This window comes from Cyphomyrmex costatus, unplaced genomic scaffold, assembly GCF_001594065.2.
Source record: "Cyphomyrmex costatus isolate MS0001 unplaced genomic scaffold, Ccosl1.0 scaffold26, whole genome shotgun sequence".
In the NCBI taxonomy this organism is placed as follows: domain Eukaryota; kingdom Metazoa; phylum Arthropoda; class Insecta; order Hymenoptera; family Formicidae; genus Cyphomyrmex; species Cyphomyrmex costatus.
This window is the reverse complement of record NW_017276692.1, coordinates 1,424,919-1,485,507: the sequence shown is the minus strand read 5'-3', so window position 1 is coordinate 1,485,507 and position 60,589 is coordinate 1,424,919. Positions and strand designations below refer to the sequence as shown.

General features: G+C 29.4%; 6 protein-coding genes across 6 annotated transcripts; all 6 read right to left on the bottom strand.

The window, feature by feature from the left end:
* Positions 1-6,114: 6,114 nt before the first annotated feature.
* Positions 6,115-9,146, bottom strand: LOC108774537 (major royal jelly protein 1-like). The gene is made up of 6 exons (XM_018540672.1): positions 8,957-9,146; positions 8,507-8,682; positions 7,227-7,451; positions 6,933-7,104; positions 6,460-6,686; positions 6,115-6,303 (listed from the first exon to the last, which is right to left on the bottom strand). The coding sequence occupies exons 1-6, from the start codon at positions 9,144-9,146 to the stop codon at positions 6,115-6,117; spliced, it is 1,179 nt and encodes a 392-aa protein (XP_018396174.1).
* A 4,711-nt stretch (positions 9,147-13,857) lies between these two features.
* On the bottom strand, positions 13,858-16,604 carry LOC108774536 (major royal jelly protein 1-like). The gene is made up of 6 exons (XM_018540671.1): positions 16,415-16,604; positions 15,591-15,766; positions 14,978-15,202; positions 14,682-14,853; positions 14,211-14,437; positions 13,858-14,046 (listed from the first exon to the last, which is right to left on the bottom strand). The coding sequence occupies exons 1-6, from the start codon at positions 16,602-16,604 to the stop codon at positions 13,858-13,860; spliced, it is 1,179 nt and encodes a 392-aa protein (XP_018396173.1).
* A 2,523-nt stretch (positions 16,605-19,127) lies between these two features.
* On the bottom strand, positions 19,128-22,920 carry LOC108774561 (major royal jelly protein 1). Its single transcript, XM_018540698.1, has 6 exons — positions 22,656-22,920; positions 21,827-22,002; positions 21,242-21,466; positions 20,937-21,108; positions 20,498-20,724; positions 19,128-20,341 (listed from the first exon to the last, which is right to left on the bottom strand). Exons 1-6 carry the CDS (start codon positions 22,843-22,845, stop codon positions 20,153-20,155), a joined length of 1,179 nt encoding a protein of 392 aa, XP_018396200.1. The 5' UTR covers positions 22,846-22,920; the 3' UTR covers positions 19,128-20,152.
* A 1,788-nt stretch (positions 22,921-24,708) lies between these two features.
* On the bottom strand, positions 24,709-28,651 carry LOC108774562 (major royal jelly protein 5). The gene is made up of 6 exons (XM_018540699.1): positions 28,385-28,651; positions 27,298-27,473; positions 26,923-27,141; positions 26,613-26,784; positions 26,101-26,327; positions 24,709-25,429 (listed from the first exon to the last, which is right to left on the bottom strand). The coding sequence occupies exons 1-6, from the start codon at positions 28,575-28,577 to the stop codon at positions 25,238-25,240; spliced, it is 1,179 nt and encodes a 392-aa protein (XP_018396201.1). The 5' UTR covers positions 28,578-28,651; the 3' UTR covers positions 24,709-25,237.
* A 15,011-nt stretch (positions 28,652-43,662) lies between these two features.
* Positions 43,663-47,782, bottom strand: LOC108774534 (major royal jelly protein 2-like). Its single transcript, XM_018540670.1, has 6 exons — positions 47,536-47,782; positions 47,105-47,280; positions 46,641-46,859; positions 45,439-45,610; positions 44,028-44,251; positions 43,663-43,872 (listed from the first exon to the last, which is right to left on the bottom strand). Exons 1-6 carry the CDS (start codon positions 47,726-47,728, stop codon positions 43,663-43,665), a joined length of 1,194 nt encoding a protein of 397 aa, XP_018396172.1. The 5' UTR covers positions 47,729-47,782.
* A 3,252-nt stretch (positions 47,783-51,034) lies between these two features.
* On the bottom strand, positions 51,035-51,932 carry LOC108774533 (major royal jelly protein 4). The gene is made up of 2 exons (XM_018540669.1): positions 51,743-51,932; positions 51,035-51,186 (listed from the first exon to the last, which is right to left on the bottom strand). Exons 1-2 carry the CDS (start codon positions 51,930-51,932, stop codon positions 51,035-51,037), a joined length of 342 nt encoding a protein of 113 aa, XP_018396171.1.
* Between the last annotated feature and the right edge of the window lie 8,657 nt (positions 51,933-60,589).

Genomic DNA, 60,589 nt, shown 5'->3' with positions numbered 1-60,589 from the left:
AAAATAATTAAAATTCGTTCACATTGAAACATAAAAACTCGATTTAAAAAAAAGTGCTCACTCTTCGATTTTAATATTTATTGCAAAATGGTCCTGAAATGTTCCAAAACCAATTCCAGAAGGAAAATCAGAGGTGCAGGAAAGTCAGGGTTGAATTCAATCGAGGACCACCGTGAAATATTAAATTTTACAATTTTAATATGTAGATAATACTTCGTTTGTCTCTTACAATGTCTCTCACAATTTTCAAAAAAATAATGAAGAACACATAAAAATTCTATACAGTCCTTTTCCTCTATATTAGTTGCATGAAAGCAAGCATGTCATAATCATTACGGTTATGAATAATAGTGTATCTTATAATATTAATAATAACATTCTTTTAAATATAGTGAAAGACACAGGTCAAAAACTTTTTTCGATTTCGGATTAGTGTCATCCATGAATCGAGCATCGCGCACTACGATAAAACATCAACGAAGTGAGAAGTAGGAACAGTAGAGCGTGAATACCGACACGATACATTTCGATTTCGAGCAAAAAAAACACCGACTTTGGGCAGCTCTGGGTTAATCAATCAGAATTAAGTGTCCTAGTGCAGGAATAAAAAGATCATTTGAGAGCAATGTGAATGATTATATATGCTATATTAGATGCACTCACTCTCTTCCTGAGGCTGAAAATTTTTCTGTAAACATTAACTGCATAGAAGAAAAAATTATAATATTTTCACATTTTTAGCAATGTAAAATATGAACCAAAGTATCTAAACATTATTCTAGATAAAGATGATACTTTTTTTCATCTAAAATGCAGATAAAGATAATTAATATTTTTATTATCTAGATAAAGATGAGATGGCATCAAAATTTCATCTAGATGATTATCTAGATAATTTTATCCAGATAAGATCGAACACTGCATATATTATAATATATACATAACGCATAAATTCGTAATATGTTCATATAATAGTTAAATATTATAATCATACGCTATTGCATACTAAAACTATTTTTGTACTTCTTGAATTTCATGGCAGTAGTAATGCTATTCGCTGTATTAACAGCATTGGAGTATAGATTATATACATTACATATTATACATTGTTGTAAGTTCCAGAATTTATCGCGTCTTCTTTTTGTTGCTGATTTTCCCATTCGAATTCACAATATTTCCATTTATGAACAACATTCAGTTTGACCCCAAAGCTCATAATTGCCATGCATAGAATTAGCAAAGCTAATAAATGTCCCATTTTTTACAGTGGCGAACAGTTTACAGTAATGCTGCGCAGGGTATAGAATAAGAGTCTTCGCTGGGATATAAGTTTATCTTGGAAATTAGAAATGCGAGTCCCAAGAGAAATATTCCAAAAATGTCCGTTTAATAAAAAACATTTATTAAAATGTTGCTAATACAACTCTGTATTAAGATTTTCGGAAGAAAAGAACGATCTAATTGTTTCTTTGTTTTTATTGTTTATGGGTTTATATTGATAAAATAGATTTCACTACTTATATATATATATATATATATGTATATATGTTTCACACATTTTGACGTTTACAATAAATTTGCTTCGCGAAATACAATGAGTTCTTTTACAGTATTTTTTGGAGGACACAAATTGCATGAAAGTATTGTGATTAAAGTTTTTTCAACAAATAGAATTTACTTGTAGAATGTAAGTTACGTTAACTAACAAATGTTTGATGATTAATTGCATTCTTTATCTTTTTGCGATTTTGAGCTATATGAAATCGCTTGCTATGATGAAATAATAATTGTGTTAAGCAAAAATAGACTGAAAAATTCACACAAATTTAACACAAATGAACGAAGAACATTTTCGGTCAAGACGGGTAATATACTGTTTTTTAATAATATATTGTGTAAATTTTTAACAAGTTTAAATAAACTGTGTGCTGATTACACTGGAACAAAATTAGACCATTTTTTTGTTACACGTAAGTGAATAGTCATTTTCGACATGATTTTTCGAGTTGGCAAAAATTGGTTATCATGTCACAATTTGTAGAAAAATGGCATCAAAGGAGATATTTAACTTTTCCAACGCCATATTTCACAAAATTTTACATTAATAAATATATCGGACATGACTATTCACATTTATGCAAAATGATATTCCTCATTTTGTTATTTGTCGTTTTGGAAACACACTCTTAAATTGAATAAAGAGTACGCAATATCACAAATTGAATTGATTAGCAATTTGATACTACTGATGCTAATAAGTATCTTGAAAGTATTGTAAATAAGTTTATTGTGTAAAATATCACAAGATGAGGAATTTTGTGCAGGCGTCTTATAGTAAAATATATAAGTAATATAATAAATTATATAATTGTGAACTGCACCAACAGACACATATATTGCAAATGCAAATGCGACAAGAATTATTTGTTACTTACGTCTTTTTTATACGACATATGTGAAAATATTTTCAAAAATTTCTTTATATAACCTACGTATATTCATAATTATAGTCTAATTAAAAGTCTTTTACATTGGTATTATTGACATCAGTGAAGCCATTAGGAATGAAAATAATGTATTTGTTAATTATGTTGTTGCAATGTTGCAACTTTTTATGACTGTAATGATAAGTAACTAAACGCTTAAGAGGCTAAAATTATTTTAACCTCTTAAGCGTTTAGTTAGTTATCATTACAGTCATAAAAAATTGCAACATTGATACCACATTGTTATAAAAAGTAACTGTAAAAGTAACTCTTCCATTTCCTGTAAATAATTGACTGACTGTGATCAGACAACAAAGTGATGATTTTTATTATTTGTTTTTTTTTTTAATCTTAATGTCGTTTGCAATTGTAAAATTTACTTCGTCGATTTCTGTTAATGAATTTACGCATTTTAAGTTATTGTCTATATCCTTCGCTGTATCCTTATGGATATGTATAGTAGAGAAGACGGGACGTAACATAATTATACATTACTATATTCTAATTAATCACACACTTCTAATCTCTTCCTTACGCTTTTATTTATGACGCTTTTTATGTATGTCTTAAAACGCATCTGCGTTTCTTTTGACCAGTGTCCCCTACAGCCAAGTTGCTTAGTCACTTTTACATATTTTATTTTTAAACCAATTTTTTTATTTCTTGGGTGTGGGTTTCCGTTAAGTCAAATTTTAAGTGTAGTTTACAATTCCATACGCCGGGCCTGTAAATGTATAGTATAAAGTAAGAAAAAGATATAATTTCGTCTTTTTATTAATAACATATAGATCTGCACGGATTTTGTTGTTTAGAAAAGAACTGTAGTTTTCCATAGTTTTTATACTAATTTATTCACTTTGATTCACCTCTTTTAGTATTTCTGATAATTCCATATCAAAATGGCGAAAGTTTATTTCTTTTAAATTTAGTGTATATATATGAACGTTGAAATCTATCTGATATGCATATTAGCTCATCCCAATAGCTTGAAACTGTCATTGAACTTACACATTGAAATTTTTCTTAATATTGAGCAAGTAACATCTTAAAATTAATATTTTCTTTTAAAATGATAAAATTGTTCTATCAAATATAACAGTTATATAACAATGACTGCGTGTGTATAATAATATATAATTATTCGCCCTGTTTAACGTATTAATCATTAATAATATATACTATATAAATAGAAAATTATCTTATCAATGAAACCATCAGGAATGGAAAATAAAGTATTCATTATCTTTATAGGCCTGTATAAGGTCAGACAAAAAAAGATGTAATTGCTTACTATAACTTCTTTATTAACAGTTAAACCGAATGATATACAGGTACGCACATTCGAAGTGCTTGTCGCAACATTTCTTGATTGTATCTTATATATCAATATTTATTATATTATATCCTATATATTATATTCTTTTTATTTCTCGAAGCCAAAAAAATATATATACTAGGTGTACAAAAAAGTTCTGAGCTTTAGATTTCATACAACCGAAATAACAATATAAATTTTATACATCTTCCTGCCCTTTTGCGGTTTTAAAGCGTTAACATTTGGCCTTTTAAAATGTCATACGCTTTAGCGTTTGATGCACATAACCTCAAAAATCAGTAGTGTTCACGATGGCAATAACAAAAGAACATATTCGATTTTCCATCCACTTCGCGTTTCATCTGAAGAAAAATGCTGCTGAAGCCACTGCAATGATTTGTGCTGCATATGGAGAGAACGCTGTAAGTCATGCTACATGTAAAAGATGGTATCAAAAGTTTCGCCAAGGAGATTTCAGTCTTAAAGACTAATCGCGTGCTGGACGCCCTGAAAAGATTGAAACGGACGAATTGCAAGCACTGCTGGATATAAACTCTGCGCAAACTGAAAAGGAGATTGCAGAACAGTTTGGCGTTACGCTGGTTACGCAGCAAGCCATTTCCGTACGATTACATACGATTATTACATAGATTTGACAAAAAAAGCTTAGAACTTTTTTGTACACTTAATACATATATAAGTATCAGTATTGATGTCCGAATATCTGTGTATCTATAAACCGTGTCAAAACCATTTATTATTCAAAAATTTGACTGCATTTTATTTATGTCACATATATTTTTTTTAATTTTTCTATTGTGAAATAAAAATCCTTGAATTTTTTTCTCAGATTAAAATCTAAATATATAATTAATGTGGTACGTTACATATAAGGAATAGAGAAATGAAATGCACACATTTTGTAATAATCAGCACAGTTGCCGCTCTTTCGATAATTCGTTGAAGTTTCTTTGTATTAATAATAATACTTTGTATTGTATGAGCTCGCTCATACGATACTAAGTAGTAATAACAATTATGATAACATCCTATATAGAGAAATCTTCAAGAGATAGTCTAAATTTAAAGAATGTCTTGAGAACGTACTTAGGAAGATCTATAGGATAAAGTATGTCGTATAGTATGTAATTATAGTTACCAAAAATTTTTCTTTCACAGTAGGTATTTACAAATAATCAGAATTTTTTAAAGTTGAATTTGAAAGGTTTGTAAATTAATGCTCAAAAGATGTATTAAAAATATTAAAAAATATACGTGAATCTTAAATAATGTACATTACTGATGGAGCGATACTGCACTTTAAAAATAAATTTCAAAAATTGCTAACTTACTTCATCATAAATAAGATTTTAATGTTCAAGCAAAGTGACATTATAGTGCCAGTGCGCATGGTAAAAGGTTATGATGCCATCGGTGCTACGTTTAAAAGAGAAGTATATAGAGCAAGTCTTGTTGCTAAGCCACAGGACGCAATATCAACACCCGAAATTCTTTGCAATTGTACTAGAAAACCTTTCAAGAGCATAAGGATTTTTTATTTAAAAAAAACTGATGGTGAGAAGATAAGAAGAAAACTTAATAAGAGATTTGAAGCTGCGCAGCCTGTTCTACAAGAATTATAGATTTATGCTTTTTGATTTGACAATTTTGTTATAGATTTATATTTTGAGGGCGAAAATAAAGTATTAATCAAAAGGTATTCGCAACGATGTAAATGGAACACTATTGTTATGGGGAAGAAAGTACAGAATAAAAAATTAAAAATAAATGCTATTGTACATTCATTCACATAATCGCGCTAGCGCACACACACCCACAAACGCACGCGAGCAATCGAGCATACACGTGAGAGGCAAGGGGACTCACATAACTTAAACATCCCAATGGGATGAAAATTGTCATACGCACGCACATGGTTAGGGCCCTTAATCTTGAAAAGAAACGTATATGTAAAACTAGGGAAAAATACAATAGGATACGTTACATTATTATAGTCATTTTCTAGAAGTTTTACGTATACGTTTCTTTTCAAGTATAGTAGCCCAGACTTCTTCATCATATATCGTGCACGTTTATTTACGATATCATTAATTTTTCCAAAGTCTTTTTTCATTCCATGAAGAATTTTATCTCAAAAATTGAAATTTTGGGCAGTTAGAGGTGATCGATTTAAACAGAGAATGCCCCATACATATATATATATATATATATATATATACTGAAATCTTACGTATATATAATAATATTATATTAAAATATGTTAAAATATGAACAAGCACAAAGTTAATAGCATTAATCCATTTCCTGCAATATTGCAGCTAAATCCATTTCAAAATAGTGGAAATTTATGTCACTTAGATTATACGTATCGGTAGCATATTTCTGATATCTATTTGATAGGCCTATTAATTGATTCCAATAAGATATAATTTCCATTGAACTTATAACTTGTAATTTTTCATCGTCTTGCGAGAGGATAATCTGAAAATTATTATACAGTTTTATTTTAAAACCATAAAATTATACCAATAATTATTACGTTTAAATGTAAAATAATGTTAATATCATAGTTAAGAAAATTCGAAATTATTTCCCAGCGATTAATATGTAAAGAATAATTGCATTTAGATATCTTACTGTGTTGTTATTAGATTTCGTACAAGAGTTTGTGCCTACAATAGAATTTGTTCGACTATCAGAGTAAAATATGTAATGCTTCGTTGATGAGATATCTAATGTTTGACTCGATAATTCTTTAACAAGTTTAGTTTGTTTATTAGCCTTTTCTCTACTTGGACATTCCAATAGCGTCTTTATTTTTATTTTATATATTTCGTTTCCTGCTATGGGAGCATAATAAAGTTCTAAAAAATATATAAAAAGAAATAAGATTATAAACATCATGTCAAAATGCTGTTGATTATTTGCAACAAAGTGTAATATGAATTTCAATCGTATAAATGTAAATCAATATTGAACAAAAAAAGGAATTTACAAATGAAAATGGTGTAGGCATCAGTTTAACATATAAATTAAAAATTTTAATATCCGTGATAAGATTCAATTTTACAATTAAAAAAATATTCAAATGTTGAAAATCAAATACTTGCCATCGCATATGATTGTCAAACTGAAAATACCACCTACATAAGTAACATTTTGATCGTCTATGACGAAATTAGCATCAGTCGGTTTCATATAATCGGATTCGACTCTGCACATACGCTCTGTAGACGAATCATACACTACTAAACCGAAACCTACCGTATCAGCCACAAATACCTATACGTATTTTTATGTTTATCAGAATGTTTAAATATACGAGATATGTAAATAAACGTGTAACTAAATAACATTTGCGTACGAATATGTACTATTGTGATTAAAATAGAAGATGCACTTACAATCATTTCATCCAGAAAGCGCGTGCATTCTTTATTTGGAATATAAACTAAAGGATCCACTAATAATCCAAATCCTGTTTTGTTATAGGCAATATAAGGTGGGATGTAAATAGTTTTAACAAGCATATCATTTTTTAAATCAAAGATCAATAACTTTGGATCACAAATTTGTTCGGTTTCTGTGGATTGGCCGTTATCCAGAACAAAGATGTGGTTGCACTCAATCTAACAAGAGATTACAATAAAAAATTAACATGTAAGATGAAAGTCAAAATTTAATTTCATGCATGATTATCAAGCTGAATGTTGAGAGAACATGTGGGTGTGCGTAATATATATTAGACTGTTGATTGTTGATTAATATTATTATCTATGTTATATCGTTACATATATAAGACGTTTTTTTAAGCGGTATACGTCCAATTTAAAAAAATGAGTTAATGCTAGTTTTAATTAAACATAGAACTAGGTTTCTGTTTATAACTGGCATTAATTATTTTTCTTTTTAATTGAACATACATATATCACTTAATAAAATGGCTTATATTCATGGGCATCCACAGGATTTTTTCCAAGAGGGGGCGCATGATACAAGATATAATAATAATAGTAATTTTAATAATAATTCATATTACATATATATAATTTTTAGACTGCGGATATTTATGCAAAAAGATTTAACTGAATATTTTGCATAAAATGCATATTTTGCATAAATCAAACATATTATCTGCATAGAATGCATATTTTTCATAAACTTTACATATTTCATGTAATATTCATGTATGTATATAGAATGATTACATCATAATTATATGATGGAATACACAGCCAATTCGAGTTTCCGCAAAGACAGTAGGCATTTAAAACGAAATCTATTTTCGGATCCATATTGATATTTTGTGAGCATATCTGAGACCAGACAAACAGTTGAAAAAAAAAGACAAACAATAATCTTACATATCCAAAGTGTTGTCTCTGCGAAATTGAGTATTTATGTAACGGCTCCGTTTAAAATCGGAAGAATAATATCAATGACTATAAATCGTCGATTATTTGATTAAGCGATTTATTTTGACGCTAAAAATGAGCAAAGTGTCAACGTGAAAAGGCGCGTTAAGATCTCAGCACACGCTTTTCGGCGCGCGCGCGCCTGTCGCCCAGGAGGTGGCAAATGCCCCTTCTTGCCCTCCCCTGTGGACGCCTATGCTTATATTATTATATATAAAAAATATTAGATTTGTTAAAAATCTATTTGAACAAAAGATATTAACACTTACATGCAGTTTATAAACGTTTATAATACCATTGCACATACTGTTATTATTATACCAACTCCAATCTGGATATGGACGTAAAAGTGGACCTCCTGATCCTGTCTCATTTGTTACAATCGTCAAACTAACAGGTGTTCCAGGACCATCTATTTTTGGGGTACTCATGAATATTCGACCATCTATAAGAATTTTTTATTTATAAACAGCGATTACGTGTGCTACTTAAAAATATTTCTTGAATTTCATGGCAGTAGTAATGCTATTCGCTGTATTAACAGCATTGGAGTATAGATTATATACATTACATATTATATATTATAATATATACATAACGCATAAATTCGTAATATGTTCATCTAATAGTTAAATATTATAATCATACGCTATTGCATACTAAAAATATTTTTGTAAAAAATTATTTTAATTTTTTCTAATAGTCTGTTATCAACTTACCTTCTGCTTTACTCACTCCGCCTAACATGCATCTGCTAGTGTTGTAAGTTCCAGAATTTATCGCGTCTTCTTTTTGTTGCTGATTTTCCCATTCGAATTCACAATATTTCCATTTATGAACAACATTCAGTTTAACACCAAAGCTCATAATTGCCATCCATAGAATTAACAAAGCTAATAAATGTCCCATTTTTTACAGAGGCGAACAGTTTACAGTAATGCTGCGCAGGGTATAAAATAAGAGTCTTCGCTGGGATATAAGTTTATCTTGAAAATTAGAAATGCGAGTCCCAAGAGAAATATTCCAAAAATGTCCTTTTAATAAAAAACATTTATTAAAATGTTGCTAATACAACTTTGTATTAAGATTTTCGAAAGAAAAAAAACGATCTAAATGTTTCTTTGTTTTTATTGTTTATGGGTTTATATTGATAAAATAGATTTCACTACTTATGTTTCACACATTTTGACGTTTACAATAAATTTGCTTCGCAAAATACAATGAGTTCTTTTACAGTATTTTTTGGAGGACACAAATTGCATGAAAGTATTGTGATTAAAGTTTTTTCAACAAATAGAATTTACTTGTAGAATGTAAGTTACGTTAATTAACAAATGTTTGATGATTATTGCATTCTTTATCTTTTTGCGATTTTTAGCTATATGAAATCGCTTACTATGATGAAATAATAATTGTGTTAAGCAAAAATAGACTGAAAAATTCACACAAATTTAACACAAATGAACGAAGAACATTTTCGGTCAAGACGGGTAATATAATATTTTTTAATAATATATTGTGTAAATTTTTAACAAGTTTAAATAAACTGTGTGCTGATTGCACTGGAACAAAATTAGACCATTTTTTGTTACACGTAAGTGAATAGTCATTTTCGACATGATTTTTCGAGTTGGCAAAAATTGGTTATCACGTCACAATTTGTAGAAAAATGGCATCAAAGGAGATTTTTAACCTTTCCAACGCCATATTTCACAAAATTTTACATTAATAAATATATCGGACATGACTATTCACATTTATGCAAAATGATATTCCTCATTTTGTTATTTGTCGTTTTGGAAACACACTCTTAAATTGAATAAAGAGTACGCAATATCACAAATTGAATTGATTAGCAATTTGATACTACTGATGCTAATAAGTATCTTGAAAGTATTGTAAATAAGTTTGTTGTGTAAAATATCACAAGATGAGGAATTTTGTGCAGGCGTTTTATAGTAAAATAAGTAATATAATAAATTATATAATTATGAACTGCACCAACAGACACATATATTACAAATGTAAATGCAACAAGAATTATTTGTTATTTACATCTTTTTTATACGACATATGTGAAAATATTTTCAAAAATTTCATTATATAACCTACGTATAGTCATAATTATAGTCTCATTAAAAGTCTTTTACATTGGTATTATTGACATTAGTGAAGACATTAGGAATGAAAATGATGTATTTGTTAATTATGTTGTTGCAATGTCGCAATTTTTTATGACTGTAATGATAAGTAACTAAACGCTTAAGAGGCTGAAATTATTTTGACCTCTTAAGCGTTTAGTTAGTTATCATTATAGTCATAAAAAATTGCAACGTTGATACCACATTGTTATAAAAAGTAACTGTAAAAGTAACTCTTCCATTTCCTGTAAATAAGTGACTGTCTGTGATCAGACAACAAAGTGATGATTTTTATTATTTGTTTTTTTTTAATCTTAATGTCATTTGCAATTGTAAAATTTACTTCGTTGATTTCTGTTAATGAATTTACTCATTTCAAGTTACTGTCTATATCCTTCGCTGTATCCTTATGGATATGTAGTAGAGAGGACGGGACGTAACATAATTATACATTACTATATTCTAATTAATCACACACTTCTAATCTCTTCCTTACGCTTTTATTTATGACGCTTTTTATGTATGTCTTAAAACGCATATGCGTTTCTTTTGACCAGTGTCCCCTACAGCCAAGTTGTTTAGTCACTTTTGCATATTTTATTTTTAAACCAATTTTTTTATTTCTTAAGTGTGGATTTCCGTTAAGTCAAATTTTAAGTGTAGTTCACAATTCCATACGCCGGGCCTGTAGATGTATAGTATAAAGTAAGAAAAAGATATAATTTCGTTTTTTATTAATAACATATAGATCTGCACGGATTTTGTTGTTTAGAAAAGAACTGTAGTTTTCCATAGTTTTTATACTAATTTATTCACTTTGTGTGATTCATCTCTTTTAGTATTTCTGATAATTCCATATCAAAATGGCGAAAGTTTATTTCTTTTAAATTTAGTGTATCTGATATGCATGTTAGCATATCCCAATGGCTTGAAACTGTCATTGAACTTACACATTGAAATTTTTCTTAATATTGAGCAAGTAACATCTTAAAATTAATATTTTCTTTTAAAATGATAAAATTGTTCTATCAAATATAACAGTTATATAACAATGACTGCGTGTGTATAATAATATATAATTATTCGCCCTGTTTAACGTATTAATCATTAATAATATATACTATATAAATAGAAAATTATCTTATCAATGAAACCATCAGGAATGGAAAATAAAGTATTCATTATCTTTATAGGCCTGTATAAGGTCAGACAAAAAAAGATGTAATTGCTTACTATAACTTCTTTATTAACAGTTAAACCGAATGATATACAGGTACGCACATTCGAAGTGCTTGTCGCAACATTTCTTGATTGTATCTTATATATCAATATTTATTATATTATATCCTATATATTATATTCTTTTTATTTCTCGAAGCCAAAAAAATATATATACTAGGTGTACAAAAAAGTTCTGAGCTTTAGATTTCATACAACCGAAATAACAATATAAATTTTATACATCTTCCTGCCCTTTTGCGGTTTTAAAGCGTTAACATTTGGCCTTTTAAAATGTCATACGCTTTAGCGTTTGATGCACATAACCTCAAAAATCAGTAGTGTTCACGATGGCAATAACAAAAGAACATATTCGATTTTCCATCCACTTCGCGTTTCATCTGAAGAAAAATGCTGCTGAAGCCACTGCAATGATTTGTGCTGCATATGGAGAGAACGCTGTAAGTCATGCTACATGTAAAAGATGGTATCAAAAGTTTCGCCAAGGAGATTTCAGTCTTAAAGACTAATCGCGTGCTGGACGCCCTGAAAAGATTGAAACGGACGAATTGCAAGCACTGCTGGATATAAACTCTGCGCAAACTGAAAAGGAGATTGCAGAACAGTTTGGCGTTACGCTGGTTACGCAGCAAGCCATTTCCGTACGATTACATACGATTATTACATAGATTTGACAAAAAAAGCTTAGAACTTTTTTGTACACTTAATACATATATAAGTATCAGTATTGATGTCCGAATATCTGTGTATCTATAAACCGTGTCAAAACCATTTATTATTCAAAAATTTGACTGCATTTTGTTTATGTCACATATATTTTTTTTAATTTTTCTATTGTGAAATAAAAATCCTTGAATTTTTTTCTCAGATTAAAATCTAAATATATAATTAATGTGGTACGTTACATATAAGGAATAGAGAAATGAAATGCACACATTTTGTAATAATCAGCACAGTTGCCGCTCTTTCGATAATTCGTTGAAGTTTCTTTGTATTAATAATAATACTTTGTATTGTATGAGCTCGCTCATACGATACTAAGTAGTAATAACAATTATGATAACATCCTATATAGAGAAATCTTCAAGAGATAGTCTAAATTTAAAGAATGTCTTGAGAACGTACTTAGGAAGATCTATAGGATAAAGTATGTCGTATAGTATGTAATTATAGTTACCAAAAATTTTTCTTTCACAGTAGGTATTTACAAATAATCAGAATTTTTTAAAGTTGAATTTAAAAGGTTTGTAAATTAATGCTCAAAAGATGTATTAAAAATATTAAAAAATATACGTGAATCTTAAATAATGTACATTACTGATGGAGCGATACAGCACTTTAAAAATAAATTTCAAAAATTGCTAACTTACTTCATCATAAATAAGATTTTAATGTTCAAGCAAAGTGACATTATAGTGCCACTGCGCATGGTAAAAGGTTATGATGTCATCGGTGCTACGTTTAAAAGAGAAGTATATAGAGCAAGTCTTGTTGCTAAGCCACAGGACGCAATATTAACACCCGAAATTCTTTTCAATTGTGCTAGAAAACCTTTCAAGAGTATAAGGATTTTTTATTTAAAAAAAAACTGATCGTGAGAAGATAAGAAGAAAACTTAATAAGAGATTTGAAGCTGCGCAGCCTGTTCTACAAGAATTATAGATTTATATTTTGGGGGCGAAAATAAAGTATTAATCAAAAGGTATTCGCAACGATGTAAATGGAACACTATTGTAGTTATGGGGAAGAAAGTACAGAATAAAAAATTAAAAATAAATGCTATTGTACATTCATTCACATAATCGCGCTAGCGCACACACACCCACAAACGCACGCGAGCAATCGAGCATACACGTGAGAGGCAAGGGGACTCACATAACTTAAACATCCCAATGGGATGAAAATTGTCATACGCACGCACATGGTTAGGGCCCTTAATCTTGAAAAGAAACGTATATGTAAAACTAGGGAAAAATACAATAGGATACGTTACATTATTATAGTCATTTTCTAGAAGTTTTACGTATACGTTTCTTTTCAAGTATAGCAGCCCAGACTTCTTCATCATATATCGTGCACGTTTATTTACGATATCATTAATTTTTCCAATGTCTTTTTTCATTCCATGAAGAATTTTATCTCAATATATATATATATATATATATACTGAAATCTTACGTATATATAATAATATTATATTAAAATATGTTAAAATATGAACAAGCACAAAGTTAATAGCGTTAATCCATTTCCTGCAATATTGCAGCTAAATCCATTTCAAAATAGCGGAAATTTATGTCACTTAGATTATACGTATCGGTAGCATATTTCTGAAATCTAATTGATAGGCCTATTAGTTGATCCCAGTAAGATATAATTTCCATTGAACCTATAACTTGCAATTTTTCATCGTCTTGCGCGAGTACTATCTGAAAATTATTATACAGTTTTATTTTACAACCATAAAATTATACCAATAACAATTACGTATAAATATAAAATTATGTTAATATAACATGCAGTTAAGAAAATTCGGAATTATTTGCACACGATTAATAAGTATGTAAAGAATAATTGTATTTAGATATCTCACTGTGTTGTTATTAGATTTCGCACAAGAGTTTGTGCCTAGAATAGAATTTGTTCGAACATCATTGTAAAATATGTAATGTTCCTTTGATGAAATATCTGTTGTTTGACTAGATAATTCTTTAATAAGTTTAGTTTGTTTATTAGCCTTTTCTCTACTTGGACATTCCAATAGCGTCTTTATTTTTATTTTATATATTTCGTTTCCTGCTACGGGAGCATAATAAAGTTCTAAAAAATTTATAAAAAGAAATAAGATTACAAACATCATGGCCAATTGTTTTTGATTATTTGCAACAAAGTGTAATATGGATTCAATCGTATAAATGTATATAAATATTGAAAAAAAAGGAATTTACAAATGAAAATAGTGTAAGCATCAGTTTAACATATAAGTACATAATTTTAATATTCGCGATAAGATTCAATTTTACAATTAAAATAATATTCATTATGTTAAAAATCAAATACTTGCCATCGCATATGATTGTCAAACTGTTGATACCGCGTACATAAGTAACATTTTGGTCGTCTATGACGAAATTAGCATCAGTCGGTTTCATATAATCGGATTCGACTCTGCACATACGCTCTGTAGACGAATCATACACTACTAAACCGAAACCTATCGAATCAGCCACAAATACCTATACGTATTTTTAAAAGTTTATCAGAATGTTTAAATATACGAGATATGTAAATAAACGTGTAACTAAATAACATTTGCGTACGAATATGTACTATTGTGATTAAAATAGAAGACACACTTACAATCATTTCATCCAGAAAGCGCGTGCACTCTTTATTTGGAACATAAACTAAAGGGTCTATTAATAATCCAAAGCCTGTTTTGTTATTCGCAATATTAGGTGGGATGTAAATAGTTTTAACCAGCATATCATTTTTTAAATCAAAGACCAGTAGCTTTGGATCACAAATTTGTTCGGTTTCTCTGGATTGGCCGTTATCCATAACGAAGATGTGGTTGCATTGAATCTAACAAGAGATTAAGATAAAAAATAAACATGTAAAATGAAAGTCAGAATTCAATTTCATTCATGATTATTAAGCTGACTGTTGAGAGAATATATGGGTGTGCGTAATATATATATATTAGACTATTGATTGTGATTAATAGTATTATATATATTATATCGTTACATGTATAAGCCGCTTTTTTAAAGCGGTATACGTCCATTTTAAAAAAATGAGTTAATGCTAGTTTTAATTAAACATAGATCTATGTTTTTGTTTAAAACTGGAATTAATTATTTTTCTTTTTAATTGAACATATACCACTTAAAGAAATGGCTTATATCATTAAAAATTTAAGAGATATTAGATTTGTTAAAAATCTTTTCGAACTAAAGATATTAACACTTACATGCAGTTTATAAACGTTTATAATACCATTGCACATACTGTTATTATTATGCCAACTCCAATCTGGATATGGACGTAAAAGAGGACCCCCTGGTCCTGTCTCATTTGTTACAATCGACAAACTAGCAGGTGATCCAGGACCACCTACTTTTGCGGTAGTGACGAATATTCTACCATCTATAAGAATTTTATTTATGAACAGCGATTACGTGTGTTACTAAAAAATATTTATTTCTTGAATTTTATAACAGTAGTAATGCTATTCCCTGCATTAATAACATTGGAGTACAGATTATATACATTATATATTATGTATTATAATATATACATAACGTATAAATTCATAATATGTGTTCATATAATTGTTAAATGTTATAACTATATGCTATTGCATACTAAAAATATTTTTGTACTGAAGGCTTATTTTCGTTATTAGTATGGATAAGTCAGTTATCGTTCTAAGAAGAACGTTCGAAAGGCTTCTTACGCGAGCTTGTCGCTACCGGAAATTTCCGTAGCAGAAATAACCGACGCGGATCCCCGAAGCCGCAAAGATTAGCTATCGGAAATCATCAGATAGTGCCTCATTAAGCAAAAGGGCATTGATCCCACCGCGCTAACGTCGCGCGATCCTTGCGAGCATCACGACTAGTCGCTGTTTAGCTATCCTGACAAGCAGGACTTATATTATAACTTTGTTATATTATAATGAAGATTACCTAGCAAGACTCTATTCATTCGTGAGTTTATTATTGTTCCCGATAACCAACCCACAGTACAAAATCATTTTAATTTTTTCTAATAGTGTACTATCAATTAACCTACCTTCTGCTTTAGTCGTTCCGAGGAACAAGCATCTGCTAGGGTTGTAAGTTCCAGAATTTATCGCATCTTCTTTTTGCTGCTGATTTTCCCATTCAAATTCACAATATTTCCATTTATGAACAACATTCAGTTTGTCTCCAAAACTCACAATTACCATGGATAGTATAAGTAAAGCAAATAAATTTCCCATTTTTTACAGTGGCGAATAGTTCACAGTAATAATGTGCTGCTCAGGGTACAGAGTAAGAGTCTTCGCTGGGATATTTTATCTTGGAAGTTAGAAATGCGGGTGCCAAGAGAAATATTCTAAAGATGTCCTTTTAATAAAAAATATTTATTAAAATGTTGCTAATACAACTCTGTATTAAGATTTTCGGAAGAAAAGAACGATGTAAATGTTTCTTTGTTTTTATTGTTCACTGGTTTTTATTGTTAAAATAGATTTCACTACTTATGTTGCATGCATTTTGACGTTTACAATAAATTTGCTTCGTGAAATACAATGAGTCCTTCAACAGCATTTTTTTGGAGGACACAAATTGCTTGAAAGTAATGTGTGATTAAAGTTTTTTCAACAAATAGAATTCAAAAATATGACTTAATTTTTATGTAATAGAATAGAATTTTTATATAATAGAATTTATATATGATAATATAATAGAATTAGATATATTATATAATAGAATTTACTTGTTGAATGTAAGTTGCGTTAACTAACAAATGTTTGAAGATTATTGCATTCTTTAATAGTTACATGTTTTTGCGATTTTTTAGCTATATAAAATCGCTTACTATGATGAATAATTGTTAAGTGAAAATAGACTGAAAAATTCACACTAATTTAACACAAATGAACGAAGATCATTTTCGGTCATGACGGGTTTTAATAATATATTGTGTAAATTCTTAACAAGTTTAAACAATCTGTGTGCCGATTACACTGTAACAAAATTAGACATTTTTTTGTTATACGAGTGTGAATAGTCCTTTTCGACATGTTTTTCCGCGTTGGCAAAAATTGGTTATCACGTCACAATTTTGAGAAAAATGGTATCAAAGGGGTTTTTTTAACCCTTCCAACGCCATATTTCTCAAAATTTTGCTTCAATAAATATATCGGACATGACTATTCACATTTACGCAATATGATTTTCCTTAGTGTTATTTGTAGTCTTGGAAACACACTCTTTAATTGAATAAAGTGTACGCAATATCACAAATTAAATTGAATAGCAATTTAATACTATTGATGCTAATAAGTATCTTGAAAGTACTGTAAATAAATTTATTGTGTAAAATATCACAAGGGAATTTTGTACACAGACGGTTTTTTTTTTTTTACAGTAAAATAAGTTATATAATAAAATATATAATTGTGAACTGCAACATTAGACACATATATTGCAAATACAAATGCGACAAGAATTACTTGTTACTTACGTCTTTTTTATACGACATATGTGAAAATATTTTCAAAAATTTCTTTATATAACCTACGTATATTCATAATTATAGTCTCATTAAGAGGCTTTTATTGGTATTGGTATTATTACGAAATATTATATTTATTGTGTGTACATAATAACATGTAGTACCTATATTATCTTATCAGTGAAGCCATTACGAACGAAAATAAAGTATTTGTTATCTTCATAGATGTGTATAAGGTCAGACAAGAAAGATGTAATTGCTTACTAAAACTTTTCTTTATTAACAGTTAAACCGAATGATACATGTACGCACATTTAAAGTGCTTGTCGCAATATTTCTTGATTACATCATATATCAATATATTAGATGTTCAACTTAATTCCTGCCGCTCGCTGCTATAGAGAGTGCTGACTCCTACGCTGGCGAGTTTCGATGATGAAGTCGTATGTCTTTTATAGTTTAGACATTGCTGAAAGTGATTCAATCCTCACAGGTTAGATTTCTCGACGCAAAAGAGATTATCCAATCGATTAAAAATGAATCGCGATAAGCTTTTTTTCCGACATGTGCTTCTTCACTATTTCAAGAGAACCGCAGCTGAAGCGCTTCGCTAAATTATTCGAAGTGTATGATGGTGATGAAACTCCATCGGAAGGAACATGTAGTGTTTAGTTTGAACGCTTTCGAAATGGTGATTTTAATGTGACAGACAAAGAACGTCTAGGACAGCCGAAAAAATTTGAGGATGTCGAGTTACAAGAATTGCTTAATGAGAATCCAGCTGAAACGCTTTTAGAGTTGTCGAAAGCGTTAAATGTTACTCCAAAGGCCGTCTCAAAACGCTTGCATGCCATGGGAAAGATTCATAAGGAAGGGATATGGCTATTACATGAGTTGTCAGAAAATGTCGTTTATCTATTGCGACTTTTTCGTTTGCCAGGCAAAGAAAAAAGAGTTTTTCGTGACATTCCGTATTATTCCTGAGCCCGCTCATACTATACTAAATATTAATAACAGTTATGATAACATCCTATATAGTAAAAATCTTCGATAGTCTAATGAACGTCCTGAGAACGTTCTTAGAAAGATCTATGGGATAAAGTATGTTGTATGATATGTAATTATATAGTTACCAAAAATTTTTCTTTCACAGTAGGTATTTATAAATGTTCAGATTTTTTTATAGTTGAATTTAAAAACAGGTATGTATATTAATCCTGAAAAGACGTCAAAAATCTTAAAAAATATACATGAATTTTAAAAAATATACATGACTGTTGGGGCGAAACAGTACTTTAAAAATAAATTTCAAATTGCTAATTTAGTTCATCATGAAGATTTTAATGTTGAAGCAGAGTGATATTATAATGCCACTGCGCATGGTAAAAGGTCATGATGCGATCGGTACTACGTTTAAAAAAGTATATACAGCAAGTCTTGTTGCTAAGCCATAGGACGCAACATTAACACCCGAAATTCTTTTTAATTGTACTAGAAAACCTTTCAAGAAAAACATAAGGATTTTTTATTTAAAGGAACTGATCGTGAGAAGATAAGAAGAAGACTTAATAAGTGATTTGAAGCTGCGCGACCTCTTCCACAAGAATTATACATTTATACTTGCGGGCGCGAAAATAATGTATTAATCAAAAGGTATTCCAACGATTTAAATGGAACACTATTGTAATTACAAGGAAGACAGTAAAGGATAAAAAATTAAAAATAAATTTTATAGTATATTCACATCCACATAGTCACACGTGTTCGCGATCGCCGCACTCTCACACACACAAACGCGCGCGCAAATACACGTGGGAGGCAAGGGGACTCAAGTAAAAAGCCTTATCATACACACGAACATGATCGCGGCATTTATTTTTGAAAAGAAACGTATATATAAAACTATAAGGGAAATACAATAGTATAAGTTACCTATGTTATAGTCATTTCTTAGTTTTCCATATACGTTTCTTTTCAAGATTAGCAGCCTAAACCTTTTCTCCAGATATCGTGAACATTTATTTACAATATCGTTAATTTTTCCAATGTCTTTTTTCATTCCAGTCGCCATTTTAGGTCCGCCATTTTGAATTTTCAAAAACGCCATACGGTATCGAAAAATAGATATTTCAAAAGCAAAGTTTTAAGCCCTTTTAAAGAATTTTATCTCAAGAATTGAAATTTTTTTAGGCAGGGAGGTGGCCGATTTAAAAAGAGAACGCCCCATATATATGTATATAAACTGAAATCTTACGTATATAATATTATATTAAAATATGTTAAAAAATATGAACAAAGATAATAGCGTTAATCCATTTCCTCCAGTATTTTAGCTAATTCCATTTCAAAATAGTGGAAATTTATGTCACTTAGATTATACGTGTCAGTAGCATATTTCTGAAATCTATTTGATAGGCCTATTAGTTGATCCCAGTAAGATATAATTTTCGTTGTACTCATAACTTGTAATTTTTCATCGTCTTGCGCGAGTATTACCTGAAAATTATTATACAGTTTTATTTTACAACCATAAAATTATACCAATAACTATTACATATAAATGTAAAATTATGTTAATATCATAGTTAAGAAAATTCGAAATTATTTCCCAGTGATTAATATATAAAGAATAATTGCATTTAGATATCTTACTATGTTGTTATTAGATTTCGTACAAGAGCTTGTGCCTACAATAGAATTTGTTCGACTATCAGAGTAAAATATGTAATGTTCCGTTGATGAGATATCTATTGTTTGACTCGATAATTCTTTAACAAGTTTAGTTTGTTTATTAGCCTTTTCTTTATTTGGACATTCCAATAGCGTCTTTATTTTTATTTTATATATTTCGTTTCCTGCTACGGGAGCATAATAAAGTTCTAAAATATTTATAAAAAGAAATAAGATTATAAACACCATGGCAAAATACTTTTGATTATTTGCAACGAAGTGTAATATGGATTGTAATGGTATAAATGTATATAAACATGGAACAAAAAAATTTACAAATGGAAATGGTGTAAGTATCATATAAATTAAAAATTTTAATATCCGCGATAAGATTCAATTATGTTAAAAATCAAATACTTGCCATCGCATATGATTGTCAAACTGAAGATACCACCTCCATAAGTAACATTTTGGTCGTCTATGACGAAATTAGCATCAGTCGGTTTCATATAATCGGATTCGACTCTGCACATACGCTCTGTAGACGAATCATACACTACTAAACCGAAACCTATCGAATCAGCCACAAATACCTATACGTATTTTTATATGTTTATCAGAATGTTTAAATATGTAAAATACGAGATATATGTAAGTAAACGTGTAACTATATAACATTTGCGTACAAATATGTACTATTGTGATTAAAATAGAAGACACTCTTACAATCATTTCATCCAGAAAGCGCGTGCATTCTTTATTTGGAATATAAACTAAAGGATTCATTAATAATCCAAAGCCTGTTTTGTTATTGGCAATATCAGGTGGGATGTAAATAGTTTTAACCAGCATATCATTTTTTAAATCAAAGATCAATAGTTTTGGATCACAAATTTGTTCGGTTTCTTGGGATTGGCCGTTATCCATAACAAAGATGTGGTTGCATTGAATCTAACAGGAGATTAAGATAAAAAATTAACATGTAAGATGAAAGTCAAAATTCAATTTCATTCATGATTATTAAGCTGAGAGAATATGTGGGTATGCGTAATATATAATAGACTGTTGATTAATATTATAATATATATTATTTTGTTACACATATAAGCCGTTTTTTTAAAGTCCAATTAAAAAAAATGAGTTAATACCAGTTTTAATTAAACATAGATCTATGTTTCTGTTTAAAACTGACATTAATTATTTTTTTTTTTAATTGAACTTATACCACCTAAAAAGATGGCTTACATTATTATATTTAAAAAATATTAGATTTGTTAAAAATCCATTTAAACAAAAGATATTAATACTTACATGCAGTTTATAAACGTTTATAATACCATTGCACATACTGTTATTATTATGCCAACTCCAATCTGGATATGGACGTAAAAGAGGACCCCCTGGTCCTGTCTCATTTGTTACAATCGACAAACTAGCAGGTGATCCAGGACCACCAATGTTTGGGTTAGTGACGAATACTCTACCATCTATAAGAATTTTATTTATAAACAGCGATTACGTGTGATACTAAAGAATATTTATTTCTTGAATTTCATGGCAGTATTAACGCTATTCGTTGCATTAACAACATTGGAATTATATACATATATAATAGGATTATATACATTACATATTATATATTATAATATATATATAACGTATAAATTCATATGTTCACATAATAGTTAAATATTATAACCATACGCTATATTGCATACTAAAAATATTTTTGTACTGAAGGTATATTTTCGTTATTAGTATGTGTGTACCATGTAAGTCAGTTATCGTTCTAAGAAGAACGTTCGAAAGGCTTCTTACGAGAGCTTGTCGCTACCGGAAATTTCCGTAGCAGAAATAATCGACACGCGGATCCTCGAAGCCGCGAAGATTAGCTATCGGAAATCAGATAGTGCCTGATTAAGCATTGACCCCACCGCGCTAACGTCGCGCGATCCTTGCGAGCATCACGGCTAGTCGCTGTTTAGCTATCCTGACAAGCAGGACTTATATAACCTTGTTATATTATAATGAAGATTACCTAGCAAGACTCTATTCATTCGTGAGTTTATTGTTGTTCCCGATAACCAACCCACAGTACAAAATCATTTTAATTTTTTCTAATAGTGTACTATCAACCTACCTTCTGCTTTAGTCGCTCCGTGGAACAAGCATCTGCTAGGGTTGTAAGTTCCAGAATTTATCGCATCTTCTTTTTGTTGCTGATTTTCCCATTCAAATTCACAATATTTCCATTTATGAACAAAATTCAGTTTGTCTCCAAAACTCACAATTACCATAGATAGAATAAGCAAAGCAAATAAATGTCCCATTTTTTACAGTGGCGAATAGTTTACAGTAATGATAGAGTCTTCGCTGGGATATAAGTTTATCTTGAAAGTTAGAAATGCGAGTGCCAAGAGATATATTCTTAAGATGACCTTTTATTAAAAAAACATGTTGCTAATACAACTCTATATTAAGATTTTCGAAAGAAAAGAACGATCGAAATGTTTCTTTGTTTTTATTGTTAAAGTAGATTTCACTACTTATGTTTTATTTTGACATTTACAATAAATTTGCTTCGCGAAATACAATGAGTCCTTTGACAGCATTTTTTTGAAGAACACAAATTGCATGAAAGTAATGTGATTAAAGTTTTTTCAACAAATAGAATTTACTTTTAGAATGTAAATAGCGTTAACTAACAAATGTTTGAAGATTATTGCATTCTTTAATAGTTACATCTTTTGCGATTTTTAGCTATATGATGAAATAATAATTGTTAAGTGAAAATATACTGAAAAATTCACACTAATTCAACACTAATGAACGAAGGAGATCATTTTCGGTCGAGACAGGTTTTAAAGTATAATGTGTAATATATAAAACTCTTAAAAATGTGGTTCTATTCGAAAAACAATTTCATACAATAAGCATAATACCACACACAGGTTCTTATTTGTGATAAATTATTATAAAGTAAATAATTTATTCATCTCTTTCAATAACATAAATCTATATAAACGTTTCGGTCAATAATATGACCATCTTCAGTATAAAATTAAAATTATATAAAATGAATTAAAACAACATACATTAGTCAATTATTCATTCGTTGTTTACATCAACAGCAATGCGCTCTTATTTTTCTAGTTTCTTTCTTCATAGTTATCGTTTTCCATCAATGTACGTTAGCTTGTGTCCTCGTGATAAATTTTCTTTCGAAATATACAATTTTTTGACGAAACATCGTTACCAGACTGTATAATTAAACGTTTTTATAGATTTATGTTATTGAGATGAATAAATTATTTACTTTATAATAATTTATCACAAATAAGAACTTGTGTGTGGTATTATGTAATTCTGTAACTTTTTAACAAGTTTAAACAAACTGCGTGCTGATTACACTAGAACAAAATTAGACTTTTTTTAAGTTACACGAGTGTAAATAGTTTTCGATATGATTTTCCCAGTTGGCAAAAATTGGTTATCACGTCAATTTTAAGAAAAATGGCATCAAAGGGGATTTTTTGGCCCTTTCAACGCCATATTTCTTAAAATTTTGCATCAATAAATATATCGGACATGACTATTCACATTTACGCAAAATGATATTCCTCAGTGTTATTCGTAGTCTAGGAAACATACTCTTAAATTGAATAAAGTGTACGCAATATCACAAATTAAATTGATTAGCAATTTAATACTATTGATGCTAATAAATATCTTGAAAGCATTGTAAGAAATTTATTGTGTAAAATATTACTTTAGTTGAGGAATTTTGTATAGGCGTTTTATAGTAAAATAAGTTATATAATAAAATATATAATTGAGAACTGCACTAATAGACACATATATTGCAAATGCCAATGCGACAAGAACTACTTGTTATTTACATCTTTTTTATACGACATATTTGAAAATGTTTTCAAAAATGTCATTATATAACCTTCGTATAATCATAATTATAGTCTCATTAAAAGTCTTTTACATTGGTATTATTATGACATTTATACTTATTGTGTGTACATACATAGTAATATGTAGCACCTATATTATCTTATCAGTGAAGCCATTAGGAACAAAAATAAGGTATTTGTCATGTTTGTAATTTTACAGTCATGGCGTCTGATTCACCTATAAGTGTAAAAATTTCGACCGAATGAGGAAATAAGTGATCAGACAACGAAGTGATGATTTCTTTTATTTGTTTGTTTTTAATCTTAATGTCATTTACAATTGCAAAATTTACCGCACTCCGTTGATTTCTGTTAATGAATTTACTCATTTCAAGTTATTGTCTATGTCCTTCGCTGTATCCTTATGGATATGTAGTAGAGAAGACGGGACTCGTAACATAATTATACACTACTATATTCTAAATAATCACACACTTCTAATCTTTTCCTTACGCTTTTATTTATGACGCTTTTTATGTATGTCTTACAACGCATCCGCGTTACTTTTGACCAGTGTCTCCTACAGCCAAGTTATTTAGTCACTTTTGCATATTTGATTTTTGAACTAATTTTTTTATTTCTTTGGTGTGGATTTCTATTAAGTTAAATTTTAAGTGTAGTTCACAATTCCATACGCCGGGCCTGTAGATGTATGAAGTAAGAAAAAGATATAATTTCGTTTTTTATTAATAACATAGATCTGCATAGCTTTTGCTGTTTAGAAAAGAACCGTAGTTTTCCATAGTTTTAATGTAGTAATTTATTCACTTTGATCCATCTCTTTTAGTATTTCTGATAATTCCATTTCAAAATGGCGAAAGTTTATTTCTTTTAAATTTAGTGTATATAAACGTTGAAATCTATCTGACATGCATATTAGCTTATCCCAATAGCTTGAAGCTGTCATCGAACTTACAGATTGAAATTTTTCTTTATCTTGAGCAAGTAACACCTTAAAATTAATATTTTCTTTTAAAATGATAAAATTGTTCTATCAAATATAACAGTCATATAACAATATAATTATCAAATATAATAATCATTAAAAAGATCCTAAAGCAAAGTTCGAACTCTAATGAAATCGTCAAATGTCGCTGTTTTACAACACATCGACATATTTTTTACATACTACCGCACATATCTCACGCAGACAATAATGTAGTAACGCAGTTGCATTACCTGTCAATTTTCGTATCGTAAATTCGTCGCGTAGAGTGTCTAATAATTCTAAACACTCGACGCTGTTTCTTCACGCTAACTACATGCCTGTGGATTGTGTCTTAAGTACAGATTGCGCAGCTTTTATATTAAACAAGTGTTGTTTTGACGTGCAACGACGTGACAGCTCTGGATATTGGACTAAAAAATGGTAAAAAACTCAATTTTGAAATTTTTTTATCGTTTTCAGCATATATTCTACCTCACAGGCACGTATCAATGCGTATACATTAATCCTGTAAAAGGATTTTCGAATCTGCGAATGACAAAAAAAGTATTTACGATACAAAGATTATATTGTTCAGTCGGTAATACAAGACTTTAGGATCTCCTTAATAGAATTTAAAATAATATATCATCAATGGAGATATATGTATAAAGAATTGTTGCATTCAGATATTGTACCGTGTTTTCACCAGATTTCTTACAAACGTTTGTGCCCAAAATGGACAGTCCCATAGTATCGCTATAAAATATTGAATATTTTGCTGACGTAATGTCGACTGTTTGACTCGATAATTTTTGAACGAGTTGAGTTTGTTTATTAGCTTCTTTTTTATTTGGACATTTTAATAGTGTTTTTATTTTTATCTTATATATTTCTTTTCCTGATACAGGAGCATAAAAGAGTTCTAAAATATTTACAAAATAAATATTAAAATACAAATACGAAAATAGCATTAATTATAATTATTTGTAAGAAAGTTTTGGATTATCAATGTATTTAAATTAAAAATGAATATTGAGAGAGAGAGAGAGAGAGAGAGAGCAAAAAATAATAATTTTACGAATAAAAATGTGTTAATTAAAAAATGAAGTCAAAATTATTAACACATGCAATATAATAAAAATAAATATTATATACTATATTTGAAATAATATTTATTATTTAATATTGTTAAAAAGGGAATACTTGCGTTCTTCAAGAATTGTCATAGAGTAAATACCGCCCACATAAGTAAAATTTGTGTGTGCTATAGAGAAATAGATATCAGTCGGTTTCATGTAATCAGATTCGACTCTGCACATACGTTCTGTAGATGAATCATACACTACTAAACCGTAACCTCCTGTGTCAGCCATAAATATCTGCGTATATTTATGTTATTAAATCATTTAAATTGCAGAATACATTACATACTATAGTATGACTTTTTATTACATATAGTGTATACTATTGTGATCAAAATGAAATCAAAATATTATTAAAAGATGATGTATACTGACAATCATTTCATCCAGTAATCGTTCACATTTTCCGGGAACATAAACGACAGGCTTTACCAATAATCCATAGTCCGTTTGATTAGCAACAATAGTGAATGGGATGTAAATAGTTTTAACCAGCGTATCATTTTTTAAATTAAAGATCAATAGTTTTGGTTTACAAATTTGACAGGACCCGATTTGGCCGTTATCCAGAACAAAGATATGATTGCATCGAATCTAAATAGAAAAAGAAAAATTCTATTTCATCTATTGTTATCAAGTTGACTATTGTGTATACACATAGGTATGTAGATATACGTAATCAACTGTTAAACACACATTTTAATAATGTAAAATATGATAACCATTTGAATGAAAGATATTAACACTTACATGCAGTTTATAAACGTTTATAATACCATCGCACATACTGCTATTATTATGCCAACTCCAATCTGGATATGGACGTAAAAGAGGACCTCCTGGTCCTGTCTTATTAGTTACTGTCGCCAAAGTAGCAGGTACACCAGTGTTCAAATATTTCGAAACAGTAACAAATACTCTACCATCTATAAGAGTCTTTTTTAAATTTATGTCATATACCAAAGGATATACTTATATTTCTAATTTCATGACAATAGTAATGTTGTTGCATTAACAGAATTAAGGCATCGTATACGTATACTTTGGAAAAAATGTCTGGTTATATAAGAGAAAATAGACCAATCAGAAAATTCTGATTATGTCAATCAGAATTTTGATTGCTTAAATAAAATTTTAGTAAATAATAATAATAAAATAGTTTAATAGAATTTTAGTAAGTATAGATATTTTTCTGAGTATACAGATTGTTTTGTATGTATAATAGATGTATAATAAAAAAATAATTTTTATACACTACATCAGTTTCAATAATAAAATGCGAGTATCAGTATAAAGAGCAGCTTTAAATTTTTTTAATAAAGTAATAAACCTAGATTTATGATTTCGGATATGCAATAAATGAAACACCGTGTAAATATACACATTACATCACGTATAATAAAACATATAGATTTATAATGTAAAATATTGTAGTTAAATTCTTTTAAGTTATAAGTCTTTGTTAATAAAAATATTCATATTAGTTGCTTTCCATTTACTCCGATTCTCAGATAATTTTCATTTGTGACGTCATTACTCAGTTGAATGCTCCGTTCCTTTTGCATTCTGAGAAGTGAGATTCAACTGAGTTTTTAACCTATAATCTGCACAAGCTCGAGACCGTGTGCTTTATTGAGTCTCGTAGATTCACTTTAAAAGTGAAGTTATAAACCTGTGTTGTTATTTGTTTATTTTATTAAAATAAGCAAGTAGTGACATCATCAATCTGAGTATTTCATACTCAGCTCACTACAGACTCAGTTTCACTTGTGTGTAAATGGAAAGCAACTATTTTTGTACAAAATTATTATGTTATAATATTTCGAAATCAACCTACCGTTCGCTCTGTCTACACCGTTTAAAAAGTTTTTGTAAGGATTGTAAGTGCCAGAATTTATCGCGTCTTCCTTCTGTTCCTGACTTTCCCATTCATAATCAATGTATTTCCATTGATGTATAACATTCACTTTGATTCCAAAACTCACAATTGCCATTGATAGAATTAGCACGATTAACAAAGAATGTCTCATTTTTATTGTAGCGTATGGTTTATATGCAATAATGTTATGGCACTCAAGCTACGAAATAAGATTCTCCGACAAGATACGAGTTCGTCTTGCAAATTAAAACTACGCAAAAACCCAAAAGGTGTATTATACTACACAGGTATTCTTTTAATCAAACATTTATTGAAAAGTTACTTATTTTTTCCAAAGTCGTTGTTTTGTCTTCGTTGTGAATAAATTAGTCTTATGATGTAGTCGCAACAAAGATATTTCAGTAAGGTAATACTTAAAATCTCATAAGTTCACATTAACAGAATTTCAGAAAAAAAAAACGGTGTGATGACGCGTTCAACGTTTTTTTTATTTTTATTGTTAATAAAATAGGTTTCACGGTGTTCTATTTTGACTTTTAAAACGAAATATATTTGCTTCGTGAAATGCGATAAGTTGCGTTTGACAGCAACTTCCTTAGAGCGTATTGCGCGGATTGTGTGAAAGTAACCCAGTTATAGTTTTCGTTACAAATTGCATTTGTATGTATGATGCAATGAGATGTACTCTAACTAACAAATTTTTTAATTACATAAATCAATCGTAACTTGTATATAGTATATATAACTGAACTGTACCGATAGACATGTATATCACAAATGCGAGGTGCGATGATGATCGCTTGCTATTTCATAAGCTGTCTTTTATAAACAAAATATACATATAAATGCTTTCAATACATATTGTACAAACTTATAATTAGCTTCATTAAAAGTCTTTTATTTCGGCCTTGTTATATCACTTAGATACAAATGATAATATGACTATATATTACGTGTGTGATTATCTATTATTATAACGAAGCCATTAGAAAGTTTATTCTGTAATTTTTAACTATAATAAAATATATTTTTATTTTCTACGTACCTCACGAACGGACATATTGCGACACAAAAAATCAGAAATGTCAACATTTTATTACATTACATTACATTAAGATACGTCATCATCATCATCTTCAAAAATGTCCGTTTGACATTTTAAACGGCAGATGGCATTCACCTATCACTATTTACCTACGATTTCGTTAGCATTGTATCGATATATCGATAGAGAGCTAAATTGTTGTCATTGTGACATTGTTTCGAATTTTTCTGAGATCAAAATCAAAATTTGCACACATACTTATGAATTTTTTAAAAAATAACTTCTATGTGGGTCTGTGTGTGTACTTTTATTGTATATACGCTTATGATTTTTAATTACAATATTTTTTGTGATTTATAGTTTTACTTAATCAATAACACACATTTTCTTTTATATATTAATTGATTTATTTAATAAAAAAGTGAATGATTTTACGAATTATTAACGTTTTACATAGACATATATCAGAAATAGGAAATTCCTGATATAAGGAACGCACTCCGTATCCTTGTAAACTCAGCCCGGCCGTTCTTCCAACGATCCGTCGAGCCGCTATCTCAGGAATTCCACTTTTTGTGTTTGATATTGATAGGGTACTCATCCTTTTCTCTCTACATTCGAAAAAGTACGAATAGGAAAAAAGAATGGCAAACGGGAACTATGAGATTGCCAAGTCCTTAACGAGACATTACTTGTGTCAAATAAAATCCAGATGCGATTTTGCAAACAAATCATTTTCGTATTTGTTCACATTCATTTGAACCTATTCCATCAATGAAGAGAACGAGAATTTCATGTACAATTAGACATTAAATACAATTGTATTACATTTATACCGTTTAGATGATGCATTTAGAGAGAAAATGTATTATTACTGTTAAACTGTTTTTACTTAAAATTATTTAAATTTTAAAGATAATGTAAATGAAGGAATTATTTGAATGACTAAAACGCATATCCATGTACTTGACATGCATTATTTAAGTATGTAAATAAAATATTATGATAAAAAAGATAAATTGTGATATTACGAGACACATTTAAGACTTTAAAGAAGTTTTATTTTGAACAATATTTGAAACTGTTTGATATTTTTATTGTAATAACATTACAATAAATGTGATATTAAATTTATTAAATTTTGATTTTCCTTCTATTATATTTTATTTTTGCCAACAATTCATTAAGATTATTTGCTATTCTTACTATTTCTTTTAAAATTAAATTTTAAGAAAAATATTTTTATATCATATCATCGAAATTTATTTAATAAAGCAGATAATTATTATAGACACTTCCCTAAGTCTATGATAAATTTATTTGTAAGTATCTTTTTTCAATAAATTACACTACAAGTATCAAACACAAATCATGGGAACAATTGGGGGGAGAATAGGGGAGAATGCGTGTACCGACGATGGAGGAGGAGGAGGGTAGGAAAGTGATTGAAGGACATCTCATAGCCGTGGGCCGTGCCCTGATTGGTTTGACGCGATTTAGCCCCTGTAATGCCAAACTCGACGTCTGCTGTTGTGGTTGGCTCCGGTCGAGGTATTATCGGAGATTGTTTAGGCTATAGTATACTGAAGTAAACATGCTCTCGTTGTAAACCGCTCGACATTTTGAAACTTGCATACACCGAGCATTTTCGTAATTGTGTCGAAATTGCTTATAATAGTTTATATTGTACCTTGAAAAAATTGCAATAAAAATTACCATAATAACAAGAGTTTACTGTAGTAATACGAATACGTGTTTGATAACAAAATGAAAGAGAATACGTTAAAAATAAAAATGTATTATATTTTTTATGTTAAAAATTTTACATTTTTAAATATAAACTTTATATTCTATCAAAGTTTTTTTTGTAAGATTAAATAACAAAAATTAGATAATGATATTGAACCTTGCTAACTTTGAAGAACTACAAAATATGAAATTCTTTATTATTATCTTTGTTTAGTGGAAAAATAGCTTTCTAAAAAATTTATTTTTATTTTTAATATGCACATGAATTTTTACGGTAATTTTACCGGTAATTTTTACCGGAAAGCATAAAACAATAAATATCTTTAAAAAAATTTATTTTTTCTTTGGTAACATGCTAATATTTTTTATGTAATATTTTTTATTAATTTCTTTGAGTTGGTAACTAATAGATGAATACAAATGATAATCATAGACGTCCAATATGTTACATATATAGACTGTTCCTTTAGAGTCCATTCTTCTTCGTAATTCAAGACCATCTATGAATATCTTAAAATACTAATATAGTTCTGTGATTAATTCATGACATCTTAAAACTGTATTTAAGATGATATTAAATATAAAACTGACTATGAATACTGGTCATGGTATTTTGTTTGATTTCAGGGATATTTTCGAGGCGCGTGCGAGAATATTCGCGAACGAATCCGCATATACGATGATCGTATTTCTGATTCGTACCTATCTCGTACCCTCTTTCGTATTCCATCCTATTCGAAAGGACTGCATTATAAATCGTGTGAAATCCAAGTGTCTGACCTCGATCGGCCTCGGTGGATCCCCGTTAGAGGGTAGAAAGACGAAAGAGAGAACGAGGGAAGTAGTAGGGTGCGAGAGGAAGAACCGAGTGAATGGGGCAAAGGGGCTGAAGAGGGAGAATCATCGTGCGAATTTTACGCTAACCTGATAGCTGGTTGGAATAGATTACATCGATCGGCAAAATTTATCTGTGCGGATGATGCTTCCGTAAATGGTGGAGACATTGTCAGCGTGTTGTACACTATTCATTCTACCGTATACCTATGGTATTATTTTATTCTGTTATTGCATCACATAGATGAATTATAATTAAATAAACAATATATAATAAATAAAACCTTGATCTGCTACACGGAAAGAATTATTTCTTAAAATTTATACCCTGAAAATATATATGGCAATCGTGCGGTATCATTATCTATATTTCGAAGAATTTTTATATAAATCTTTTACATTCATTAATAAAACTACAATAAAATATAAAATAAGTTTGATTAATTTTACTGAAGTGCATGGTAGAAATTTTTTAAATATTATATTGTACCATAACTACTATACTTTCCAGGGTAAATTTTAAGAACTAATTCTTTTCGTATAGTTATTGAAAAATAATATAAACACTATTTATGGAAAACAACCAAAAACGATTTAAAAATAATGGATGTTAAATAATATTAATTAAATTTAATGTGTGTAATATATTAAAAATTGACGCAAAACTAATTATTTGTTGAATATAAAAATGTCGTCTGGGTGCAGAACGTCCCGTCGTCGCTCGGCACAGCGCCACGTCACCCCACCGTCCTTTTCTTCTGATCATGTTTGTGTGGGCAATTCAAACGATTCATGCCAAATTCATTAAATCCAAATGAATTCTACACGACGACTATAATCAACATGAAAGTTAGTTATATAATTACTTTTTAAAAAATCAAATATTCAGAATAATCTGTGTAGAAAAATGATAGACAATTTGTTTTTTTCCTGAAAAGTACCTTCTGTATCTTCATATATAAATCTTATAACGATATCCCGAGAGCTATATGCAAATGTGAACGTGCGGAGTGAAGAGATATGCATATCTCTGACTACTTGCCTTTTAATTAATAAAATAAATCTCATCTTTATATTACTCACAAGACAATTACCGCGATTATACGATCCAACTTGATTTCAATCGTAAAATTACTTTACGTAGTCTACTTTGTATTTAATCACATTATAGCTTCAATGCCTTGCTTACAGTATAACTGTGAATTAAGAATTTTTCCGTGTTTCTTTGTAGCGTCGCGTCGCGATATAGCACGAAACAATTCATTCCACTGTTGAACATTTATCTTTTACAATCTCGTTAAAATACGTGGTAATTAAATTAACTTTTTGCAAGGAAAAATGTTGCGCAGCCGAGAAAATTTGAGCTTATTCTAGTTCTGTGTTGATATTCTTATGCAAAATTATAAAAGAACATATTAAAAATTTTGCAGCACGCGATACAATATTTACAGAGATTATAAAGGAATTTTATCTGACATATGAGAGATATCCATTTGAGAGGTATCATTTCATCCAGGAATTCCAGAAACGTATTCCTTAAATTAATTACTAAGATATTTAAAATAAGAAATATTTTCTTACACGCAGATTTTGATAGTGAGCTTACTTTTTAAACCGCTCTTAAAATCTAAAAAAAAATATAAAAATTATGTATCGTATAACATGTCACGAAATGATATATATGTATGTGTATATAATATACATTTTCATTTGTTACATGTAATTTTCAAAGTAATTGAAAGTAATTTTAACTGTTCAATCCTGTTGGATTTGAGAAATTAATATATTGTGTGAATTATTTTAATATTATTATTATTATTATATCTATTATTATTCTTATATTTCAAATTGTAATTTTAACACACAGCAAAATATGTTATCGCAATATTATGCTTGCAATTTTTATTGTAACAGCAATAATACAAGGTTAATTTCAGTTAAAATAAACTCAATAAATACACTAATCTCTTTTTCATAATGTTAGTTACACTAGGCAATTCTCATGTTTTAAAGATTGCTATTGGAAAACGTGCTTATTTCACTCCCTCGAACCTCTCGCAATTAGTCGAATTAATTATACAGTATTGTAGTACGAATAAAGCGCGATCTCGCGTCGCGGAAATTCCTTGTTGCAAGTAGCGACATTAAAAAGTTTTCCCACTTCGATGGTGAACTTTCTGAAAGTACTGCACTCTTTCTCGCAGGCGGATCGGAATACTTCGGATTGGCTGATCGCGGGCAATTATGTTCAGAAAATTTTCTGCACCGAAGAAATACGTAATCTGCATAAGTTGCCGCAAATTTCACTTTGCGAGGCGCAGCGTTAAATATTAAGTATATACACAATTCTTCAGTGTTCATCTCTTTCTTTAGAATTTTCGAAGAAAAGTCATTACAATTTTTCATGTGAGATTACAATTCAGTTTTTATTCTGTTGGCTCTCCTTTCTCGTTTTCAACGTAGCAAATGAGTAAACCTGTTCTTTATAGCTGCACTAAATTACACGAGAATTTTCGTCAAACTTCAAATATATTGGATGAGATGATAAAATTTTAAAAGTGGTACAATTCTGAATAAAATAAAATAATCTAATTTTCGAAGTTCTCAAGTCTGATAATACCATAGTCTCATTAAGGAAAGTATTGAAGGAATATCAAATAGAAAAAAATTTAATTTTAATTTTAAAAAGTGAAATAACAACAAAAGAAATTCATTATCAAATTTCCGTAGAAACAAATTAAAATTTTAAAATGACTAAGAAATTGGCAAATATGCTGTAAGACATGCGTAATAAAAATACTTATATTTGAACACTGGATCAAATTTTATTCTGTTCAGAATTGTAATATGTTTAAAATTGTATTTATTATTCTGCTCACAGGAAATTGACGTAAAAATTAATCGATTTAATTAACATCAAAATATCGTAAAAAACATTGTCATTTTGACGTTAAAATAAAAATAAAAAACGTTAGCTTGTTCCTTATATATTTCGTTTTTGATATGAGTGTCCTTTATACCTGATTCAGCTATAAAGACTTAATGTGACTTACGAGTTTTGTGGTATTGAATTTCTTAAATTAGTTTATATTCTTCTCAGATACGAGAGAGTGATTGGAAACTGCTGAAAATCCCGGAATCGTTATTGCTCGCTGTACCATCGTGACGACGGAAACTTTCCTTGTAACACACCGCAATCAGTGCAGACCGCGACAGCGTGACCGGACACGCGCGATACCCGACAATGAAATAAGTAATCGTTATTACCGGGACAGTTCTGAAGAAATAAAGAGAGAACGGAAAAAAGTTTTAATCACGTCGCGACGACGGATTGCAATTAACGGAAACGAGAAAGAGTACAGTCAAGTACGGTGGTGTAGGAGGATTGGCAGGAAACGGATAATATAATGAATTATGATTAAAATGAGGTACGGAGTATGTACCATTGTTATTCTAAAAATGTGAATCAATGCATATCACAACAAACTTGTTCTCGAAAAAAGGGTTAAAAGAATATTTGTTATTTTTTGTTTCGAACAATATTATAGTTTTGAGATATAAAAGTTTAAAATTAACAACTATAATAATAATAATAAAGACTCCTTATAATAAAATAAAAAATACAGTTTCACAAAGGCTTAATAGGAGTCGGCGCGGTAAGAAAATTGCGCGTTAATATCTTTTTATAAAAATGTTTAATAATAAAAATTACGTATATATATATATATATATATATATCTATATCTGAACGTTTCAGCTACAATTTTAGCCATCTTCAGCAGAGAGTTTAAACATATCTATTTGTCCCATAATTACGCCAATGACCACATCCTTCGGCCAATAAATTACCATGCTTTTGGTTTCGAGCAAACGTAATCAGGCGAATTGAAGGACACATCACATATAATACAATCACTTGATGTTTGTAATTTCATAATTAAAATAGAAGTAACAATGATTATCAAAAATATAAAAAGATTTGTGAAGAATATGTTCTTAAACCTGTCATGATCTAAGATAGGTTTAATATTAACTAATTACAGATTATGATAAAACGATTATTTATTAGTAAGTCATTACGTGCAATTGTACATATAATTATGTTTTGATAGTTTAAGGAAATTATTTTTAAATCTGTATCTAGCTAAATTTTTAGATACTTGAATCAATTGTTATGTAGTACATCCATATACAAAACAAACGGTATTGCGAAAATATCTAACAATTTTTGTATTTGTTTATTTAATTAATTATTAATTGACTATTTTTACAATCTAAACAATTCATATCGCTCCAAAAAATTATTGAAAAAGAGATTTGCTAAAATTGATCGCGATAAGTATAGATACTAAAAGTTATATAAATTTCAAATATATGTACTTTATTCAAATTTGAATTTTATAGTCAGCAATTCATTTTACAGATAACATCATATTGGATACTCTGATAACTATAATAAAACTTTTAATATATAATATTGTATATACATTGTGTTTTAAAAGTGTATTATAGTTATCAGAGTTTCCAATATGATATTATCCGTAGAATGAATTATATTGACTGTAAAATTAAAATTTAAATATAGATATTACCATACTAGAAACTCTGATAACAACAATAAAACTTTTAATATATATTATATATACATATTCAATAAAAAAAATATATATATACATAAAAAAATTTTTTGAACGTTTAGTAACTAATAATTTCCGCTGTCAACTTTGGCAAATTTTTTTTTTTTGATAATTTTTTATCTAGAGCAATATGAACATATTTTACTCATAAATAGTTAATAAATAAAAAATACAATACTGTTTTTATTTTAATAGAACATAAATATTGCAGATTCTATTAAAAGATATTAAAAAACATGAGAGCTTGTTTAAACGACAAAATAAAAAAGTTTCTATACTTCTCGACAAAAATATATATCACATATCGCAGGGTTGACGGAGCTCTTCAGTTTTTATGAGGTTAATACTTTCCATCCTTCGCGATACGCGTCGCGTTAAAAACAGTCAATAGAATTAATGATCGATAGTTATCCATATCACGACTTAATAATAGTTTGCGCAGTGAAAACTCTGCCTCCCGTAGATCTCAAACTCTACTTCAACCGACGACGATAATGGTAACGATTACGGTAACGATAACGTACATCCAGATAAATTCCGGGATGGTTTTGTGCGCATATATTGACGGTGGAAACGCACCTTTAGAGGGAGACCATAGATAAGATATCTGCGATCGCGGTCTCTTAAAGTCTGACTTATCGCCGCGGAAATGTGACGAAGGTAGTTCTTTACGTGTCCACATTGGTGTCCCACAAAACCGAGTGTAGATCAGCAGATGTCCGATTTACAACGAAATAGAGGATATATGACGTTTTTACGTATTCAGATTTACATTTTATGATTCCTATTATGCGCTTCTATATTATCAGAGATAGATTTTGGGAAAATAATTATTAGTAATCGTGTTAAATGACTAAACACGAAAGAGTTTTTATAATCAATTCCCTAATATTTAATTGCATATCTCGTAATCATACTTAAGTTTGTTTACACAATATATATGTTCGTAAAAGTTAAAGATTATCAAAAAATTATTATGAATATTATTAATTTATTCGTAATATATTTAATCTTTAGATAATTATTGTGTTGTGAAAACTGGTCTCATACTGGAATAAACTATCAAAGTTTTCGATATTGAAAATTTAATTCCTAGCATGTTTTGCATCTCAGTGAATAACACTGGTAAATGATGTCATGTTAAAATAATGAAATAGTAATCGAAATAATAATTGCTTTTAAAATTCAGTTGTTATTGTTAACTGAATTAAATCGTGTTGATGTTGGCAGTTTAAAATGCGACACATGTATTTCTAGTTGCTTCAAAAAACATGGTGTGTTGGATAAATTGGAAAAATAATGAAAAGACACGAAGCGAAACATGTCATTTAAAAAATTTGTCTGACAGCAAAACATTTGTAATTAAATGTCATATTATTTAGAGATGTTTATTTAATTATTATTACTGTTTAATTATCTATTTTTAATAATATGTAGACAGAAAAAAATGCACTGTATATATTCACAAGGCTCTAAAAATATTTTCAATCGAAGTGGACACACTCTTGACTTTTTCTTGTTGTCTGGCTTTGCGATGAAATTTATCGACTATTTCAGTTTAGAAATCGCTGGGTTAAGTATGCTATCTGGACCATGTCACCGTATCGCTAATGCGAAGGTAGAGTTTCCAGTTGCAAATTGTACGTCACGCAATTCGTCGATGGCAGAAACTCACCAGCAACGAGAATCTGGTAAATTTAGTTGCGATTGTGGAAAACGATAGTTGTGTAGGACAAAGAAACTTCGTGCTTGCTGGCAGTAATTAACTATATCGCAAAGCACATAGACTATTTAATGCGTCTGCTGTTAACAGATCGGTAAATTTCAAATTACATTTTCCGACCGTGCGTTTATTGTTTTTACTATTCGGTGTATTGTAGTTAAAATGCCTCTTTTTAGCTCAAGTCTCCTGATACAAATGTCACTTTATTTATAAAGTATCTTGTTTTGTTTATATAAAATGTATTCAGTGTTATCGAATCATACCATATTACAGTTAATAAATATACGGTTATTGAATATTGCAATTTTTGTATATCTCCGTATTTATTTTTCACTGTTTTCACTTTAGGGCGGATTTGAAAATCGATATCGTTCTCTCACAATACTTCTTTCTTTCTACTCTTCTCAAGTGCACCGCGAATACGGAAGTATCCCGCACGTGTTTGTACATGGTAATGCATTCCCGCTCTAAACGCAAACAATCCTTATCTCTGCGCTGCCATTCGTGAATTAAGTATCGCGCAGTAGAATAAAGTGCACTCAGATACAAAATTAATTGCTAAAGTTTCTACGCCGTGTTTACGAGCGTACTTTTTTTTATACTTTGAATGTACCGAGTCTCACTAATACTTTGCAATTTGTTTGTGACATATTACTTTGTTTAAGTAAAATAATTTTTAAATTTTAATTATAATTAAAATTGAATTATAATAAATGAAATCGATCGAGAAATGGTCAACAAAAATAAACAAAGATATTGGCTGTATTCAGTCAAAGTGGATCTTGCTGCTTAATAATATTTTTTAAGTAATTTTACCTTAGTAGCAAATTATATTAAAATATTTTAAAAAATTAAAAAATATAAAAATAATACACTAGAGAGACTTTTATATTAAGTTCATCTATGTTAAGTCGAAATTAGTAAAAATGGTAGTGAAAATGTTAAACTGAAAGAGTTTTGACGAGATTATCTATTGTTAGAGATTCACATAGGTACACTAATATTTTTTCGTGTACGTTTAAATAAATTTTTCTCTATTTAAAATATATACTTTGTACGCAATATATATCTTAGTATTGCATAGAAAGAGTTCATGTTTATGGTTAAGAAGTTATAAATGAATCAACAAAAAGTCCGTCTTAAATTGGTCGACAAACTCGCTATCAACAGGAACAACAGTAATCGCTTGGGGGATACCCTCTATGGAAAACAAGCACCACCGAGTTGGTCGCAAGTTAGCGTGGCGCACTTGTTAGTGTACCGTCGCTTTTTGTATCCCAGCGGTAAAACTTGCAAGCGTCCACGATAATTTCATGCAAACGGCCGCGAACGACTCGCGCAACGAGCTGGCCTGCAACGAAACGCCAGAACACCCACGAGTTATCGTTACCGTGCATCGTGGCAGCGATCGCGGTTGGCGATGGTTTATGAAGGTTACATTGCGCGAGTGGACGATTCGCCCAACCGTATATAATAAAAATATCTTCCGTTGCTCGGATCCCTTTTTAGAGGAACTTTACCGCGATGCTGTCGCTTTTGGAGCAGCGAAGCGATGCGACGTCCTCATTAATGAGTACCTCTTGTAATTAAACTCGTTATATTTTATTTGCCCCTAGCTAAAACACGGACAGAGAAATGGTGAGTGTTTGCTAGAAAATCTATCCTCCATTTAGCTAAAATTCTTTATTTCTACATAAAGAAAAAACTTTCGCATTTCTTGATTTGGACTAAACAGAGTGTTTAGTAATATTTTATATTTTTAAAGACTTTGTATAGCGAACAAATCCTTTGGGCATTTCTTTCTTATTTTTAAATGCATGAATGTATGCATAGAGAATAAAAATTTGGTTATTTTTACAAGGATAAAGTGGCTAGCTTTTGACTAATTGTGGAAAAGAACTTTTATTATATCAGTGAAACAATTTGTTAATTTTTAAATCTAAATTTTTTTGAAATTTTACGGACAGTCACCTGTGTTTGTGATATAATTGATGAGAACGAAAAACTTTTTGCTTCGAGATAAATTTTATAAATCAGTCATTATGAGATATGTAAAAACGAGAATGCAAAAGATCGTGTTTTTTTTAACAAAATAAAATTTGCAGTATATTGTTGCACGGTCATACTTTCCTGTATATCCTCATTATTTAACTTTTGCGAGCAGTTTGCGTGCAGTTTGTGGCGTAGCTTCTGTGTAAAACATCGTGGTGCTTTGTGCCTTTCTCTTTGTAATCCGTCAATTTCAGAAGCGTGTTCTCTACTTCTCTATTGCTTTTAAAATCCACTGAGAATTTTGTCCGTCATAGCTATACATTACTTTCAATTACTTTAAGTTGGCTGCTGCTCGCCGTTTCCGCAAAAATTAAACAACTTTTCCATTTTGTATGTATCGTACTAAAATGTACGAGTACCTATGCATAGACATTCATTGTTGAGTAATTTAGTTGGATTCTTTATGCTTATTAAAAGTTATTATTGGGACAAAAAAAGAAGAATTCTGCAAATGAAAAATTAAACTTACAAATTTATAATTGTATTTTTACCAAAACGATAATATATTTATTACATAAAATCAACATTACATTTCCGTTGCAAGGTAAACTGAAAAAAAATATTGATTAAAAAATACATTTAAAATAAAAATAATTTTGTGGCTTCAAGAATAAATTAAGTATAAATTACCTATATGAGAGAGTCGTTACTGAGTAAATAATATATTTATAAAGTGATACGATATAATGTGCAATTAATTTTATTGGTAAGTATATTTCAGTTGTTTGCAAATCACATATCTTGTCTTATAAATATCTTATACATATAATATTATTTACACACTGACTACAGAGGGTGTTATTATTTAGGTAACTAATTCATATTGATTTTAAAACAATTTCATATCTGTTTCTAAATAGCAACATTTTACGGTTAAGTTCAAATGTTGGCATTACTCCATTTTATATCTATAACTAGTGTAAACACTATTTATTGTGGCAATTGCCTCCTAAATGACGTCTTCAATAAAATTATAAACGGCATAGGCGTCTACAATGAAATCACAGTCAAATGTGAAAGGAATCGATTACGATTGGTCAATTCCTTAAGACTTCAGGCTTACTATATCTATGTTTTTACGAGGTTATGCTGTAAGCATACAAAAAAACTTAAGCAGTAAAATGTGAACCGTAAACGAATTGACTAATCACAGTAGAGACCGTAAGGTTATAACGTAAGTAAGTAGCAAACCCGTTGTTGATTTCCTTACTGCTTACGTCTAATGGCTTAAGTTTTTCTATGTGCAATAGTTCTGAAAATCCCATTATAGATGCCGCTTAATAAGCTAAATTCGCTTCTTTAATTATTGGTTTTACTTGATTTTATTAGAAAAATGATATAATGCTGTATAACGTTACAGTTACATACGATGCTGTTATATCCGTACATTATTATTTATGTATCAGTATTTTATAATTCGGACGAAATTACGAAATTTGTATCAGTGGAGATGATGCGGTTTACTTTTATTGTACCTCACATTATATTTGTGAACATCTCAGTGTAATCAGAGCCGCAGAGTCAGATAGCGTAATCGCTCCAAGACGATGCACCTTGAGACGACTGCAGCTTGTATTCAACCTACTCTTTGCGAAATTACAGGAGAAAATGTCGAGAGTGAGATGAAAAACGCGTGGTTAAAGAGATTCGCGAATACTTTGCTCAAATAATTCTCAACAGAACATCTCGGAGAGAAATAAAGCCACATTTATTGAATTCTCATGCAATTTTGATTGCGATTAATAATAATTCTGATAGTAATTTTATTAAAGCACTAATCAAATCCATAAAATTCCAGGAATAGAATTTGCGATATCGAAATTAAATTGTTTAATTTGTAAAATGTTGTATGACTGTATCATATATTGTCATACATTTTTTATATGTAATTGGGACATAGCTTTTTAAAATATATTGTTATTAACTAAATAAAATATTATATTTATAGCACACGATATAATTGATATAAAATGAATATATTACCTTTCGATTGTCAAAAAATTTTATTATTAATCATTTCATATTAAAAACCTTTCTGATAAATTAATCTTGAATGATATAAGTGAGTAACAAAATCGTTTTTTATGTTTCAACAAACTTAAATTCAGTTTTAAATGATTTAAAATATTAAAATTGACACATTGATGCTTAAAATTAATGAAGTTTGTAAGAATTGAAGATATTTTAAATAAAATTTTAATGAAAAGATTACAGTATCTATAACTAGTAAAACGGACAATATGAGATAGTTGAAACTGTTCTATATATTAGCAAAGCGTTTGGAATGATAGAAAATCCATTAGAAGAAAGCAAAAATGCTCGTTACGCATGACTTTTTACATTAGATCGCTTCGGATTAATCGCGGTTATCCGGTAATTTCCGATTCCTTTCGGTTCATTCGTGAAGAAAACGGCAGGGAAAAAACGGAAAGTCTACCACCGAATTGGTTTCCTTGCAATTTTCTTCAGCGAGCTAACCTCGAGATCATCTCGGAGAATGCAAAACCGCCATCCTGGATTTTCTCTTTGCTTGTGAACGAGCGGAATTTGGGGCGAGAACCACCACTTCCGTGTCCTGTTCACTTCCGGCATTTTCCTTCCCTTCTGATCTCCCTGAATTGCGCGACGATTGCTTTCTTCGCTCGGTTTCCCAGTTTCCTTTGTATTGTTTCCGAGCTCACTCACGCTCGAATTTGTCACGCTTGCGAAAGATTCGAATTTTATTGGTTAGCATGTGTGATAACGTTCTGCATGAATTAAATTTATCATTTAAAAAACGTTAATAAAAAATATCGCAAAAATATTATATAAAAAAACATTTATTTTTTCACACATAACATGTTTATCATTAAAGGAAAGAATTAATCAGGACAGTGAAGAATTGTCAATAATAAATAACGTATTGCCATGCAGTATAATCATTGTTTTGTCTTAGCTTCTGGAGCTCAATACGTATTTGTATTGAAATATTAGGCCAATATTATATACGTTTGTAGAATTCTTTCAAAGCAGTTTATTGTTTATTTACATGTAAACATTTGCCAATAAAAGAACAATTATGATTATATAAAATTACATTGCAATTTTTATGAATAGTTATAAGAAAAGTTTTTTGTTTTATCTGAATTATATAGCAACCACTTTATGTGTAAATTTAAGTCATACCTATATATGTTACAATATTGAAAACAAAGATTTAGTAACTTTGTTTAGAAAACAAATCTGTTTTTTCCCGTATGTCTGTTATATCCATTTCTATATAGCGGAAGTGTATTTCGTCTAGATTCACTGTACCAAGAACAAAACGCTGATATCTATCTGATATGTACGTTAGCTGATCCCAATAGCTTGAATATTTCAGACCAGATATTATTTGCAATTTTTTGGAATCTTGCGAGATGATCGCCTTAAAATTAATATTTTGTTTTACAGCATTATATAATACTAAAAACTATTAAATATACTATAACAATTATTAATAGAATTCAAACAATCATTGATAGAAATAATTTATTATTGATCAATATGTAACTGATATTGTATGGTATTTGGATATATTACCGTATTTTCACCAGATTTTTCAACGTTCGTCCCTAGTAGAGACGTCCCCTGAACATCGCTGTAAAATATTGCATTTTCCACTGCTGCCATCGGTAATATTGGTTTTGCAACTAATTTCACAAATTTACTCTCTTTATTAGCTTCTTCTTTGTTTGGACATCCTAGTAGCGTCTTTATTTTTATTTTATAGATTTCATTTCCCGATAAAGAAGCATAATAAAGATCTAAAATATTTGTAATAAAATGTGAAAGAATCATAGGAATCAGCAAAATTATGTGCAAGACGATTTTCTAAGTTTCTTTGTTAATAGCATCATGTATATATCAGATTGCTCAAATGAAAAAGAGACGAGTGTTGTGACAGCCACCTATGTGATAATATGTTGTGCATATTTGATATTTGCTGCATACGCAATGTCGTGTGTGCATGACATGCATGTGACGTTCGTGGACAGAAGACGTTGACAACGAGCACAATCAGTTGCTTAATATCCAGTTTGATTGTTAAGGGGAAAAATGACGTTTTTATTGGAAAATTCATCTAATGAAGAGCACACGTGTGACGAGACGAATGTGTGATATAGAATTTTTAGTACCACATACGAAGTGAAGTTTATATACGAAAAGTGTCTTTATATTAAAAAAAATGACATGTGTATCTTAAAGAGAAAGCACCTAAACATTCTTATTCGTTTTCAATCGAGAGTTACTTCGCTCTTTTTTTGTAAGTAAGCAAAGTTAAAAAACGCTTTTTGCTTCAACGTCGAATAGCTCGGTAAATAAAATTGTATAATAATCAATAAATACCAAATCAAAGATAAAACTTCACTTTTTTAAAAGCTGTAAACTACACTAGTGTGTGATTTCTAATTTATTACGGAACTTTGCAAAGATTGTACAAAATATTTAGAAATTATGAATTTATTTATGTCTGTGTATGTCCGTTAAAATCAATCAGATCTTTATCTAAAACAATGATCTGAAAGGTAAGGTTTGAAGTTTTAAAATGCTCTTTGAATTATCTCGTTATGATCATTTATGTAGGGTTTACAATAGAAGTCGTAGCTGTCGTAGGGTCTTAAGTCGTAGAAAATTGACCAATCACAGTCAAATTCTATGATTTAAGACTCTACGATCTCTACGACTTCTATTGTAGACCTCCTCGCATTATTGTGCTCTTTTGAAAATTGTTTATTTTTGGAGACAGAGAGAGAGACAGGGAGAGGGAGGGAGGGGGAGAGAGAGAGAGAATAAGTGATCTCCATCTCTTTAATTTCTTTTACGTAATGTACTGAACAAAAAAAATTATGAATGGGGTTTCAGTTTAAAATTGAAGAAAAAATTAATAACACTTGTTATGTAAGAAAATAATGTTCATTAAAATAATGTAAATTAAAAAGTGAGTACTTGCCACTGCCAAGAACTGTTAAACTTAAGATACCACCCGTATATGTAAAATTTTCTCCTACTACAGAGAAAATAACATCAGCTGATTTCATGGAATCAGATTCGACTCTGCACATACGCTTTGTACATGAATCATAAACTATTAAACCAGAACCTTGAGAGTCAGCCATAAATACCTGTATATATTTATGTGCGTATTTAATCATTTAAATTGCAGATGTAGAGGAGAGTTGCTGAATATACATAACGGTCGCTTAAATCAAACATCAACATTTTATATTTTTATTTAATAATAATAAGCAACATATATATATATTATGAACATATAAATATTGAAAATGAATGAGATGAGAAAATAATATAAAAACAAAAATTTAATAAATTATATATATATACCTTGTTTTATACACAAAGTAAACAATAATTTTTTAATACTAAAGCTACTGGTGTTAATTTTTGATTGCTTTATATTTTGATAACAGTATGACTAAAATGACCATATCTTATAATTTTATTTTGAAATTTTATACTTTTATAGAAGAAGGGGTTTATTGTTAAATATTTTACGTTTATATTACATATTTATGTATGTATTTGTAGTTATTGTAAAGATATATAAAATGGTAATTTTATAAAATTTGACAACAAATTTTACTGGAATAAATATTAATTTTAGACTGATAATTGATAATAAATTTAATAGTTGATGAATAAAAACATACTAATTGTAAAAAGAAATTTAATTCGATTTTAATTTTCTTTACATTTTTATTATTTATTATAATTGTAAAACATTTAATCTTATTTTAAATTACTAGTTATTAATAAAATAAGTAATAGGTAATGTTCCTATTATTAATCTTATAATTTTAATTATTTTAATTTATAAATTTGACTTTCAAAAGCACAGTACCATAATTTAGACAACTGGTTACTTAAGTCATATTTTTTTCAGCATCTTACAAAAAAGCTTAAAAATTGATTTGTCATTGGTAAAAAGTTAAACATGTAATAATAGCTATCTGAAACATCAAGCTACAATGTCTAACACTAATTTTACATGCGAATCAATGTAATAAATGGAAAATTTGGAAAATATAACAACAAAATAATTTCAGTATGTATATTTGGCAACTTTCTTTTACATAATATGACTAATTTGTAAAGTGATCATAATGAAATATACTGTTAAAAAAATGTACTCACAATCATTTCATCCAGAAACCGCTTGCATGTTTTAGGATAATAAACAATAGGTGTTATTAAATATCCAGCACCTGTTCGATTAGTCGCAATATCAAGTGGGATGTAAATTATTTTAACTAGTGTATCATCCTCTAAATTAAAGATCAACAGTTTTGGATTGCAAATTAGGTCGGACCCAATTTTGCCGTTATCTAGAAGGACGATGTAATTGCATTGAATCTGAAGTGAAAGTAAAAATTCATTTTTTAATGTTTTCAAGTTGATCATGAGTATGTAGTAGAGATGTGCAAATCAAGATTTTTTTGTTGTATCGAATCAAATTCGTATTAAAATATTTCATTCATCTCTAGTAGTATGTAGGTATACATAAAAAAACTGGACATTTAATGTATATTTAAACAATAATATCTAAATATACACGTATAGTGTAACGCCACTTGAAAAATGATATTATTAACACTTACGTGCAGTCGGTAAACGTTGACAATACCATCACATATACAACTATTATTATGCCAACTCCAATCTGGATAAGGACGTAAAAGTGGACCTCCTGGTCCTGTCTTATTAGTGACTGTGGCCACAGTAGCAGGTGTACCAGGGCCTAATTCTCTTGGCGCAGTAACGAATATTCTACCATCTATAAAAATTTTGTTTGTGAACGGAATTTACGTGCAAAAATGATATATTCATTTCGCAAATTCTTATAGCAGTAAGATGTTATTATATTAACATCACATCGAAATACGTATAATAAAAAGTAAAAATTTTAAAGTGATTATATATTAATTAAAAATTCTACAATCGTAAACATTAAACTTTCGCTAATAAAAATATTCTCATATTTTCTAATAAAATTTTTATAACTTTTTTGAATAATCTGGCATCAACTTACCTTTTGCTTTGTCTGCATCGATCAACACACACGTGTAAGGGTCATAAATGCCAGAATTTATCGCGTCTTTTTTTTGTTGCTTACTTTCCCATTCATACTCACAATATCTCCATTTATGAACAACATTTATTTTGATTCCAAAGCTCACAATCGCCATCGACAGAATTAGCATAGCAAACAAAGAATGCTCCATTTTTTACAATAACGGATAGCTTACAAATATTGTTGTACTGTTCAGAGTACAAAATAGGACTCGTTACTGGGATACGAATCTGTCTTAGGAATTAAAATTTCGAAATTCAAGAAAATTATTGCACAGATGTTCTTTTAATCAAATATATTTTGTATAATTATAAACTATATCAGCAGAATTGTTTTGTTTTCTCTGCGAGTCTTTTATAATATAATTGTAGCGAAGATATTACAGTAAGACATATTACCAGAATCTTACAAATTAATAGACTGTTGGAAAAAACGACGCGTTCAGTATTTCTCTGTTTTTATTGTAATAAAGTATTTCAAGGTTTTAACATTCCACTTTTGGTTTTTTTTTATATAAATAAATTTTCTTATGAAATACAATAAATTGTGCAAATCAGTGATTTTTTAAATATGCGTGTGTCTTTTAATAATTAAGTGTTGTGACTTTTTGGGTTGCAACAATAAAATAATATAATTAAACCGTATTGGCAGAGATATGTATATCAAATGCAAGTGAGGTAACGACTGCTTGCTATTTATACCTTTTTTCACAATATATCATATATGAATTGCTTTTAAAAACCCCATTATATGTATAACTTATCGTAATTGTAGAATAGTTAATGTGTTTCGATTCTATTCGACATTATGACACTTACAATAATATGACTTATTATGCGTGTATATAATGATATATGCATGTCTACTATGTACATATTGTATATTATTTTAACATTGAGATCGTGAGGAAAGGAGAGAAGCTAACATAATTTTTATTTTATTTATAATACTTATCATATTTTTGATCGCCAAAGTTGCAGGTGGGCTAAGGCCTATTTCTTACGTTCATAGTAACAAATACTCTATTATTTACAAACACTTTATAAATGGAACTTACGTGCTATTAAAGAAATTTATTTTGCAGATTCTATGGTAAAAATAAAGTTATTCAGTGCATTAATAAGATCGAAATTTATACATGCGTATATTAAAATGTATAGATAATATGATTAATTGTAAGTATTATTAAACACACATATATTATACCTACAAATTAAGCTTTTGTCAATAAAAGTATTGATATTTTTGTACACACACACACACACACACACACACACACAATCGTTATAACTTTTTTAAATAGTTTTAGTAGCTATTAATCTACCCTTTAATTTACCTGCGGCATCTAACGTGTAAAGGTCATAATTATCAGACTTTATTTAAAAGCATATATGTATGCTTTTAAATGCAGATATAAATGCTTTTAAAAACCCCATTATATGTATAACTTATCGTAATTATGGAGAATAATCTTTTGTTGCTGGTTTTCCCCATTCATATTCATAATATTTCTATTCATGACAATGTTTACTTCAATTCCAAAACTCATAATCCCCATCGATAGAATCAGAAGACACGATATTTGGCTAAACGCACAAGCGCAGCTACATTTTAAGTATAATGGTGAGCCAAGAACGCCTAATTTTTTATCGTAGCGGATTTCCTGCACAGTACACAGTAGTCTATGTAATAATGTTGTATCCCTCAAATTTGAGATATAAAACCTGAGATCTTCTTTACCAGAATACAAATTTATCTTGAGAATTAGAATCCAAAATCTCAAGAGAGAAACATTACAAATTCTTTTTAATCAAATATTTATTGAAAAGTATTATTTATTTTATTACTGATCTATTGCTTTTGTTTTGCCTTTTCTGCAACTACATCAGTCTAATGTAATCGCACAAAAAATATTATAGTAAGATGTTTTGAATCTTACAACATCATGATGTATTACTATTAAGTTTTCGAGGAAAAAATAATCCTAATACATTCGGCGATTTCTGTTATTTTAAACTCTTATTCTCATTATTAAAATATGTTTTATAATGTTCCAATGTTTCTCTGTGCGATTTTAAGCTCTTTTCTTTTTAATTTATTTATAACTGTAACTTTTTGTATGAAGCAGCTAATACAATAGCCAATTTTCTAGATGTTTTGGTGTTAAAAACTATTTGCAGAATTGTCTCATTACGTTACATTTTTTAGCTCAAATAAAAAAAAAATATTTTTTTGCCTTTTAAGCTTAATTTTTTAAAAAATTGCAATGTGAAGATGAACAACTTTATTAACGTAACCGTTTTTTGCGACTATAAGAATTCTATCTTATTTGGTTCATGGTTTCTAAAAAGAAATTTTTTGTCGAAAGTGTAATTAGGTTTGTGACTTTTTGGATTACAATAAGGTAAGATAACTGAACTATACCTATTAGACAGTTAGAAAGTGTGTACTGCAAATGCGAATGACGATAATAATTTATCATTTTATTTTCAATGCAAAATACATAAAAATGCTTTTAAAACTTTCATCATGCAAAGTATGATCGTAATTGCAGTCTCATTAAAAGTCTTTCGAATCGGCGTATATAACATACAGTATATACGATGACGAACAAAAATGTTAACACGAAACGCTACTTTTGTAATAAAATGACGATACTCGATATTTGTGCTAGTTATTAGTAAAAAAATACACTGTATAAATTAAAAAAATAAGAATAATGTATAAAACACTTTATTCTTATTCGTAGTAATACTTGAAGTATACGTACACAAAAAATATACATTCCCGTTTATAATCGAAACATTCGAGAACGCTTGCGATATACTCGCAATTTATTCAAACTTAAGTACCTCAATGAAGAGAAAATTGTAGAAGTTTTTTAAAAATGGATTTTAAAAAAGAAAATATTAATTGGTATTTAAATTTTGTCTTTATGATATTTTGTTCTTAAAGTACATAAAATTGAAAATTGACATTTTTAAAAAATATTTTTGTTATATATTTTGAAGCATTGTTTCTGACTAAGACATCAACGGACTAAAAATAAATAAGCATTTTAAATCTTTTTGAAAAAATTGGTACAATGAGTTTTTGCAAAAATTTTGAATTTTTATTGTCTAAAATTTTATTGTATAAAAATATTTTTGTTCAAAATGTGTTAAACTTAGAAACTATAAAGTTTACGAAAAAAGACAAAAGTGTTTATTATAATTTGATTAAATTGTAGAAATTTTTTTCAAAATTAAAAAAAAAACTTTCGATTCTATCAATTTTTATAAAAAAAGTACATATTTCCCTCACTTTTTATAGGTTCAAAGACAAAAGTTGCTGAAATAAAAGATAAGTGCAAGTTTTTAAATTACGCTGCAGATTATCCCATTCTTCTTTACTTTAATGTTGTTGTGAATTACTGCGAATTAAGTGTGTAAGTGTTATAGCTATTATCGCCTTACATCTATACGTCGTACACGACTTCTTGAGCTGTAACACATGATAGATACGGATGTAAAAGTGGACTTCTTGATCCTGTCATATCAGTCACTGTCGCCAAAGTGACAGGTGAACCAAGGTCAATTTCTCTTGGCACAGTAACAAATACTCTACCATCTATAAGGATTTTGCTTGTGAGTGGAACTTACCTTCTACTAAAAAATATAAGATAAATTGTTCTAGTGACCGAACATAATTATATCCGTAAACTTACACACAAAATTTATTATTATTAATTTTAAATGTTCTTTTTATTACAATATTTACGATAGTATTTAAAGATAAAAATTAGATTATAATGTATTTAAAGAAGTACTTAAGATTAATAATAATATAAATAAATAAATAAAGTTTTGTGTAAATATGCGGACATAAGTATATGTTCGGTCACGAGGACATTTACTTTATTTATTTGCAGATCTATTACAGTACTGATGCTATCATTGCATTAACATCATAATGCACAAACATATGGTATACACACGCGCATCCAAAAGAACACGTGCACTGCGCAAGCATGACGCACGCGTGTATTTGTGTGTGTGCGTGTGTGTATAAAATAAAAGTAATAATTATAAAAATTAAACTTTTGCTAATATAAAAATATTTAAAAATATTTATATTTTTTAACAAAATTTCTTTAACTTTTTCGAATAATTTGCCATCAACTTACTATTTGCTTTATCTGCATCGATACACATGCTCATGTAAGAATTGTAAACACCAGAACTTGTTGCGTCTTCCTTCTGCTGTTCACTTTTCCATTCGTACTCATAATATTTCCATTTATGAACAACATTTAATTCGAATCCACTCACAATCGCCATGGACAGAATTAGCAGGGCAAACAGAGAATATTCCATTTTTTACGGGTAGTTACAAATAATTATGCTGTGCCGTTCAAAGTACAGAACGAAATTTGCTGCCGGGACGTATGAGTTTGTCTTAGCGGTTAGAATTTTGAGTATCAAGAATTACACAGGTATCCGTTTAATCAAGTATTTATTGTTAAAAGTAAGTATTTGTTGTTAAAATACTTACTGCATTTACAGAGTTATTGTTGTACCGTTTGCTCAATTATATCATTTAATATAGTCAGCACAAAAGTATAGTAAAGTATTATCAAAATATCACAAGTGTATTGTTAACAGGTTTTTAAAAAAATATTGCACTTGAGGTATCCTAATATTTCACTTTAGTTTTCGCACTAAATTGCATTTGCTTATAAAAAGTGATAAATTGTGAAAATTAATAAAGTGTGTGTTTTAATAACTAAGTCTGTTGTGACTTTTTGAGTTGCAATAATAAAACAGTATAGTCAGACTGTACCGATAGACATGTATTATATTATATATTAGAAATACGAGTGAGACGACGACTGCTTGTTATTTATACCTTTTTTTACACAAAAATGCTTTTAAAAACTACATTATAACTTATAATCATAATTGCAGTCTAGTTCAAGTTCATCTGAATTGGCATTGTTACAACAGTTTTAGTTAACTTATTGCGCATATATAATAACATGCAATACGTAGTTACCTTATCAACGAGGCCATCAGTAACGGAAAATAATATTGTCTTATTTGTCTTACATTTTTCTTATTTCTTAAATATGAAATAAATATTTATAGAAGTTTAAATTCCGAGTACCAAGGGGAACATTGTACACGTGTCCTTTTTTAGTTAAATATTTATTGAAAAGTGTTATTTACTCTATTAACAGATTTTCGGAAAGCGATCCGGCGATTTCTCTGTTTTTATTATTAATAAAGTGGTGTCCCAATGTTCCATTTTGGTTTTCACAACAAATTGCATTTACTTATGGAATACAATGAGTTACGCTAGTAGCAATTTTTTCAAAAATATGTACATCTCTTAATAATTAGATCTGTTTTGTGACTTTTTAGATTAATAATATTATTTATTGGTTAAACGATAAAATATTATAATTAACTGACCTATACCGGCAGGCACGAATATCGTAAACGCGAACGCAATGACTATCGTTTGCTATTTATACTTTTTTCATGCAATTTACACGCTAATGCTTTCACCTAGTGTTGAAACCTAATTTATATCTAATGCTAAAACTTCATTATAACTCTTATTATAACATTTATAAATGACCTTTGATATTTACACATGTATAATAATATGCAGTTTATGTCATAATGCATATGCCGAACATATATTATGTTATCTTATCGATGAGGCTATAAGAAATGAAAAATAATTTTGTTAAACATATACATATATAATACATATATATAATACATATATCTTATATTTTTCATTTTTATTTTCTTCAATTATGGAATAAAAGTATTTAAATTTTTTTATATTAAACTTGTACTTTATTTACTTTGTTAAATAATATAAACATGTTTAATGTTTTTATACACGCATAATTAACCCTTAGTACAAATATTTAAGTCCATATCTTGCACATTTCTTTTTTTTTCCGAAAAATTAGGCACATTATGGTAACTAATTATAACATTTCTTGCACATTTCTTTTTTTTTTCGAAAAATTAGGCACATTATGGTAACTAATTATAACATTTCTTGCACATTTCTTTTTTTTTTTTTTTTCGAAAAATTAGGCACATTATGGTACGTAACTAATATAACATTTACATATATACAATTTCTTAAAAAAATATATAACTTTATATACCAGTATAAATATACTTTCTAAATATGTTAAAATATGTATGAGAATCACTTAATATAATATATTTGATATTTATACAAGATACATATTATTAAAAAACTCATTCAACAAAACGCTCGGATACAGTACAATTTATTTTTAATGTAGTTTCATTATTCTAAGGAAAATTAAAATTCGTGAAGAGACCTTTTTTTAATTCTTAATGTTGCTTTTTCATGCATTGTCGAACAGAATTTTCTTTATATTATCCCTGAGCTTACTGGCGTTCGAATTTGTTACACTTGCGAAAAATTAGAATTTTATATCACGATTAGTGTACTAGTTAAATCGATTTGTACTACTTAAATCGATCGCTGGAATTTGCGTTTCGTAAAAAATGTTAATTATGTCTCATTATTAACTGATTACTTCCAATTACGCAATTTTATTAGGATCATTAATATTTCTTCATTAAATCTTAATTCGTTTTCCTTAGAATTATTAAGTTTTATTTATAATTTTAAAAAATTGCAATCTTTCTGATACGAGACACTCGGCACATCAAGTATTGCACACCAAGGGAGTTAAAAATTCAAATACTATTCTCGAGAAGTAAATTGAATTTTTCTTTCCTCTTTTCGTGTCTCTACAATAACGTGCGTCTAAAAATTTCAAATTACTGTCCACAAACGTGCATGTGTTTGCGATGATTCGTAACTACTTAATTAAAGAATGATTATTGTGTAGTTCATATGTCTAATATAACTATTATAATATAATACATACATCGAGTAAGTAATGATGAATAAAAAATACATTACAACAAATAAAACAATATTTAATTCAATGTCTCGTTAGTGTTCGTTCAGTATAAAAGAGCCGAAACTCTATGTATTTGCTCTATAGCTAACAATTTTAGCCAGTGCATGGTATTAGCACGTGATACCGCTATGCTCTACTGCTGGCTCTACTTTGATCTGTCGGCGTAACGTTTATCCTGACACGTTTGCGGACTAGCTTTTTGCGTATAAATAATTGAAATACCTCAGTCCCTGCTGTGTGAACCTCAATACCCGTATTATTATAATGCGTATACCTAAAGCAAAGTCCGAATACTTGCAAATATACATTGGCATAAAAATACATTTCTGTTTAAAAAGAGAAAAAAATGCCACATTGTTTTATATTACTCAATAATTTTTTTCGGTATAAATCAAAGGGTTCAAAATTGTTACGGATTTATAGATGAAATATCGACAGGAATCAATGTTATCTATTTAAGTCATACTATATTAAAAAAGCATTAGTGTACATATCTCTATATAATAATATATATTTATAATCATCCATGTTAATACATTTATGAAAATATATGTATTTATATATAGTATATATATATATATAAAATAATTTCTTTTTTTATAAAATAATTTTGTATATATATATATATATATTCAAAATTATTTTCATTATTCGTGAATACATTTTGTCACGCGGGCTTCGCTTTGGGTGCAGTACACTTTGGATGTTCACATGCTATCGTTCACACGCTCCAATACACGATGACTGAATTTTCGCGAAGCGGTGCGCGCGATTCGATATCCATTATCGAGATGGGCGAACGAATCCAGTTTACGAGTGTTTACCGGCAGGATTTCCTAGCGAGGTCGCGCCATTAACGGCGGACTAACGATTTTCCGTAGCACTATTATTCATCGTCGTTCGTATCATAAACTTCGTTCACGCTTGACCGAGCTAATAACGGTCCTAGTTGAAGTAACGGCCGTTTCCTAAATCAATTATTAAATTGCGCGATAATAATCTGTCGATCGCGGTCGTTAACATCGCGAGTTTCTGAACGCTTAATAAACTTTTTGAAATCGATAAATGTCGGAGGACAAATTTTGTTAATTATATCAAGTGTGCCCCCCCCCCCGCTATAATAATGTTATTTTAAGTGCTCATTCGTTAACCTAGGAATAGTCATCTTGCTTTTATACGTAAACGATCACCTAGGCTGTTTTTATTATCTTAATTAAAAATCGCTATTATTAACAACATATTGTATATTACTGATTGCTTTCCGATTTACCGCTATTTGATGATATTACAAATGTGGAATTATTCTTAATCTTCTGAAAAAAGTGAATAGAAACCAAACAAATATTATAAACAGAATAATAAGCATGTTAAGTAGCTTATTAGATCAATATTTCTAAAAAATAAAGATGTTAATAAAACGCTTTTTTATTGTGAGTTTTAGATGAATTGCATATTTAAAGATTCGTAAAGAATAATTATTAAAAAAGAAAGTAAAAAGATACTAGAAAAGAGAGAGAAAATATCCATTTTAAGTGATATCCATTATAAAATAATTCATATTTTTTCGTCGCTGAGTATGAAAACATCCCAGCTGACTATTCCCAGGTTAATGTTCGATTTGAAACTTATAATTACCAAACCTCTCTTCCATCAATATGTAATTGATTTCTATAGAAATCAAACACCCCCGAGTCCAGCAATCCATACATATGGATTCTCTCTATAGCTAATGAAATTATTTTTAATACTAATACAATTTTATAATTTCTTTATAATCTTTTTAAAGTTTCCATGAGTACTCTCTATGTAGAAACTATTCGTTTTGCAGATTATCTCCGTGTTCATTATTAGAATGCTTTATTGGAATTATTACACACATATTTATACACATTTAAAATTTATTTATCTGTTAAAAGACTAACTTTTAATTGAGGCTCATTATATCGCGATGTCAGATAGTATTCTTTTTGTCTAATATTTAAATACGTTCTTTTAAGAGAAAGCCTGAGAGTCTATATACGTATTCCATAATTTAAATATATAAAACACATAGCATAATATAGACTCAGAAAGCGCAGACTCTCATTATAACTGGAGCGTTTTGTTCGGTCTCAAATTTGAATGGAGTTACAATGCTCTGTTGTGTTAGAATTGCGCGGCTAAAAGGATAGTGGCGTACCCATTTGCCGAGATCCTAATCAGATCTGTCTGATGACATACGTGTTATGACTACGTGAGCGGGATGGAACAGATGCGCGGAATATGTTCCCGATTGCTGCAGAAATTTCGTACGTGCCTCGGCAGACGCTTATTACTTCAATATAAGAGGCCTTTATTATCGAATTTTCTTTTTAAATCGGTTTTTGGATTCTCTTACGATATCAGTACGATATCGAGTCTAATGAAAGCATAAATATTAATATCCTAATGAAAGGATCAATTTCTGAACAATCATATTTGAGATATATTATCGTTGTATCACATCTACTTTTATGTCTGTTCCCACCAATATAAATTAACTTTTAATTTTTGTTCAACTTATTCTTTTTTATTTTCAAAATTTTTTTTTAATTCTTATAACTAGAAAAAGATAAAAACTAAATTAAATCATTTTAAATTACATTTTTTTCAACCTTTAGAAGTCGAGGTCTATTTTTTTAATTTTAAGTAAAATTTGTTATAATTCAATATTTCGTTATATTTTTTGCCTGAAATGTGAGTGTTTTAATATCACTGCAGGTTTTCCCGTCTTGTAAAGTTAACAAGAATAATCTAAATTTGCAGATAAAATATAAAGAAAATTGAATTGGTCGACATTTACAGATTTCAAGATTTATAATTGAATAGGTTCAATAAATCCATCGTCCTCCTTCGGAAGATTAAATACTTCGTATCGCAACATTGTTTATGTTTGACAATATTTTTACATTGTAGTTCTCATATCAACTATGTCATAATTTTGTATACATTTTCATTTTTTTTGTTTCAAAGAAAGGTTTAATTATGCGAACGTGTGAAACACTAATTTGCAGAGAATTTACAACGTGTTGAGTCAATTTTAATGGCCATTTAATATAACTTCACTGCAAACGGCCACAATAAAGTCGTTTTGATTTTACGAGCGCGTAAAACGTTAAGTCACGCGTTTGGATCTGTGCGATTTTCATCTCGATAACGTAGCTAACGCAGTAACGTGAAATTAATTACTCGGCTGTTAATTCAATACACAGTTAGCGGCAAATCCATCAACTGTAACTGCAATTACCGTGTAAATTAACCGTGCAAAACCGAGAGACCTTACAGATTACAGCCAGATTGGGATGATACGCGAGAAGCGACCGCTGTAATCCACGAAAATGAGTTCTTCGAGGATCTCGTAATGCTCGATACCGTTGTAATTTACATCCGACAGTAGACGCAAACGCAACGGGCTTGCGGCGTGAAGTAGAATACATTGTAATTCGCATTAGCAACCAAGTGCGAGACGCCCGCGCGAGAAGTGTCTCCTATGCAAATTTCCGAAGTTAGTCTAAGCCGTAAGCGTCGCGCCACCTCGGAATTAATTCCTTACGTGGTCATTTTGCGCAAACGGACTGTAATTATATATAATACAAATATAAGCTCCACAGCAAACACCATAATTATATGAATTGCGAAAACAAAGCATTCAGTAATTAATTTAAGAAGGGATATACACCAAGGAAGGATAAAAAATGCCTAATTTTTTTTATTTCTAATTAAAAGTTTTATATAGCACTAACTAATATACGTGTAAGGTATTGATGAAAATCCTGTTTAAATAAAGTTAATAGTTTTTGCAAAAAAAAAATCGTAAAAGTAATTTTTTTGTATACCATTCCTTTGTAAATCTGCTTAGAAAAACACGTGCGAAACATTCACTTCATGTATTTATTACACTTTGACTTTGCACATGTAATATTTATTCTCACGATAAAATTCTACGAGAAAAAGAAAGAAAAAGTACTGTAGAAAAGCTATTCTCACAAATGGAAAATGAGACGAAAGATAAACGAGGCGGAATCCGTCGATACGCGGGATATTTGCGCGAGCTGGTACATTTGCAGGGAAAATATTTTTTAGAGCATATCAATTCGCGAGATTCTATGCGTCTGCGATAACAATTACGTTCGTATTTCAGCAGTATCCGAATTGAATTTGCATTAAGAAAACATACAAGTTTATGAGAGTCTGCGACCAATGGTGCAGTGTTACGTAATATTACACGATATTATGCTCACGTTGTTTGCCTCTCGCTGATGCCGCGTCTAGTAATTAATATCGCTAATTTTTTTTCGCGCAACATCACGCAGAAATGTGCGTTGTGAATGGAAATATCTCAGCTAGTCCTGTCGGCAATAACGATGTTTTATACTCCGTGTTGAAAAAGGACTGTCACAGCCGCGCTCGGCCGCAGAAAATATATTTTTCCCGTCCCGCTGGCTGAAAATAAGATAAAAAAATCTTTTTTTTCGTGTGCGTTATACGGCGCGTATACGTCACCACGAAAGTATTGTTCTTAGTATCATAAACAGCGGTGACTGCTAGGTCGCTTGTGATCATGCGATATTAATTAACATATTTTTCGTCGTTGCATGTTATTCTTGCGGTCTCGTATTTATATCAGGGTAGCAGACTACAAACAGACGCAAACTGTTTAAACTATTTCACATGGTATATAATTAATAGCGCAATAAACGTTGCGTGTATGAAAAAGAATGGCATTTTATTTTTATTTTTAATACAAATTGTTTGTGTCACTTATATTAAGAAGGAGAAAAAATATTATTTGCACCTTATGATATATACTGTCGAGGAAAAATTACACTCCTCTTATCATTTTTATTTAATACTTGCGAAGTATGAAAAATATATTAATATTAAAAGTGTATTAATACTTTAATAAAGATGTTCGTGACACTAAAAAAAAAAATTTACTAAATCTTATTCCTTTTTTTCAATATTACTAATTAAACATTTACTTACAGTAAATAAATATTCATTTAATAAAAAAATAATAGTTAAATTAAAATTATGATTATTGTAACAAATAAATAAATTAATGTTTACACTTATGGTAGTAAATATTTTAATTTTTTTATATTACTATTCATATATATTTATTAAAATTTGGTACACTTTTTTTTAATGTATTATACATTTTGTCTTGTCAATTTTTCATTTCCATCACTTTTGTATACATTTTATATCAAAGTACAGCGCAGCAAAATAAAGCCATTAGAGTTTTTCGCAAGAATGGGAAATAGCGCGATGAAGCAGCTGATAACGTGAGAAAAAAAGTAGAGAAAATAGCAACGAGCCTGACGAACGGAGCAAAGACAATGGCGGATAACGAAACGGAAAATGAGAGGAGGAATAGAATCGGGGTACGATATCTCGAGACACTTTACTTAAGCTGTCTTCCGGTTGCTAAAACGACTTAATGCACGTTCATGGCGCAGAAAATAGACTAGCGATGGCCACGGAGAATAACTTCTTAACGAGACGATTTGTCAAGCCGCGACGCATCGCCGCTCGATATAAATGCCGTTGTGCCATCGTAGTATGCATCTTGTCGAACGTGACTCAATAAATTGGAACGCAATCTCATGATGCTTCTGTTCGACATTACGTTTCTTGCTTGATCGGAAAATTTCATTCTATTAAAAAGATATTTTATTTCACAGAAAAATGTAAAAAATGAAGGATATTAAATAGAGAAATTATTTTAACATTCTTGGGATTAATTTAATCAGCAGGATGTATTAAACAATGTTTTTGTTAACACATGTCATAGAACAAGTTTGAAGTTTTAACTTGTTCTGTTTGCAATAAATATAAAATTTTCCCTTAAAAAATTTTTTTTATTAAATTCACAGTGCCAGTTTTGGTGTCATTTTATATGTAATGAAAATTACAAAATGCAATTGTGGACATTTTCTATACATACAAGATTTTATTGCTAAGAAAAGCCGCGAGAGAGAGAGAGAGAGAGAGAGAGAGAGAGAGAGAGAGAGAGAGATT

Coding starts and splice junctions, on each gene's coding strand:
- LOC108774537 (XM_018540672.1), bottom strand. CDS start 9,146: ATGGGACATTTATTAGCTTTGTTAATTCTATGGATGGCAATTATGAGC. Junction 8,683..8,956: donor CGGAGTGAGTAAAGCAGAAG/GTAAGTTGATAA, acceptor AAATTCTTATAG/ATGGTCGAATATTCATGAGT. Junction 7,105..7,226: donor GCTTTCTGGATGAAATGATT/GTAAGTGCATCT, acceptor AAATACGTATAG/GTATTTGTGGCTGATACGGT.
- LOC108774536 (XM_018540671.1), bottom strand. CDS start 16,604: ATGGGAAATTTATTTGCTTTACTTATACTATCCATGGTAATTGTGAGT. Junction 14,854..14,977: donor GCTTTCTGGATGAAATGATT/GTAAGTGTGTCT, acceptor AAATACGTATAG/GTATTTGTGGCTGATTCGAT. Junction 14,047..14,210: donor CGAAATCTAATAACAACACA/GTGAGATATCTA, acceptor AATAATTTTCAG/ATAGTACTCGCGCAAGACGA.
- LOC108774561 (XM_018540698.1), bottom strand. CDS start 22,845: ATGGGACATTTATTTGCTTTGCTTATTCTATCTATGGTAATTGTGAGT. Junction 22,003..22,655: donor CGGAGCGACTAAAGCAGAAG/GTAGGTTGATAG, acceptor AAATTCTTATAG/ATGGTAGAGTATTCGTCACT. Junction 21,467..21,826: donor TAAACGTTTATAAACTGCAT/GTAAGTATTAAT, acceptor ATCTCCTGTTAG/ATTCAATGCAACCACATCTT.
- LOC108774562 (XM_018540699.1), bottom strand. CDS start 28,577: ATGAGACATTCTTTGTTAATCGTGCTAATTCTATCAATGGCAATTGTG. Junction 27,142..27,297: donor TAAACGTTTATAAACTGCAT/GTAAGTGTTAAT, acceptor TTTTCTATTTAG/ATTCGATGCAATCATATCTT. Junction 26,328..26,612: donor TATGACAATTCTTGAAGAAC/GCAAGTATTCCC, acceptor TAAATATTTTAG/AACTCTTTTATGCTCCTGTA.
- LOC108774534 (XM_018540670.1), bottom strand. CDS start 47,728: ATGGAGCATTCTTTGTTTGCTATGCTAATTCTGTCGATGGCGATTGTG. Junction 46,860..47,104: donor TCAACGTTTACCGACTGCAC/GTAAGTGTTAAT, acceptor CTTTCACTTCAG/ATTCAATGCAATTACATCGT. Junction 44,252..45,438: donor TTTAACAGTTCTTGGCAGTG/GCAAGTACTCAC, acceptor CAAATATTTTAG/ATCTTTATTATGCTTCTTTA.
- LOC108774533 (XM_018540669.1), bottom strand. CDS start 51,932: ATGGAATATTCTCTGTTTGCCCTGCTAATTCTGTCCATGGCGATTGTG. Junction 51,187..51,742: donor CGATGCAGATAAAGCAAATA/GTAAGTTGATGG, acceptor AAATCCTTATAG/ATGGTAGAGTATTTGTTACT.